The sequence below is a fragment of the Schistocerca serialis genome, chromosome 3 (genome assembly GCF_023864345.2).
Source record: "Schistocerca serialis cubense isolate TAMUIC-IGC-003099 chromosome 3, iqSchSeri2.2, whole genome shotgun sequence".
Classification (NCBI taxonomy): Eukaryota; Metazoa; Arthropoda; class Insecta; order Orthoptera; family Acrididae; genus Schistocerca; species Schistocerca serialis.
The window spans coordinates 797,314,644-797,386,732 of record NC_064640.1 but is presented as its reverse complement, the minus strand read 5'-3'; positions in this window follow the sequence as shown (position 1 = coordinate 797,386,732).

Genomic DNA, 72,089 nt, shown 5'->3' with positions numbered 1-72,089 from the left:
CATCAACAAAGGAGGTGGCTTACAAACACTAGTTCGACCTATACTTGAGTATTGCTCATCAGTGTGGGATCCGTACCAGATCGGTTTGACGGAGGAGATAGAGAAGATCCAAAGAAGAGCGGCGCGTTTCGTCACAGGGTTATTTGGTAACCGTGATAGCGTTACGGAGATGTTTAATAAACTCAAGTGGCAGACTCTGCAAGAGAGGCGCTCTGCATCGCGGTGTAGATTGCTCTCCAGGTTTCGAGAGGGTGCGTTTCTGGATGAGGTATCGAATATATTGCTTCCCCCTACTTATACCTCCCGAGGAGATCACGAATGTAAAATTAGAGAGATTCGAGCGCGCACGGAGGCTTTCAGACAGTCGTTCTCCCCGCGAACCATACGCGACTGGAACAGGAAAGGGAGGTAATGACAGTGGCACGTAAAGTGCCCTCCGCCACACACCGTTGGGTGGCTTGCGGAGTATAAATATAGATGTAGATGTAGATCACTTAGTCCAGATGACACCCATCTTATTTCGAAATATGTGAGCGATATGTAAAAATGTAGACCATTCTTAAACTTCTCGAAACTGTGATCTTCGCACTCAGGCTTTCGGGTTGTCTGGAGCATCAGAAGAACTCAAGGTCAGAGTGGCTATTGTGTCCTATATACTCAGTGCCGGGTTAGCCACGTAGCAGAAAGTAGCAGATGCTACGGACCCCGGGCATTAGGTGGACCGCGCCTGGCTTTAAGAAAAGCTATCAAGTTAGGTATGAAAGATGTTCTACCCACCGTCAAGTGGCAAAACGGCGGTGTCCAAACCCACAATGAGCAGTAACAATTTCAGCTTATTTATAAATGTGAGCGCTGACCACGCCGCACATTGTATGTCATAGGTTGATGATATCGCAAAACTTGCAGGGTAATAATGTCCTAGTGTTGTCCGATCCAGTCGTAATAATCCAGTCAATTGAAATAGGGTTGTATTGATTACCAATAAGAAAGTAATTAATGGATACCACATTTCTTCCTGTGAGTCTACTAACAGTCGTTCGTTCCTTCTACAGAGTATTTACTATTCTTACAGTACTTTTGACACGACAGATCTAGAGTGAAGGTTGCTTTGTTGTACAATTCTTGTTATCGTGTTGTAGTTTCGCTGTTCCTGAGTTTCGTTTGTGTTACTTCTTTGCTGGTCGCTGTTTATCGATAGTAGAAGATATTAAGACAGTGAATTATAATCGTATCTAGTGATTGCGAAAAGTCCCGACAGGAAAACAAGAAGCACAGATGAAAAAGGTAAGCTTATTTCTTTTTATAAATCGTTACACGGCTACGTCAAAGCAATGCGATCCGAATTTTCAGATATTTAAGCAAAACTCAAAGTGCTGACTGGTTGTGAAAAATATGAGCAAAAGAATTCTACATGGTGCGAGCTTAATAAGACTGTTTCAGCGGCTCTGTTACATTCGATGAAGTTGGAGAAAATCAGACATCTGGACAACATTTTAAAATTCAGGTGTTTATTTTCATAATTGATGTACTGTCTGTATTAACTAAAAATATGGAAGGGTACCATCAAGTGACTAGAGTATTTAAAATACTTCGGAAATTTAAGTCTTCAACTCCTGAATAGATCTGGTAAGAACTCCAGTTATTGTTAGTGCTTACACAGACGATTTAGAAGAAAGCCTAGGGGATGAAATGGTGCAGTTGAAGCTGTTCCAAACAGATGTGGCTGCTGCAATTGGAAGCAAAAAGCACTACTCAGTGGAACTGTAGTTCGTTGAACGTTTTCACAGATGCGTGAGTGGCTCGAAGACTTCTTAAGTTATACAAGCCATTACGTTGTCCTCGATGGAGAGTGTTCGTCAGAGACAAGGGTATCGTAAGGAGTTTCCAAGGGAAGTGTGATAGGACAGCTATTATTCTCTGTACACATACATGATTTAACGACCGGGTGGGCAACAAGCTGTGGGTTGTTTGCTGGTGATGCTGTGGTGCGCTATAAAGTGTCGAAGTTGAGTGACTGTAAAAGGAGAAGGATGACTTAGACAAAATTTCTAGTTGGCGTTATAAATAACAGCAAGCTCTAAATGTAGAAAAATGTAAGGTAAAGCAACCTATAATGTTCGGATACTGTATTACTAGTGTCCTGCTTAACGCAGCCACGTCGTTTAAATATCTAGGCGTAACGTTGCAAAGCGATGTGGAATTGAACGAGAATGTGATGATTGTGGCAGGGAAGGTGAATGGCTGACTTCGGTTTATTGGGTGAATTTTAGGGAAGTGTAGTTCATCTGTAAAGGAGACCGCATACAGGGCACTAGTGCGACCTATTCTTGAGTACTGCGCGATTGTTTGGGTCCGTACCAGGTCGGATTAAACGACGACATCGAAGAAACTCATAGGCGGGCTACTGGATTTGTTACTGGAAGATTCCAACAACACGCAAGTGTTACGGACATGCTTCAGGAACTCAAATGGGGATCCCCGAGGGGAAGGCGACGCTCTTTTCGAGGAGCACTTTCGAGAAAATTTAGAGAACCGGCATTTGAAACTGGCTGCAAAACTATTCTACTGCCTCCAATATACGTACATTGCGCGTAAGGATTACGAAGGTAAGAGATGAGAAATTAGGGCTCATACGGAGGCATATAAACAGTCGTTTTTCACTCGCTCTATTTGCGAGTGGAATAGGAAAGGAAATGACTAGTAATGGTACGGGGTATCCTCCGCCAAGCGCCGTAAAATGGATTGCGGAGTATCTGTGCAGATGGAGAAGTAGAAAATTCATTAAATCGTGTTTCTCGAATGTATAAATAGTCTAACGCATTTATTTGGCCTTGATGATTGCTAATGTGGAGAAAGTTCTATTTCAACTCTAAAGGGCATTGAAACTGAGCTACGGAACACCACGGACAAGGACTTCGAAACGACCTCACTTTAATATGCGTAGAGTGTGATTTGCTTAGAGACATTGATTTGACTAGTGTTATCTCTAATAGAGGAAGGCTTTTTGTGAACTACCGTTTCATTTTATATCCTAAACTTTAAGGAGGAAAGCAAACCAAGAGGCCCCGCGCTGGCTTAATTCGGCACTGTATGTACTCCGTGATTCCAACTGAGGAAACGTCAGTACGAGTTGATAGAAAGATCACGGCTGGTTCTTCCCCCATATCACCCGCTATTGAGCTTTGACTGCATCACTAACGACCACGATGCCGATTAGACCTTCCTTCCTCTTTCCTTCCTTTCGTAAAATAACGCACGGTCTTGACGCGTAGATTACAACAGAAACATTAATTATATCGTATTAATGTGTATCGGATGCGGACTCAAGCACGGGTAACGCCGTCTTACTAGTAGGAATCCTTAGAACATCGTGAAAGTAGGATTTGTAGCTGATTGTGTCGTGGTTAGCAGTGTAAAAATGCTTAGCACGCATTAGGTAGGCCGGCGGTGTGACGTGCATTGTTTGGGCAGGGAGGTGGGTCCTAATTGAGTCTGGCGTTATGTGGCGCGCAGCGCGGGCACCTGACCAACATTTTTGTGTTGTTCGCTCCTTCTCTCGCCCCCTTCGCTTATGTAGTCCGTAACGATTAGCCTCGAATTGCATACAAAAGCTATTACACCAACAAGCCAATCAATCCCCCAATGCCCAGAACCGTGTGACTGAAATACTTAATGACGCAATATGCATTATTTTTTCCCCGTCTACACAAAACACATCGCGTGATTTTAAAAGCTAATTGTAAGCCATACTTTGTTAGCATTTCAATGGAGGAGATTTTATTTGTCCCATAAATCGATTAAGTATATAGAATAATGCGGCGTCTGCAGCTGATGAAGTTCCGCCGTCAATGATGAGGTTAGTGCGCATGAGCACTGGATTATTTGCTTGTGACAATTACGGCTAATGCGGACGATAATGGAATTGAGGCGGAGTGGGTGCGCCGTGGCAGCCTCTAATTGCCTAGCGACGGTAATTAAGAGAGACCCAGCTCCACTTGCCAGTGAGGGGCATGCCGCATCAGCAAATTTCTCACGTCGCCTCGCACCGTTTTGCCCTGCAAGAAAACCGCGACGCCGGAGGCTGCGTGCACCAACGCTAAGAAAGAGAAACAGAGCTGAGTTCATTAACACGGGTGACAATACGATAAAGGATCTACCACGAGTCTGTTAAAAGAATGAGAGCTCTCCTGATAGAAAAGCAACTTCTCTGGATTCATTCTTAGGAAGCAAACAGATTTGTCCAGTTCCAACTTTCCTTGAAGCACACTATAAGTGGGCAAGTGGTGAGAGCCGCATTGTTTGGACAAGAGTGTCACAGAACATTTCTACGTTACAACAGTCTTCAGATCAAGCTGCTGACTCTACAATGTTACATATCTGTCGTGTATTTATTCATATCTGTAAGGTTAAATAATGAAAGTCAGTGTCAGGGGGTTCACTCCCCAACTCTTCACTATGCTTTGCGGTATTGAATTTTGAAGCTCCAAGTAAAAATATCTGACAATACACCTATTTCGGGGAACTATCTCGGTTAAGTATTCCTTGTGGCAAAAATGTAGGAAGCACAGTGCCGGCCGGGGTGGCCGAGCGGTTCTAGACGCTACAGTCTGGAACCGCGCGACCGCTACGGTCGCAGATTCGAATCCTGCCTCGGGCATGGATGTGTGTGATCTCCTTAGGTTAATTATGTTTAAGTAGTTCTAAGTTCTAGGGGACTGATGCCCTCAGAAGTTAAGTCCCATTGTGCTCAGAGCCATCATCTGAAACGCTGTGAAGCTTATATTTTTCTCGCGACTCATAAATATCATCACTATCTTCCTGACGTAACTGAATGGCAAATCTGCAATATGTCGTGGTTAAAACTCAATAATATCAATAGGTGCCCTCTTTAACGTTTTCTTTCTGTTACTATAATGTCTACTTTATCCGATATTTTCTCATGGAAGGTGGGTCGATGATGTTTAAAATTCAGTACCGAGTTACAGGGAGTTACAGGGAGGTTGGACACAGATTTCCAGAAATGCTGCGCAAGACGAACTGGAACTATCAAGTTCTTTTTAACGCATCTGTTCAATTGCACATTTGTTTTCAAGAAAGCCAATCCGTACATAATTTAGCATTAGTAAAGGTCGCTAAATGCTTTATACATGGTGAATACCTGCCCCTACCCATGTCGTTTTATGTCCGCAGCACGTCGTCTTTTGGTAGCGTTCTCGCTTCCCGCGCACGGGGTCCCAGGTTCCATCCCCGGCGGAGTCAGTGATTTTCCCTACCTCGAGATGACTCGGTGTTGTTGTGTCGTCTTCTTCATCATCGACATTCCTCCTAATTACGGTCGGAGGAATACAATGGCAAATCACATCCGCTAGGACCTCGTCTAGTCGGCGGTGTGGGTCTCCCGCATCGTCCCCTCCGCTCCTCGGAGTATGGAACCTCATCATGTCGTTTTATACAACTCGTAATGCTATACCTGACCAAAAACCACGCGATAGAGGTTCATATTCCTTCGCTCGCTCCGTGCAAACTGTTAGTTCTACAGAAAAAATGTACAGGACCTTTTTGTAGAAAATTTAATATAGCTAAATTTTGTTCAGGGATACGTTTTCGCTAGAGTGCGCAGTTTTGGAGTTATTCAAGAAAAAGTACAAAAGTAACGCACCCCCACTTCCGTACGCAACCGTCATCGGTCAGGATTTCTACTATTGTTCATGATACTTCCTCCTAGTAATGTACAAAAATTTGCGAGTGCACGAATTATCTCCGAAGTCCGACTTTCTTTGGCCTTGATTGACCGGCCTTATCACGCCCCTGGTTTAGTCGAGCACTTACGAATTGTAAAACTGACGTTTGTGTACATTTTACCTAACAATTTTGTGAAGTTTAACAGTATAAGATAAACAATTAGATCGTTGTATTCGTCAGGCCTTCTGACTACGAAACTACTGTACTTGCAAGGTTAAATTTGGATCGAATTGTCAACATGAACAGTTTTAGCGTAACGTTTACAGAAATCGTTTTTCTTTCATTATTCTCACGAGAACGTGTAAATTAGCAGTGTTAGCGAAATAACTGATAATGCTGACGGCGTAATAGCTCTATCAAGAGACCAAAAAATGTCGAATATCGGGAATAGTTCGTGTAGTCGAGAATTGTTGTACAGTTGTAGGAGGGAGTGCCACGAAGAACATCCTGTAAATCCTGATTGGTGAGGGATGTGTGTGGGAGTGAAGATACGTTTGATCACTTTCGTACGTTCTTATTGAGTAATACGAAAACCGTGGCCTCCTGCGAAACGTACTGCGTTGCAAAATTTAGTTACATTAAATTTCCTACAAAAAGCCCCATTAATTAGTTTGCTTGAAGCGAGCGACAGAATTTGTGAACCTTGTGCGAGGTTTTTGAAAGCCAGACATAACATTGTGGGTTGCATAAAACGACTTCGGTAGGCGTAGCTCAATCACTCAGTATGTCTTGACTCTTAACTTAACAGTGAAATATTCTTATCTCTTGATAGGACATATCTTCGCACGACGCATCTGTGTTATAGCATATTTGACACTCGCCTGTCTTTGGAAGTACATTTATAGCATTTGTTTTGTGAGCGATAGAATATATGGTGCATTCTGGGAAGCAGTGTTAATGTCAAGACATAACTAATACAAATGACGAATACCATGCGTGTCTGTGTGTGCTTCAAGAAACTCGTGAATGTTATTAATTGCTGGGGTAATCAAGAAAGCACTCCAATTTGATATCTCACGTTAACTGTTCTTTCAGGTGAGATTTGAAGCACAGTGTCGAATTTTCAACATTATTTTCACATTTTTGGACTGTCTAACTCTGTTCATCTTCGGGCAATACGTATGGTTACTACGAAACAAATTCGCTGAATGCGAATAACTTGGCTTCAGCTGTGTTAGGTATAGATGTACTACTTATTGGTGACATATGGAAATTTGTATCTGAGGCGCCTTGTCACGGTCCGCGCGGCTGCCCCCGTCGGAGGTTCGAGTCCTCTTTCGGCCATGAGGGTGTGTGTTGCCCTTACTGTAAGTTAGTTTAAGTTAGGTTAAGTAGTGCGTAGCTTAGGGACCGATGACCTCAGCAGTTTGGTCCCATAAGACCTTACCACAAAATTACAAAATTTGTGTCGGACGGGCACTCGAACCTGGATTTCCCGCTTATCGTGAACTGTCGCCTTAACAATTAAGTAGGCTACACGTGCACGCTACGCAGACCGATCCAAACTTCCATTTATCGTTCTTTCTACGGTACGGGGATGTAGAAAATGTGACATATGAAGTTTGGTTCGGTGTGGGAGGCGTGCATGGATAGCCTAATGGTCGCCGTCAAGGTAGCTCAGCGTGTTAGGTCAGAGAGCTGGCTGGTCTCTGTAATAAAAAAATAAAAAAAAGATATAAAAATCACTGAGTGGATCAACGATATTCAACGGATACCGTGTATGTCCGCTGTAACCAAATACAACAAACAGTAACGGACAAAATGAAAAAAAAGAAGGTTAAGGCTACCGCTGGCGAGAAGCAGGAAATCCGGGTTCGAATCCCGGCCCGGCACAAGCTTTCATCTTTCAGCAGGAAGTAATACATCTATACCTAACACAGCTGTAGCCAAGTTATTTGCATTCAGCGAATTTATTTCGAAGTAATTCCTGAACGCTGTTTATCGTCAACAATGTCTCTTCATCCAGACATGCAAGTAAATAATGAATATGGATAACGATGCACAATGAGATTTACTTCGTTGTTGAAACGTTATTTTTGAATGAACGACTCGTCTAAGAATCAGCATAGATTTGGTAAGATCAGAGAATTAATAATCATCCGACTTGCTCGCGAAACCAGAGAGCTATGAACAGAAGAATGCAAATTTATTCTGTATTTCTTGATATCTACTGTATAAAGCCTGAGATTTCTCGCTATCCCCTAACTAAAAACACACGTACTTCATGCACTTTCAGAATGTCAGACCAGATATCATACTGAATTAAAAACTTACTGGCAGACACAAACCATTCCAATGTGGAGGCATTTTCAGAAGCAAACTAGCATTAGGTGTGCCTCAGCTAAGTTTGATAGTGCCTTTGTAGTTCAAGATACACCGGGTGTTCCCCCTAAGATTCTCCCTAAACTTCTTATGCGCTGTTTCTGAATTTCTCTGTTTGAATAGTTAATCAGACCAAGTAAACATTGCCAACGGATGTCTTATTGCGATGTCTACTGACAAAGAAAAGAGTCGTTTCGACCATCATTGTGTTTTGTTGTCTAACGTAATTATACGTAAGTATCTTAGAAAAGAAGTTACACATGTCGTCCCACGCTAAGACCATTACGATATAAGAGTGGGGTATTGTCAGAATGCAGTACACGTCCCATGAATCGTGCATGTAGAGTTTTGCTGTGGTACAGACAATAGGTGCATCACAGTGTGCGGATGAATTTGCGCTACAGCTGGAAACGTACCCCAAAGTTGAGATATGTATATTGTGAGCAGAACATCTAAATTTCACACAGATTCATCATGAAATTCTGGCGATATATGGTCGAAATGGAGTGTCACGTCCAGCTGTAGTGAAATGGTGTAAATGTCACAGACGTGGTTGATGCCGATAGTGATTTTCATCTTGTCGGCAAGCTGAAACTACATCTTGGAGGGGGAGAAGAAGATTTACCAACTATGACGTTGTTCACGAATAGTTTCGTGGCCAAGCACCGGATTAGTCTTGTTGACGAATTGAGCGATTGGTAGAAAGTTCCGGCCGTTGTTTAAAGAGATTGGTGACTATGTTGAAAGATAAAGACAAGCACCAGCGACACCCTAAAGTGTAGTGCAGCATTCATTAAAAGCTATTTGGTCTGCCATAATAACGTGTAACTTAGTTCTTGAAGTCCCCTCGATTATGCCTAAAAGAAGAGCAACCTCGGATTAGTCTGGTGGAGTATTCAGATGAACGACAATTACTGACGGTAATCTGTTCCCAGCAGTGACTGAGTAGTGCTAGACTGCAATGTCTTCACAGTCATAGTAAAGCTGCTGTGCGACTGAACTGAATATCTCAGGATAATTTTACGTTGTTCTGTCCATTAGTCACATACAGTTATGGTGCAGATATTTTGATTACAGGGCGTACTAAGATACCTCTTTCTATTAAAACTGGTCATCGTATGAGCAGTGTTTGTGTAGGACGACTCCACACACACACACACACACACACACACACACACGCGCACACACACACACACACACACACACACACACACACACACACACACACACACACGCACACACAGGCGCAATGATAATAAATTTGTATGGCTTTCTTATCGGTAGGTTCTATCTACACGCAATGATGCCGAAAATGCTTCATGAAGTGAATTGGGAATCCCTGGTGGAAAGGAAACATTCTTTTCGCAAAATACTACTGAGAAAGTTTAGAGAATGATTAGCAGACTGCAGAACGATCCTCCTGTTACCATCTGCGAGACATCTTACATGAAAGTTCCTTGCACGGTGTCGGCTGATAAATACGACATTGCAACGCCTGTGTTATTCCGAGTTACGATGCGGAATAACGTAGGCATGGCAATATCGTATTTATCCCCGACACAGGGCAAGGGAATTTAAAGTAAAATGTCTGTCCTGTACTAGAATATACATAATGGATGTAGGAGTACAGGTTGTAGACAAGTGGTTGACGACGTGTAGTATAATCATGCTCGGGCAGTCTAATGGTAAGGCGACCGCTAGTGTTAGGCGGGAAATCTGGGTTCTAGTCGCGGTCCAGCATCAATTTTCGTCCTTGTCATTCCATTACCCAACTGATGATGGTTCATATTCACAAGTGCGAATACATTTCATGTAGTACAATGAATTACCGTCTAGAGTCGTTCATAAATAGTAAGTATGCAATTTGTGAATGAAATTACACGCTGATTCAAATAGGTACGTGATGTAAAGGTAACTAAATGTAGAGCATCAAACTCATATGGACACAGTTGCATATGTTCTTTCATTATGAACGTAGCGTAGACCGTTGGTGAAATATATAGTGTAATTATACACATAATTCATGTGCATCCTGTCATGAAGTAGGCTAGAAGCAGTTTACAGCCTCAGCAACGTTGGACGGGTCACAAAGCGTCATGTCAAGGCTTTTCGAGATGCAAAAATGTTTTTCGAGGGCCAGTGCAAGGTCGATCAAGAGTAACTACCCAATAGTGTCAATATGTGGTCATAAATGCACGGCGAAACTAAACGACATCTCAAGAGTTTCAGTTTCCCTCAACCCATGTATGAAACGCACAGCACCGATTCGGGTACGTTTATGGTCGGACGAGTTCAGATATAGAATAAGGTTGTAGCAGCGATACGAATACCGTGTCGTGGGTGAAGGAATTAAGTGTACTAAATCTGAGTTATGACGATGAGCCACTTTGCAGATTAACTAGTTCGCCAAATACTCGTCTTGATAAAGTCTATAGGACATTCATGGAGGAAGGGAAATTAGACTCCCGCGCCTCGTCAATGACACTACTAGATACAAAGTGCAAGCACGGGTTGAATAAGTATATAGTAGCATTTCGACCATATCATTTACAAAGGAACGACCCCGCATCTGCTTCAAGTGACCCAAGGAGACCACGGAAAAGCTAAATATAGACACACAGACGGAGGTTTGAACACCCCTACTGTAGAATGTGTGCTAATCACTGCGGCATACCACTCAGTGGTCCTACTGTGCGGAGGTGTCATGCTGAGTAGACGAACATCGTTTTATACGAGGGGATTTCAATAAGTAATGAAATACTTTTTCTAGCAGGTTGGTTTAATTCAGAATTCCAATACACCATATTATTTCCCATTCTTTTGGCTATAAAATATGTTTTTCACCATAATCTTCGTTCAACGCAACAGCTTTACGTGATCTTACTGTATGCCAGCATGGTGCCAGTCTGCTGGTCGACGTCGGAGCCAATGTGTTGCTGCATCAATAATCTCCCCATCAGGCAAGTGCTGCTTCCTGCAGAGTACATCCTTCATTGGGCCATGCAGATGGATGATGGAAAGTGCGAGATCGAGTCTGTAGGATGGATACGGAAATGCAGTCCAATAAAGTTTTATGAACTCCTCTCGGGTACGTAGACTTGTGTGAGGCCGTGCGATATATTAGAGAAGGAGACGCTCGTTTGCATCTCTGTGGCGATGAACAGGCTGAAGTCGTTTCTTCAGTTTTATGAGGTTATCACAGTACACGCACGAGTTGACCATTGCAACATGAGGGAGGACATCAAACAGAATAACACTTTCAGAGGTCCAAAATACCGTCACAGAAAAATGAAATTATCGTATGGCATTGGCCGGGAGGCCCCATTCGGGGAAGTTCGGACGCAGCGTTGCAAGTCTTATTGCATGTGACGCCACATTGGGCGACTTATGCGTCGATGAGGATGAGGTGATAATGAGGACAACACAACACCCAGTCCACAGGCGGAGAAAATCTCCAAACCGGCCGCGAATCGAACCCGTGCCCGCTGCATCGGAAGCAAGCACGTTACAACGCAACTAAGCAGGCTGTCGCCGTCCCAGAATATCGTCTAGTCATTTCATCGTCTTGGGGTGCGGCTTCGAATTTTTTCTTCGCAGGAGAGGTGGTGTGGCGTCAATCCGTGGATTGCTGTTTCGTTTCCGGTTCGAAATGATGAACCCATGTTTCTTCGTCTGTGACGATGTTCGACAAAGAATTGTCACTGTCAGCCTAGTAACGCGCAAGTAACTCTGCAGAGATGGTCCTCCATTGCTTTTTATGGTCTTCTGTTAGATGGTGAGGAACCCAGTGGGCATACCGCATTCGGGAGGGCGACAGTTCAAACCCGTCTCCGGCCATCCTGATTTAGGTTTTCCGTGATTTCCCTAAATCGTTCCAGGCAAATGCCGGGATGGTTCCTTTGAAAGGGCACAGCCGATTTCCTACCCCATCCTTTCCTAATCCGAGCTTGCGCTCCGTCACTAATGACCTCGTTGTCGACGGGACGTTAAACATTAATCTCCTCCTCCTCCCAGTGGGCATACACCTTTGACTGCCTCAACTGGTCAACGAGTGTGTCATCAGTACCAACAGAGACGTCCAGTCGAGTAGCGACATGTTTGATTGTGATTCGTCGAAAGCCTCGAATGAGTGTTCGCACGTTCCAAAATTGTAGGAGTCACAGACATGTACGGCCGGCCGGCACTTAAGACAGGTTCGCGCGACATTGCTCCGATGATGACAGACACCTCGCCCAGCGATTACCGTGCTTTTGTTCACTGCCACATTCTGAAAGCGCCTATGAAAATCCTCAAGGCTCTGGCTTTCCGCCAAAACAATCTCAGTGACAGCTCTTTGCTTGGAACGCACTTCCGTTACAGACGCCATTTTGAATGCTACGTATATCACCGTAATCTATCGGAACTTCATGAAACAATTGGGGCTGAAGCGGGAATATTCCACGATGTTCGACAATAAATTTCGCATTTTTGCAGTCGAAATCGATGGAGGAAAGAAAAGTATTGTGTTACATATTTAACGGCTTTCGTATCTTCTTAGGTGGTCAGGGAATGTAAACTTTAGGAGTTACACAACTGAGATGCTGCAAACAAATGTGCAACTGAATAACTTCACGACAACTTAAAGTCGACGTAATCCACATAGGCCTTATTTTTTAACTGTCTTGTAATTATTATGCCCAACTGCGGTGGTACACAAGTCGATGTCGATAGCTGTCCAGAAATTCCTGAGATTTCAGCGAGTAGCAGAGCACTGCGTGTATAAAACACTTATGCGACTTCTCAGAAGCGTCCGTTCTCATCTATCTGCTCCGATATAAGAATTTCTTCTGCCTGCGAAGTCTGTGGACCTCAATCTCAGTACAGCGTATCTGGAATGTATTGATGGGACAAAATACATTTTGCCAACGTCTACTAAAGATTCTCTCGGGGTTGGGGCAACTTCCAGCAAAATTTTTGAAGTACCTCATGCCGAGAATTCCACTTGGCTGCAACAAATATTAGAGCTCTGCGAATAAATGGCTCAAATGGCTCTTAGCGCTATGGGACGTAACATCTTAGGTTCAAATGTGTGTGAAATCTTATGGGACTTAACTGCTAAGGTCATCAGTCCCTAAGCTTACACACCTCTTAACATAAATTACCCTAAGGACAAAGACACACACCCATGCCCGAGGGAGGACTCGAACCTCCGCCGGGACCAGCCGCACAGTCCATGACTGCAGCGCCCAAGACCGCTCGTCTAATCCCGCGCGGCTAACATCTGAGGTCATCAGTCCCTTAGACTTAAAACTAATTAAACCTAACTAACCTAAGGACATCACACATATTCATGCCCGAGGTAGGATTCGAACCTGCGACCGTAGCAGCAGCGCGGCTCCGGACTGAAGCGCCTAAAACCGCTCTGGGAATGACTGCAATATTTGCTAACGTCTTATTCTGGAAGAAAATTTCCTGTTCTGGCGCTTTTCATTGAAATATATATAGTTGGGTTTAGAGCACGGTCCTGTACTGTTCCCTTTGTCATCCTGATCAGAAAATACACTGTCCAGTGTGAAGGAAGAGAGCCATAAGGTTCTGGAAGGTAACGACATGTATGTGGAGCGATGCCTACTCCAGTGCGATGGACAGCTGCGATTTTGTTTAAATTCGGTGAGTCTGATGGCCAGGGGACAACGGGAAACTCATCCTGGGACTCTTCGAACCACGCCCATACACTGCCAGCTGTGTGACACGTTGTATTGTCCTGCTGGTCGATGCCATCGTGCAGAGGAAAAACAAACTAAAAGAAGGGGTGGACACGGCCACTAAGGACAGGTGCATACTTTTGTTAATCTATTGTGCCTTCCAGAATGAAGAGATCTCCAAGGCAATCTCACGATAACATTCCCAAGACCATAACGTCCTCCTAATCGCAAGGTGTTCGCTTTCAGACGTTTCACGTCGTACACACCAAGGGCCGTCTGTCCGACGGAGCATAAACCGTGATTCACCTGAAAAGGCTACCTGTCGCCACTCTGGACATCCAGTTGTGGTACTGGCGTGCAAATTCCAGCTTTCGTCGTCGATGAACAACAATCAGCGTGAGTCCATGAACCAAGCACCTGTTGTAGAGAGCCATACGCTACAACGTCGTCGAGGAGACGCTGTTTGTATCCCCTTGGTTCAGCTTTGAGGTCAGCTGCTCACCAGCTCCACGTCTATTGGCCCATACTCATCTCCGCAGCCGTCGTTCAGCCCTGTCATCGTCCGCAGCTCGCGGTCTAGTGGCTAGCGTTGCTGCCTCTGGATCACGGGGTCCCGGATTCGATTCTCGGCCAGGTTGGGGATTTTCTCTTCCTGTGGGGTGGGTGTTTGTGTTGTTCTCATCATTTCATCATCATCATCGATCGTGACAGTGGCTAAATTTGACTACGTAAAAATTGGGACTTTGTACGCAGTTGAGCGCCCCACGAACCAATCATCATCGTCAACCCCTGTCATTAACGGCCAGTGATGCACGATAGTTGCTTCGGCACCGATTTTGGACAGTGCCATTTTGCCATGGACAGTATACTTTAAACTCGAATATTTTACAAACTTAGCTGTTTCGGAAATGCTTCCACCCTTGTCCCTAAATCCAATGATTAACACATTACGACAACGACTGCGTTGCTGTTCGCGTTTCCCTCCGTCCCCTTCCCCCACCTCTCACTCCAGGACACGATTCAGATGTTCTCCACTGCCAACGCTTCCACCTGCCATCTGTGAGTGGTTACTGCACATTGACGTCAAACATAGGCGGCGGTCACATTATTGTGACTGGACCGTGTATGTTCTCAATTTTTATTTTTAACTTTTGAAAGCTAATTCTCATTAAAGCTACACACGTATAAAAAAATAACTTAAGAATGAGTAGAACACTGAAACGAACTGTTAGGTGTTGTAACTGAATGTTGCTGTCAATTAAAAAAATTGGTTCAAATGGCTCTGAGCACTATGGGACTTAACATCTGTGGCCATCAGTCCCCTAGAACTTAGAACTACTTAAACCTAACTAACCTAAGGACATCACACACATCCATGCCCGAGGCAGGATTCGAACCTGCGACCGAAGCGGTCTCGCGGTTCCAGACTGTAGCGCCTAGAACCGCTCGGCCCCACTGGCCGGCCTGTTGTCAATTCAGCCCTATCTTCGATGATAGGAGAAAAGTTATTTCATGCTATGATTTTTTTTTTAATGTGGTTGCACCACAATAACACATAATTATACACTTTCTAGACAGGACGGCACTGGAACAGAAATTTGACAACAGAGTAAGAAATAATCGGTAACATTTATTAATGGTGATGGTACATGGTTTTACTTGATTTTGGCAAAAGTCGATACGTGATTCATGTTGGCCTATACCTAATATACTGTAATCTAAATAACTTTGCTGCCTCTAGGCAGACTAGTTTTCAGTCACTACGACTGAAAGTATTACGCAGAAACACGTAGTTAGCTGTTACTGTTAGTCCGTAAAGAGCGACTGTTAAGTCTTCGGAACGGAACTGCTGAAAGTCGCAGAACTGTGTAGTTGCTTGAACTACAGGAACTGAGCTAGTGTCACCTTTTGTGCCTGTTAGCGGAGGCAACTCCATCAGTGCCAGGACTGGGCGGAAACATAGTAGTCCACGGTTGACAGCACTCTCGCTTGCTGACAACACTATCGGTGGATGAATTTGACTCGCCAGAGGACGTTGGGCGGAAGCAGAAGATAGTCCCGATTAGCGATCGCCATCTGGAGGCAGCCGCTCGGAACTGAGAGCGTTGTGACGCATGGTATTGCTATGTACCTCTAGAGCCACGTATACAGGACGAACTAATCAATGGAATTTTAGGTTTAGGCACTTACTTACTTATCCGTGGCTTGGGCGTTAGTGACTATATGCCTGCTCCACACTCCTCCTCCATCGTTCACGGTTGCGAGTCTCCTGCCACCACCCGCCCGCTCCTAGTCCCATGTCCCCCGTGTCCTCGTCAATATTGTCCTTCCATCTTGTCCGCGGTCGTCCCTGGTACCCCTTACAGCTACAGCTCTCAGAAACACATCATGGAGTATCCTCCCTTCATTCATCCTTGCTATATGTCCAGCCCAGGTCAGCCTTCTTCTTCTTCTTATTATTATTATGTCAGGCTGTGCGTAAAGCTCTTTTAATTCTTGGTTTTTTCGAATTCTCCATTCCCCTGTTTGTGAATCTATCACAAGAATATATATTTTTCGGAGGATTTTTCGTTTGAAAACAAGTAGTTTCTCTTCATCTGTTCTCCTAAAGGTGAGGCTTTCACACTCGTACATAACCACTGCCATAATCGTACTTTGGTACAGCCTAATCTTAAAACTTCTTGACAGGGATCTTTTCTTCAGCACATTCTGAAGGCTAAAGTATGCTCTGTTGCCTCGGACAATTCTTGCATTTATTTCGATTTCAGAGTGGTTCTGATCACTGCAGAGACTACCAAGTTATTTGAAAGTATTTGACTTTTTGAATCGAAGACTGTCCACCGTGAGCGGGTCCCCATGTCTCGCTGACTTGCTCAGGACCATGTTTACTGTCTTATCTTTACTGACTTACAGGCCTTCCCTACTGGCAATCTTGCAGTACGAGCCTGCCATTCTTCGGAGTTCTTCTCTACTACCGCTGATTACGATCATATCATCCGCGTATGCCAGTCGAGTCACTGACATGTTGTCTAGGGGTATTCCAGTGGCGTCAATTTTCATGAACTCCCGAACTATTTTTTGTAGCACAAGGTTGAATAATATAGGGGAGAGGGCGTCTCCCTGTCTGAGGCCGGTTCGAACTTCGAACTGTTCTGATAAACCGGTGCTTGTCTGCACTTTACAGAGTGTTTGTTTTCGACACATTTCCATCAAGCGGATTATTTTAGATGGAAACTGAAATTCCTTTAGTACCCTGATTATAGTACCCCTGTGTACGCTGTCATAGGCTTTCTTTAAGCCAATGAAGAGCGTGTGCATGTATGTATTATATTCCCATCATTTCTCCGTTGTTTGACGTAGGCTAAATAGGTGGTCCACTGTTGACCTGTTGCGTCTAAACCCACATTGATAGTCTCCTACAGCTTCTTCAGCAAGTCGTAGTATCCTCTTTAGGAGGCATAGAGATAGTAATTTATAGCTGATGTCTAGCAGAGATATCCTCTTATAATTGTCACATACCAGGGGGTCATTCTTTTTCAGTAATGGACAGATGATGGCCATTTTCCAAATGAATTGTTTCGAACAGCAGACATAAATCTCGAAGCGTTCACCCGTGCTGTCGACAACTCAGTTGTCAGTCATCTTCACAACAGTACACATACGTCTTCTGAAGATACCTTCGCTACTTCTTATTAGAGTAGCAGCATTAAAACACGATAAACTAGTTTCACCTTCTACATTTAATTTTACTACAGATTTCTGTTCCGGTGTATTTCTAGACACAAAGTTCCAATTTAATCAAATTCAGTTACTATGATGACCAGTACGTGTGACTGATGCAGATTTTGTTGATGTCTCAGCTCACGGCTAGAATGTGTATAGCCTTCCTCTCTCCGAAAGTTCTTTCTGAATTTTACGCTCCTCTAAATTAATACCTTGCAAGTCGCTAGAGAGTAGATGAGGTAGTAAGTTTTTCACTGTATCGTAGATCAAGATTTCCTCCTGTTCTTTTCACGGAAGGAGCATGGGGAACTATGATTGATTCTAAGCCTCTGATGATGGTCTACTTATACTTCCACAGTTTTTACAGGAGCAGTTCTTCTAATATTAGATTACCATAACTTCCTCGTTATTAACTTACACTGCTTTCCTATCATCGTACTGGTCCTAAATTACATTGGTCTCACTATGATTAATCTTCAGGTCTACTGTCATAATTCTTCTGTTCAGATCCTCCATTCCTAGCTGAAAATCTTTTGGATGCGAAGCAAACAAAACAGTCTCATCTGCAAGTCGAGGTGGTTTGGAAAGATCCATTTACATGCATTTTTTCTTTATGCCACATTAATAATTTGAATACTTCTTCCAATGATGAAGAAAGTAATTTTGATAAATTTAAGCCACCGTGCCTAACTTCCTTTGCAGTTCTGAACTTTTTACTTTCGTGACGTAATTTAATGAAGCGGTATCCTTTTTGTATATATTTTTCAACGAACCGATATAGGAGGATTTTATTCCTGGGTTTTCAAGTGCCGTCGGTATATATTTTATTCTGACAGCTGTAACTGATATTCTTTACTTGTTTCTATAACTTCCGTGGCATCCTACAAATGTCCAGTCTTTTATACCCACTCCTAGAGGCAATTTGTTCTTTTCCTGATTGATGTAAAACGATTTTTCTAGTCTGTCTACCAGGATTTTCGTAAAAAATTTGTGCAGTATTGACAAAAGACTAATTGGCTTCTGGTCCTTCACATCTTTGCTGATTTCTCTCTCTGTGTTACAATAATTCAACTATCAAGTATCGTCCTCTTACGCAAAAGTTCAGTCAATGACAAAGTTTTGCTTTCTCCATCTCGCCCTCCGCTTTTATTTTTTTTCTACCGTTGTCTCAACATTCCGAATTTTTTTCTCTTTGCAGGTGCTGAGTTGCTTCCCCTGCTTGTTTTCGTAATGCTTCCGGAATGCACTAAATCTCACAGTCGTTCCATTGGGTGTGAAATATTGATTTTTGAACAAATCTTCAGACAAAGACACGTTTACTATGGTCTCCCGGTATGTCGTAAAACTGCTAGCTTACATCCTGACTAATCTGATTTGATGTCTTCCTGGCACAAGTGACTGTTTCTTCATACTTCGATTATTCTTGATAGTCTCCGTTATAATCTTCTCATTATACTTTCTGACATTTTCTCTTATATTTGTCTGAATATTTTCGTTTAGTTCAGAGTTTCCTATCTGAATTACTTTAAATTATTTTCTGTTTATCTTTGGATGTTTTTTGTCCTCCAAAATTTTGTTTCATTTGTTCTTTTTCGTTCCTGTAACAGCTCTAGCTGTTTCCAGTATAACATTTATTAAATCAGTGTTTCTCATATTTAATTCTACAATTCGTTGATTTTAATTAGTGTTTTTCGCATCTTGTACCATTTTTTTAATTGATGATACTGAACCCCCCATGTACCATGGACCTTGCCGTTGGTGGGGTGGCTTGTGTGCCTCAGCGATACAGATAGCCGTACCGTAGGTGCAACCATAGCGGAGGGGTATATGTTGAGACGGCAGCCAAACGTACTGCGAACGGCTGAAAGCAAGGGGAAACCACAGCCGTAATTTTTTTCGAGGGCATGCAGCTTTACCGTATCATTAAATGATGTTGGCGTCCTCTTGGGTAAAATATTCCGGAGGTAAAATAGTCCCCCATTCCTATCTCCGAGCGGGGACTACTCAGGACGACGTCGTTATCAGGAGAAAGAAAACTTCCTTTCTACGGATCGGAGCGTGGAATGTCAGATCCCTGTAGGAATGTCAGGTAGGTTAGAAAATTTAAAAAGGGAGATGTTAAAGTCAGATATAGTGAGAATTAGTGAAGTTCGGTGACAGGTCAGACTTCTGGTCAGATGAATTCAGGGTTATAAATACAAAATGAAATAACGGTAATGCAGGAGTAGGTTTAATAATGAATAAGTAAATAGGAAGGCATTATTGTAGCCAAGATAGACACGAAGCCCAGTCTGTCATAGTAGTACAAGTTTATACGCCAACTAGCTCCACAGATGATGAAGAGATTGAAGAAATGCGATAAAAGAAATTATTCAGATAGTTAAGGGAGATGAAAATTTAACAGTCATAGGAAACTGGAATTCGATTGTAGGAAAAGGAAGATAAGGAAAAGTAGAAGGTGAATATGGACTGGGGGTAAGGAATGAAAGAGGAAACCGCCTGGTAGAATTTTGCACAGAACATAACTTAATCAAAACTAACACTTGGTTTAAGAACCATGAAAGAAGGTTGTATGCGTGGAAGAGGCCTGGAGACACTGGAAGTTTTCAGATAGGCTAAATAATGGTAAGACAGAAATTAGGAACCAGGTTTTAAATTTTAAGACATTTCCAGGGGCAAATGTGGATTGTGACAATAATTTATTGCTTATGAACTGTAGATTAAAACTGAAGCAACTGCAAAAACGTAGGAATTTAAGGAGATGGGACCTGCATAAACTGAAAGTGTCAGAGGCTTTAGAGAGTTTCAGAAGGAGCATTAGGGAACGTTTAACAAGAACAGGGGAAAGAAATATAGTAGAAGAAGAATGGGTAGTTTAAGAGGTGAAAAGGTGAAGGTAGCAGAGGAACAAGTAGGTAAAAAGACAGGGCTAGTCGAAATCCTTGGGTGACATAAGAGATATTGAATTTAACTAATAAAAGGAGAAAATATTAAAATGCAATAAATAAAGCAGGCGAAAAGGAATACAAACGTCTCAAAAATGAGATTGATAGGAAATGCAAAAAGGCTAAGTACGGATCGCAAGAGGACAAATGTAAGAATGTAGAAACATGTATCACTAGGAGTAAGATAGATACTGAATACTGGAAAATTAAAGAGACCTTTGGGAAATGAACCACTTCTATGAATATCAAGAGCTCAGGTGGAAAGCCAGTCCTAAGCAAAGAAGAGAAAACAGAACGTGGAAGGAGTATATAAAGGGTCTATAACAGGGCGATGTACTTGAAGGCAATATTATGGAAATGGAAGAGGACGTTGATGAAGATGAAATGGGAGATATGATACTGCGTGAAGAATTTGACAGTGCACCGAAAGATCTAAGTCGAAACAAGGGCTCAGGAGTAGACAACATTCCATTAGAACTACTGATAGCTTTGGCTGAGCCATCCAAGACAAAACTCTACCGTCTGGTGAACAAGATGTAAGAGACAGGTGAAATACCTTCATGCTTCAAGAAAAATATAATAATTCCAATCCCAAAGGAAGAAGGTGTTGACAGGTGTGAAAATTACCGAACTATCAGTTTAATAAGTTATGGTTACAAAATACTAACTCGAATTCTTTACAAACGAATGGGAAAACTGGTACAAGACGAACTCGGGGAAGATCAGTTTGGATTCCGTAGACATGTTGGAACACGCGGGCAATACTAACCCTACGAACTATCTTAGAAGATACGTTAAGGAAAGGTAAACCTACGTGTCTACCATTTGTAGACTTAGAAAAAGCTTTTGACAATGTTGACTGGAATACACTCTCTCAAATTCTGAAGGGGCAGGGGTAAAATGCACAGAACGAAAGGCTATTCACAATTTGTACGGAAACCAGATGGCAGTTACGAGAGCTGAGAGGCACGAAACGGGTCCAGTGGTTGCAAAGGGCGTGAGACAGGGCTGTAGCCTATCCACAATGTAATTCAATCTGTATTTTGAGCAAGCAGTAAAGAAAGCAAAAGAAGAATTTAGAGTAGGAATTAAAATCCATGGAGAAGAGATGAAAATTTTGAGGTGTACCGACGACTTTGTAATTCCGTCACAGACAGCAAGGGACCTGGAAGTGCAGCTGAATGGAATGGACAGTGTCTTTAAAGGAAGATATAAGATGAAAATCACCAAAAGCGAAACAAGGATAATGGAACGTAATCGAATTACTTTGGGACCAGTCTTCCTTCCACGTCGCCTAACAGACCGGAACTATCGGCGTTTCTTGGGGGTGACTTTGCCTCCCCTGCTGGAAGAAGTGCCATTGATGATTCGAAGTGTTATGTACCTGCTGCATGATGGTGCTCTATTCGACTTCACCGTTAGCGTCCGGATCCATCTCAGTCGTGTCTTCGCTGGTCGATGGATCGGACGACGGGGTACAATTGCACGGCCTGCTAGTTCACCGGATGTCAACCCGTGCGATTTCTGGATGTGGAGCCATCTCAAAAGTATGGTGGTGTGCAGAGCCCATTCCAGATGTGGAGACAGTGGAGCAGCGTATCCATACTGACTTTGACACTATTCGGATGCAGCCTCGCTGATGTGGACGTATGAAACAGAACATGCTACGGCGCGCGCACGGATGCGGCGAGGCACGTAGAAACCACTCCCAACACATGCTATAGCTGTCATGTATGGTACAGCCCGTATTAGGCCACAGCGTCTGTAACAATGTATGATTGAATAAATGGTCTCTAGTATGGAAACAACGTATTTCCGGACATAAGTTTATTAGACCTTTTTTATTCCGTATACTCTCATTGATCAGTCCCTAGGGTTTGTACACGGTGGAGGAAACCACCCTGAATATTATAAATTTCGATTTTCAATATAATTAATGATGTTCAAACCTGTTCCTGAGTACCCACCTTGTTCTGTTGCTCCATAGGAGAGGGTCTAAAAGTTCGGCTCGTGAGCACTGGCCTGCTACGAGGGTCGTGGCGATCAGCCTCGCTACACATTTCCCCCAAAGCCAAGCACGGCACGCAATCTGAGCGCAAGGAGGGGAAACAGGGGGAGACTGCGAACGCACCGTATACACTGAAGTGCCAAAGAAACTGGTATAGGCATGTGTATTCAAATATAGAGATATGTAAACAGGCAGAATACCGCGTTGCGGTCGGCAACGCCTATGTAAGACAACAAGTGTCTGGTGGAGTTGTTAGATCGGTTACTGCTGCTACAATGGCACGTTATCAAGATCTAGGTCACTTTGAACGTGGTGCTATAGTCGACGCACGAGCGATGAGACACAACATCTCCGAGGTAGAGATGAAGTGGGGATTTTTCCGTGGGACCATTTCACGAGTGCACCTGAATATCAGGTATCCCCTAAAACATCAAATCTCCGACATCGCTGCGTCCGGGAAAAGATCCTGCAAGAACGGGACCAAAGACGACTGAAGACAATCGTTCAACGTGACAGAAGTGCGTCCCTTCCGCAAATTGATGCAGATTTCAATGATGGGCCATCAACAAGTGTCAGCGTGCGAACCATTCAACGAAAAATCATCGATATGGGGTTTCTGAGCCGAAATTCCATTCATGTAGCTTGACGACTGCACGACACAAAGCTTTACGCCTCACCTGGGCCGCCAACACCGACACTGGACTGTTGATGACTGGATATATGTTGTATGGTCGGACGAGTCTCGTTTCAAGTTATATCGAGCGGATGAACGTGTTCGGGTATGGAGACAACCCCATGAATGCATAGACCCCGCATATCAGCAGGGGACTCCTCAAGCTGGTGGGGCTAATCGTGTGGGGTGTGTGCAGTTGGAGTGATATGGAACTCCTGATACGTCTATATACTACTCTGACAGATAACACGTACGTAAGTATCCCTTCTGATCACCTGAATCCATTCATGCCCATTGTGCGTTCCGACGGACTTGGGCAATTCCAGCAATACTATGCGGCATCTCACACGTCTAGAATTGCTACAGAGTGGCTCCAGGAACACTCTTCTGAGTTTAAACACTTCCACTGGCCACCAAACTCCCTAGACATGAAAATTATTGAGCATATCTGGGATACCTTACAACGTGCTGTTCAAAAGAGCTCTCCACCCTCCCCTACTCTCACGGATTTATGGACAGCCCTGCGGGATTCATGGTGTCAATTCCCTCCATCAGTACTTCAGACATTAGTCGAGTCCATGCTACGTCGTGTCGCGGCACTCCTGCGTGCTCGCGAAGGCTGTACGCGATATTAGGTAGGTGTACCAGTTTCTTTGGCTCTTCAGTGTAAATGGCAATACGGTCGCAGTGCATTCTACAAGTTTTATATTTCGCATTTCTCAACAATAGAGATCACCCAAAAAACAAAATTGCTACTATTTTTTAATTACTTTTGGAGCGCTAAAGACACAAATTCCTATCTGGTGCAGACTGTTGTCGTACGGACGGACGCATACAGTTTCTCAGATTTTCGCACTCTGGTTTCCACGTAATCGTGACATATTTATTTTCATATCGAAAGCGGTCTTTCACACACATATGATGATCGAAATGTTGTAACACTTTCAAACATGGAGACGTGGAAACCCTACCTGAGGAGAACAATGCAGATGTTCTGGGCAGTTTTAACGTTGAAGAATTTGTCTTTAAAATGGTAACTACATTGCAGAACAGTCAGTTACATCCGCACATGCAAAGGACACTTTCAACTGAAACGGAAAACGGTTTCGAAAACAGCTCGACAACAGGTGCAAGACTGGCAGTGTCCTCAAAATGTTCGGAAAACTAGCCTCGAAATTCTTTCAAGGCCAGAATGAGTTCTCAAAACCATTTCCTTTAACGCCAGTGAGCTGAGTGAACTAGACTGAGTTTGTCAGAATTCTTCCCTTCTACAACTCGATTTTCTTTTTAAATATACCTCCATCAGCTCAGAAAGAAGCTGTTTCTCACTTTGCAGTGTATTACTGTGGGCAACGTACACTCACGTCCACCCAAAATTCGAGGTCTTCAATCCATTCCAGATGCTCTAATTTCGTTGCTGCACTCCTTTTTCATTCATGAATTCAAAAATAGTGGGTTTTAAATCGAGAAATCGTACCAGGCGTGAACCTTGACTTATCCAACGTTCTTTGCAGTAATATAGCAAGTCTCCATATTCTTCGTTCAGTTCCATGGAAAACCGTTGCAAGTGTCAATGGAATAATGCATGTGGCTCCAGAAATTTTACTATTCGTACCACCAATTTATTTCTTCGTGTGCTCCATGCTTGTAAATTTAGAACAAAGTGCTTTTTGATGTACAGGACAATGAATTCCGACTGCCAATCGTTGTAATCTTTTGCTCCTTCCTTTTCAACGAAACCTTTAAACTCTTTCTGCACATTATTATGCGAATACATAGAAAGATAGATCCCTTATCCTTTAGCTATAAAATAGCAGGTCAGCAACTGGAAGCAGTTAATTCCATAAATTATCTGGGAGTACGCATTAGGAGTGATTTAAAATGGAATGATCATATAAAGTTGATCGTCGGTAAAGCAGATGCCAGACTGAGTTTCATTGGAAGAATCCTAAGGAAATGCAATCCGAAAACAAAGGAAGTAGGTTACAGTACGCTTGTTCGCCCACTGCTTTTATACTGCTCAGCGGTGTAGGATCCGTACCAGATAGGGTTGATAGAAGAGATAGAGAAGATCCAACGGAGAGCAGCGCGCTTCGTTACAGGATCATTTAGTAATCGCGAAAGCGTTACGGAGATGATAGATAAACTCCAGTGGAAGACTCTGCAGGAGAGACGCTCAGTAGCTCGGTACGGGCTTTTGTTAAAGTTTCGAGAACATACCTTCACCGTAGAGTCCAGCAGTATATTGCTCCCTCCTACGTATATCTCGCGAAGAGACCATGAGGATAAAATCAGAGAGATTAGAGCCCACACAGAAGCATACAGACAATCCTTCTTTCCACGAACAATACGAGACTGGAATAGAAGGGAGAACCGATAGAGGTACTGAGGGTACCCTCCGCCACACACCGTCAGGTGGCTTGCGGAGTATGGATGTAGAAGTAGATGTAGATTATTGTAATGTCGTTTCATAGCAGATTTGCAGATTTAGTGGATTATCCGATGACATAATAGATACAGAGATTTCTTATACCTCTCTTCTGTCATTCTCATTCAGTTTCAAAGACTTGTGATGATAGATCGCTAGACCGCCTCTCTTTGTGCAGTCACAGGACTTGTGAACATGCTTCACACCACGAACAAATAGCGAAGTATAAACAGCACTGACATCACCATTCCACCGAAATGAAGAGAGATATGCTGACCGAAGAGTCCCACACCGCAGTGCTAAATGAAATGTCGCATTGTGCTGTGTGCTTCAAAGGAGCACCGAGCAAAGAGAAGACAGGCCGAGCCATCACCTGCACGCAGCCTGGACACCTGGCACATGATCGTTTTGGCACGCCGTGGGCGGCCCTGTTCTATAGCATTATACATTTACTGACTACAGCTCTATCTTATCCTCTTCCTATCTTCGTTCCTCTGATACCCTAACAATATCTCACTTCATACGTTCTAGTTCTACTATCAGTTCCAGTACCCTATCTTCAGTACTATACGTCCTACAGTTTATGGCCCCTATATGGAAAGTGGAGAAACAGTGAAGTATTTATGAATCATTATAATTTATTTTAACCAAACTTCGTGTAGTAAGGTGCATTCGCTGCAGTAGCAAGGCGTGCCTCCAGATTGAAGGCAGACAACCCAAGACATTACATGGAGCTACTGATTCTCTCACAGCCGTATCCATGGTACACCAGCCTGTCCAATGAATTTGGTGAGGCATACGTCCAGTTGTATATCTCGGCACACCAGGTCTTCCAGTAGCTTCTAATTGTCGAGGATGGACATCCAAAAATCCCGTTTATCTGCATTAAGACCTAGTTGGGACTCTTCCAAACAGTCTGGAAATTATTCCTAACCCAACTGCATATACCTACATTTCTCATAGTCAACAGCTTTATCTGTGAAGATTCACTCTGCGTCTAATACCATCTAATAAATAATTAATATATAACGGTAATGGCTCTATTCTGCTTTATTGTAGGAAACTAGAAATCACTCTGGTTACTGTCAAAGACATTTAATACTAGACAGACTGTAGGGTCCTGCCTTCAGGGTAGTTTTTATCTCAGTTATAAACTAAGCAAAGTATCCTGTGCGAAAATATTTCCTTTGGTTAGCGTCAAACTTTTCAAAAGTGTAGCAACACCTAGTACACATGTCTGTTCATATCTATGGTTCTTTGAACGTGAACGATCGTGAGCTGAACTTTCAGAATCCAGATCAATTTCCCACGGAGGAAAACATTCTTTGTGGCAGGCCATTATATAGTGACGAAAATGAGAAGTATTACACTATGAATCATCGGTTGGATATTTATCAGACTGTTTACAGATGTTCATCAAATAACTGGTATTAAATGATTAAACTTTGATTCCATTCTGAACTGACGTTAATCGTCAACATTATTATCAGATTTGACCATCAGAGACACGAATGCTCTCTTCTGTTCGTTGTGGCGCGGAATCAAGTAGTCCCCGAATATCACCCTGAGGAGTTTCTTGCTAAGGCGAGAACATGCCGCGTCATGTCTTGAAGATTGCTGGCTGGGTCTGATAAAAGTGTACGCTTCCCATTACATCACAGACGTGCAGCATGGGCGACAAATAAAGGGAATGGACACCCCAGTCAAGGATCCGGATGTTACTCAAGGCCTTTGCGTTGTAAACTACAGTGCGGGGCATGATGGAATAAGCCGTTTGGTGCCGTTGTCGTAATGACTATGAAAACACGATTCACCATTCTTGTCCCACACTAGCGAGCTTTCAGCAAATACCAAATCAGTGGTGTCCTCATATACGAGGGGTGGGGGGTGGGGGGGGGTAGGGGGGAGGGGGAATGGGGGGGGTTAATTAAATAATGTAAAAATTTTTTTTCTCGGTCAGTTTCGGTTGAAAATATGCGGAATTTGTTGAGGGACATCCTAAAATATTCTTACTTCGGCTTCTATAATTTCGTAAGTTCCAATCGATGGCGGCGCTATACGTAACTTTTAAAACGGCGTCGGTAAAGGAGGTGCGTTTGAAACAGAGCTATCATGGAGTTTCTTTTGGCGGAAAACCAGAGCATCACAGATATTCATAGGCGCTTGCAGAATATCTACGAAGACCTGACAGTTAACAAAAGCACGATGAGTCTTTGGCTAGGTATCTGCCATCATCGCAACAAGGTCGCGCAAACGTGTCCGATCTCACACGTGACGGCCGTCCGCACATAGCTGTGACTCCTGCAATGTTGGAAAGTGCGGACACTCATTCGAGGTGATCGACGAATCACAAACACTTCGCTGCTCAACAGGACCTCTCTGTTTGTCTGCGCACACTAGAGGAGCTCACAAAACTTCACTGGATTGTTCTTCTTCATCCATCCTAAAGTACGGATCTCGAATCTTCTGGCTTCCATTTGTTTGGTCCAATGAAGGATGCACTCCGAGGGAAGCAATACGTGAATGATGTGGAGGTTGCTGACGCAGCAAGGCCTTGACTCCGACTTGGACCAGTAATTTGGTACCTTACGGATATACAAGCCCGCCCAGAAAGGTGGCTAAAGGCCATCGCATTGAAGAGAGATCCGCAGCCAAGAGAGTGCCGAATAATGTGGTGTATTGCAATACTGTATGAAACCAACCTGCTTTCAGAAAAAAGTTGCATTACTTATTGAACGCCTCTCGTACAATAACGCCTCACATCACGATTCAACAGTTGGAGAGGTATTGGTGTCAATAATCGCTGCTATGTGCGATCTTTCAGCAGGTCGTCTACGGAAACATCGTGATGGCCACAAACGAAAGCTAGACTCATCGCTAAATGCCACAGAACGTCACTCAATGTCCATTTAATTATAACTCCAAACAATGGAATCGTCTGTGGCCTGTAGTTTGGTGTCAGCGATAAACGACGCACAACACGAGATCTAAACCCAGGTTCGTGATGATACTATGCCTATAATCTCTGCTCTGATTTCAGCTGCTGTATCGCTTCTACACGTCAGAGCCAGTGGAATAAGCCTACGGTCTTCATGTGGCATATTCCTTCTGGAAGGTACCGTGCCCAGTCTTCTTTCCACTCTGACGTTCTGAGTCCACCTCATCTCTGCAGACATGGCACTACAGCTAAATGTCGGTCTACTTGTCGGTAACCTCTTCGCATTCTCCCAAGCCTATGATTCGACTTTTCTCAGAGTCCGAACGATGGCGATTAGATGCATGTGCTTGTTTTCTGAGCGTTCCGCGTTACTATTTTCACCTGAGAATATCCATTTACGTTAGATAAACGTAACAGGCATCTTAAGCTCACGCTATTCTTCATCTGTAGGAGCAGAATTTTTTCTGTACTGAAAATAAGCCAGCACAAGCATGAAATATTATTAAACACATTTCATAGGCATGGAAATACTGCAGTGTATGCATGGTCAATGTATGCATGGTGTAACACTTTCCTTTGACGTCAGGGTATTTGAACTTCAACTGGAGCTGAGAGATACGGCACCATAGTTCTGTAGACCAGTTCTGCTACCTGTATGTTGGACTCGCGATTTTCTATAATCAGTAGAAATCGTTCTCTGGCCAGGGAGGATGGTTCAGATGGCTCTGAGCACTATGGGACTTAACTTCTGTGGTCCTCAGTCCCCTATAACTTAGAACTAATTAAACCTAACTAACCTAAGGACATGACACACATCCGTGCCCGAGGCAGGATTCGAACCTGCGACCGTAGCGCTCGCGCGGTTCCAGACTGTAGCGCTTAGAACCGCTCGGCCACCCTGGCCGGCGGCCAGAGAGGACTCGGTTGTAAATTATGATTAAATCGAAGATTCTCTATGGAATCCTACAGGAACCCCACCAGGTCATTAGGCCATGTTGAGATTTAGTCATGTCCACACCATTTCTGATATCTATGTCACTCATCAGTGCAGTTATAAGGCAAATGAATGACTGCAACATTCGCTGATTTTCATCTGTTAAGGAACGTTTGAAAACAAAATTAAATATTCCACTTTAGTTTTCTCCAATTACTTACTTTTGTCTCTACGCCTTTGGCTAATGGCGACACCGACTGTAGTGCCACAGGCAACATTTACACATAAAAAAAATTTCTTAGACTTGTTTGAGAGTTCCTACGATACGGCACTCAGGATCCAAGTCAAGGAATACCCCCCCTGAAGAGTACGACGTGTATTTCACTGTCACCTAAGTACCGCTAAATACAATTCTTGGGTAGTGTTATTCCTGAGGTTCGAACCGATGATGTCAGGGACCACGTCTTGTAACACAAGAAACACACGCCCCAGACCATTACAGAGCCACCACTGGCTTAAACAGTCCCCTGCTGACATGCAGGGTCCATGGATTCATGTGGTTGTCTCCATACCTGTACACAACCGTCCGCTCGATATAATATGAAACGAGACTCGTCCGGTCACAACAACCAGTCACTTTACTTGTCACTGACTGCTGTATTTACACTGAAGCGCCAAAGAAACTCGTACAGGCATGCGCGTATTCAAATACAGAGCAATGTAAACAGGCAGAATACCGCGTTGCTGTCGGCAAAGCCTATATAAGACAACAGGCGTCTAGCGCAGTTGTTAGATCGGTTATTCCTGCTACAAAGGCAGGTTATCAAGATTTAAGTGAGTTTGAACGTGGTGTTACAGTCAGCGCACGAGTGATGCGACACTGGAGATGAAACGGGGATTTTGTCGTAGGGCCATTTCACCAGTGTACCGTGAATATCAAGAATCTGGTAAAAGATAAAGTCTCCGTCATCGCTGCTGCCGGGAAAAGATCCTGCAAGAACGGGACCAACGACAACTGAAGAGACTCGTTCAGCGTGACCGAAGTGCAACCCTTCCGCAAATCGCTGCAGATTTCAATGCTGAGCCATCAACAAGTGTCAGCGTGCGAACCATTGAACGAAACATCATCGATATGGGCTTTTGCAGCCGAAGTCCCATTCCTGTGCGCTTGATGACTGCACGACCCAAAGCTTTACGCCTCGCCTGGGCCCATCAACAGCAACATTGGACTGTTGATGACTGGAAACATGTTGCCTGGTCGGACGAGTCATGTATGGGTATGGTGACAACCTCATGAATGCATGTGAGCATGGGACTCTCCAAGCTGGTGGAGGCTCTGTAATGGTGTCGGGCGTGTGCAGTTGGAGTGATATGGGACTTCTGATACGTCTAGATACGACTCTGACAGGTGACACGTACGTAAGCAATTTAAACACTTGCGCTGGCCACCAAACTCGCCAGACATGAAAATTATTGAGCATATTTGGGATGCCTTGCAACGTGCTGTTCAGAAGAGATCTCCATACCCGCGTACTCTTACGGATTTATGGACAGCCCTCTGGGATTCATGCTGTCAGTTCCCTCCAGCAGTACTTCAGACATTAGTCGAGTACTGAGCGAGGTGGCGCAGTGGTTAGTGGACTCGCATTCGGGAGGACGACGGTTCAATCCCGCGTCCGGCCATCCTGATTTAGGTTTTCCGTGATTTCCCTAAATCATTCCAGGCAAATGCCGGGATGGTTCCTTTGAAAGGGCACAGCCGACTTCCTTCCTCGTCCTTCGCTAATCCGATGATACCTAAGACCTCGCTGTCTGGTCTCCTCCCTCAAAACAACCCAACATTAGTCGAGTCCATGCCACGTCGTATCGCGGCACTCCTGCGTGGTCGCGGAGGACGTACTCGATATTAGGCAGATGTACCAGTTTCTTTGGATCTTCAGTGTAAGTTACAATCCTTGTAATTATACTATAGCTACGTTTCTAATAATTTCTGTTTTCGAAAAGACAGGGATGGAAGGCAATGAAAAAGTTGACGGCAGGAGCCACGCGGTGCAAGAACTTCAAGCGGCAGTGTTATGTTATTATAGAGGTACTCTGTGAATGTGATGAGCAGCAAGACAGACAACGCCCCTAGATTATGACGAACACCTTGATGAACGTGTAAAGCTTTGCATTATAATTTTAAGCTCTATAGTTACTCTCTCCTATAAAGTTTACCTTATTTACATTGGAAAGTCATCTGTGAATTTTTCATTAAGAACTATTCTCATTCTGTTTAGCCTCCGCACAGATGTGTTATTTGTTTTTCATTACTTTAATATCGGTTTCTAAACGCATACCTTCACCTTCAGGCACAGCCGAGTGTGCACTAAATAGTAGGATGATAGTATTTATTCTCCACGATAAAATCTATTGTCTGCATATTTTGTATACTTGTCGTTAAGTTCAAATACAATTTTGCAGTGCTTCGTTCTTGATACCGAAATAAAAATTGTTCTAAATCGTCACGCCAAAAGCTAGCACGTGATCCAGAAGGCTAAATCAGTCTACAAAAGACATATACCTATACGAAAAGAGGCTGCCCTGCAAGTCAACAGCAGGAGCTGCGTGTTGTCCGTCGAACGGTATAGTCAAATGACTTCCGGACCTTTTTCCTCATCAGTACATGACAATTTTTCTGAACCTAAATCCACCTGGCCTTACCGCCATAATTCTAGCAACGAGAAAATAATTACATTTTGCTGTCGAAGACAATGAATACAAATACCAGACAAATTGACTCATATCAATAGTTACGTACAGTGTCCTTTCAAGTGGCTCTGAGCACTATGCGACTTAACTTCTGAGGTCATCAGTCGCCTAGAACTTAGAACTAATTAAACCTAACTAACCTAAGGACATCACACACATCCATGCCCGAGGCAGGATTCGAACCTGCGACCGTAGCGGTCGCTCGGCTCCAGACTGTAGCGCCTAGAAACGCACGGCCACTCCGGCCGGCAGTGTCCTTTATTCCTGATCTTTTGTTATGAGAGACCGACTCCACTTTTTTCTCCTAACCCCTTCGAAATTAAGGTTCATACAACCTTGTTTTTGTAGTTACTTCGTTTCCTTCACGCTCAGAAGAAGTCATGGTGCCGTAATGCTCATTCAGTTCTCACGTAAGCTGTACGGACCTCTATCAGTTGCATTTTTTTAATACTGTGATTTTAATTTGTTTTGTTATTTGTATAACTCGACCGAATAGTAGCGGCTTCGGTCAATAATACCATCATAACGACCGGGAGAGCGGTGTGCTGACCCCACGCCTCTCCTATCCGCATCCTCCACTGAGGATGACACGGCGGTCGGATGGTCCCGGTAGGCCACTCTTGGCCTGAAGACGGAGTGCTTTGTTATTTGTATTACTCAGTCTTCGTAGACACCTAACTGAATAAGTACCGATCTAAAACATGTGTTTACATTGAGGAAAATGCAAAACAGGGCGTATCAGTTGAAATAAAAGAAGAAGGTTCCGACAAATCCAGCTTATTAGAGGTGTTATAACGGAAGCCGGTAACTGTGTTAGTGCTAACCCAAGTGTAGCCGTTTCCATTTATTTAATGAATGTACGCACGAAATCAGAACGAATGTGATACGATTTGATGATCTTGTATTATCTGGTTTTATGTAGCAGCAATTGTTGGAAATATTTCCAATTAACGGAAAAATTGGCAGTTGCTGTGAACCGGACATAATGAGACTCGTTAATGTTCACGGGTTAGGTTTTTCCAGGGCGCGATAATACATTGGCTCATCCCATGAATAAAATTCGTGATCCACAAATTGCCTCTCTGACAAAACACTACTGCAACTGCTGCAAAAATGAACAATGTATACGTTAACGTGAAGAATAGTCTTTGAACGTATGTGTCCTGTAAATAATGAAGCACAAGACAACACACACACACATGCACACACACACACACACACACACACACACACACACACACACACAAATTTTCATACAGATAATTCTTTTGAAAGAAAACTAAATACGACTTTCATACAGATAAGTTTTTCGAAAGAAAACTAAATATGATATACTGTGATTAAAAATAAGTAAGTAAAATAAGTAATAACACTGGGAAATTATATGCCTGGTATTAGTTATCTTTCACCTATTCTGCGAGCACCTATATTTGGCCTGAAAACGAAAATAATATATTACTAATTAACGCTTATTAACGTTTAACGATAATGGACAAGTTATCGATATTTTCTAGTATTGTTTTCTAATATTGTATTACATGGTTAAGTTTTTTACCATGACATGATTGTGAGCAGATTCAAGAATGAGTACAATTGAAAAGAACTCTTGGTACTAACATATTAATTATTTCATATACTAAATGATGATTTTAGATTATTCCATTCTGGTACTAGCCGTTTAAAAATCTGGTAAAGGATATAAAAGCATAGACACACTCCTTTCCAAATGTAGCGAGAGATAAGTTTAAATTTATCGCCATTCATTTTGCCTGGGTCTTCTGTGATTTTCCGCAATTCATAATGGAACAAATCAGATGGCTGAGTAGGATTTATCGGAAGAATCAAGTGTAATTACATACGATGGTGTTCCCTTACAAAAATCCTCACTCGAAAAATTCTTTAGTGTTGTTAAATGATCTAGTAGACTTACCAAGTAGGATAAATGAAAGAGATAAAGAATATTTCAGGAAGGGATTCGCTATTTATTGCGGGTTTGCTTAGTGAGTGTGAGATCGTAACATAACAAGTCAGTAAATTCCAAGACGCTATCAAAACGTCATGTGCATTACGGAGAGCTTCACTCTCGAAACAGAGAGTCCATGTTCCATTAGAAGCCAAGTAACATATTACTTCCTCCACATTACGTCTAGCGCAGTGAGCAAGAATTAGTGACAACTGTTTCCGTGAGCAGTCATCGAATGGAATCGGAAGAGGGGGGAAATTATGAACGAATCGTGATTGCACCGAACAGTCTAAGCCTCTTAAGTTCTATAGCAACTATGCTAAGATAAACGAATAAGTTCCAACAACGATTACGTGATACATAAGTTACGGATATGAACTGAGTAGCAGTTAAAGTCCCCAACCTATTTTCTTTGTCTACCTTACATTATTAATATTTTGTGTAGCGTCTACTGAGTTATACAGCGTGCACTATATGGAGCGATTATCCACGTAGAACAGACACAAGTGTAAAAAAAAATCACGATATGGAACCGAACCTCATACGTGCGTACATATCACTATAAAACCCATCATGTAAACTAATGTGAAGAAAAGGGAAACAGAAGTAAGTAACATAGGTCATAAGGGAAACAAGGTAACGTATCTTCACACCGATTGCTACGTTATGTGGTTTATGCTACAAGGTATTAGGTTAAAGTCTTTGAAAATTTTCTTTTGAGAGTCGTATTATAATGCGGCATATTATCCAAATTCCTATTAATATCCTTTATAGTAACGCTGATCATGAAAGATAATACTCAGTGATATTCTCTTCAGTTTCTTTCAATAAAGAAACTTTGTGTTATGCCTCTGTCACGTCCTAAAGAGATACCTGAAGACATAAAATTAGATATCAATGGAGAAGTAATTTTTCGCTAGAAATTTTCGAAAAAGCTGTTTCTGTAACAGCATCATTAGTCAAGCAAATTAAAACGTTCGTATCTTTAAACTATATCGAGTGGTACAATTCAGCATGTACAACACTGGTGTCGTACAAGAGAGAAGAAATGGACTAAATCTCTGTCCGGTGAATTTCAGGTAGATTTTATTGTTGTTTCCCTAAATCATATTAGGCGAATGGGGAAACAGTTCCACCGACTAAAGAAAAAGTTGATACCTGTCACCATTTTTATCCTTTTTCGCCATACGTGAAAACGAGGTATGGCGATGACATCAGTCCGAAGTGTGAGATCTCCGTAAATATAACGTAATGTGAAGGTATCGAAATGTAAAACAAACAACGGCACGAAAGCCTTGAGAAATATCAATTACTGAGAGGCAGGAACTTTTTCTTTTCGATTTTGACTCTCGCAGAGTTCCATGCACGAGAAGCTGTAGGTTACCCTTAAGTATTGGATAAACTAATGTAACAGATCGGAGGAAAGCAAAGGTGAGCCACATCCATTACGGGAAAGCCTAGAAAAACGACGTGTCTTTCAAACATTTTCCTAACGAACATTTTACTTATTATATCAACGAATTTTCTTCCAAGTTCGTATGGAGAATATTAGCAATTTTTTACATCTCGTTTATTAAAGGGACAGAAATTTCTAGTTAACATTATTTCATATTCGTTTTAATGACAATGATGAACGCAGCAAAAAAAGTAAGTTTCTTGTCTTGATCTTGTTTTCATGTGTCGCCATAGACTCTTCTACGTGTAACCATTCATGGAGAAACATTCTCTCTCCCAGTTCTCAGTCGTTACGAAACGTCTTACGTATGTTTCTACAGTAATGCAACAGACATTCACGGATGAGTCGTGCCAGAGAGATTTCCCCGCCATTAACTTAAACCGCGTTTAGAGTTGCACGCACGGTTACTTCTCTGCAAGTCGAAGCTGAGAATTTCATTGACTTCGTTAAGGAGAAGCGTTTCTACGAAGTGGCGAAATGGCGGTAGCTATTCCGCTTTCATTTGTTAGCGTCCTTGAGCTTAAGAGAGGACGAAATTCTTCCCTAATGAACCGGCTTAGGATGCCTGCTTGCATGATAAGAAATGCCTGACAAAATCCCCCTTTCCTAATGATTAATTTAACCTCAGAACGGAGTATCTTGTTTCCTTGAAAAGAGATTTAACGCTTTGGGAACAGTTGACTCGACACTCTCCCTAATGCATTGTGTGTGGCAACGCGTTCGGTGTTTATTGTAATGAAACGCCACAAGTAATTTCAGACTTGGTTGCACGCGGCCGCTGCCTGTGTAACCCTATACGGGCTCAGCCACACACCTGCGTTTATCCTCGAAGAGCTTCCGCGGCGTCTCCTGCCTCACTCACATTCGTACAGCTCAGCTCGCTACGCATTACCCCGCACTGCTCACTCTTCACAATAAGACGACGACGACAATGGTGTTGACGGTTGCGTAACGAATTACGAATGAGGTATACATAATAAATTATAACATGACAGCTAAAGTAATTGGGTTTCAGAAGTGGCAATTATGACGCAGTTAGCCGAAATTATTGGCCTTCCCGGCTTTTCATCCTTTTTTGCCGGACCCCAACTAGTATTAATCGAATTCTGTATTTGGATTTGTTTTTGTTCCAGCCTCGTTGTGCCAGTTTGCGGAGTCTTTTGTTGCTTTCGTCGCGACGTCTATTAACCTGAAAAGTAATTTTAACTCATTTGAACACTTATTTCTTACCGAAAAACAAATGACAGCACTCCTGTTTAAGACGGATGGTTGCTAAGTGTTACTTCCTTGCAAGACTTGTTGCTCAGCCATATAACGAAACCACCTCTTCTAGAATCTCAAATATCTTCATTTTTTCTTACAATAGGATATCCTTTCAGCTTATGACTAAGTTCTGTTTATTTTCAGTTATTGTCGTCTTGTACGGTCGTTGTGTTCCTCAACTGCGATTTAAATTTCTATCCCTCCTTCGTGTAGATTAAAAAATTTAATACCTGTCTTTTGCAACTAAAATTTGTTACTTGCATTACCCAAACATCTGTGGAGCTTCTCAATTAATCAGCAGCTGTTTTTGTCTATGGTCGTTCTCTTTACGCAAACATTTAGAGCGTGTGCCAATTATGTGAAAAGACGACCTGTCTATGTCCCAGAATATATGTTTTCTACAGGACAAACCGTGAATGTATAATAAAACAGATTTAAGTTGCAACTGATGACTGTTTAATAAAACAGAATGCATGGTGAACTATTTCCATGTCGATCTCTTACAAATAAACGCACAATATTTGCTGAAAACTGGGATAATGCAGTAAATGTACAAAAGGGAATGCGTAAGAAACTCCCGTGTGACCCCTACCAGCCCGAGATATTGGTCAGGTGTGAAAGATGCATACCAAATAGGACTAGCAGGTGATATGGAACGTACACCGAGACTTGCAGCTTGAATGTTTATAGATTTGTTTGAGTCACGTGACAGCATCAAACAAATTAAATCATTCAGGTAGGAAATGTACAAAATACCAGCTTTTGACCATCGCACAGAGTCCCGTATGGACGACATAGTAAGAAGCATTTCTGTCGTAGAGAAACAAATCAAAGAGTTGAAAACAAGTAAGTCACCAAGCCCGGATGGAATCCTAATTGCCGCGCGGGATTAGCCCAGCGGTTTAAGGCGCTGCAGTCATGGACTGTACGGCTGGTCCCGGTGGAGGTTCGAGTCCTCCCTCGGGCATGGGTGTATGTGTGTGTTTGTCCTTAGGATGATTTAGGTTAAGTAGTGTGTAAGCTTAGGGGCTGATAACCTTAGCAGTTAAGTCCCATAAGACTTCACACACGTTTGAATTTTTTTTATTTTTTTGATCCTAATTCAGTTTTACAGGGAGTACTCTATTGGAAGAGCGCGAATATGGTAATTTGTAGGGAAAGGGGTATGGTTTATTTTTCATATTTTGAAAGATTATCGGTGACTTATATGTAGCCGTGAAAAAGTTTCACTTGAGACCCTGTCAAAAATCTGCGTAATACCGATATTTTCTTGAAACAAAAACGTTTGACTCAGCTGTATTTTTTCCATTCCGTAAGAGCTAGGGGACAGTGGCGCGAAGGCGCTCCCTCCCCCCTCCACCTCCCCCACCCTACCATAAGCGTATGCTCCCTTGCTCTGAGGCATTGACCCCTTACTTATCTTGAATTTATCGCGAATATTTCGCTCTACGCCAAGTCCTAAGTGACTGAAAAAAAAAACACACAGGAGACTCCAATATATAACAAGGGCAAAAGAACTGGCCCGAAAAATTACAGACTAATATCTTTGACAGCGGTTTGCTGCAGAATACTTGAACATATTCTCAGTTGGAATATCATAAATTTCTTACAGACCGAAAAGCTCATGCCCACGATCCAGTACGGTTTTAGAAGACATCGCTATAGCGAACCTCAGCTTGCCCTTTTCTCACGTGATATGCTGCGAACCATGGATGAAGGGTAACAGGCAGATTCCATATGTCTAGATTTCCGAAACGCATTTCACACGGTGCCCAACTGCAGACTGTTAACAAAGGTAGGAGCATATGGAATAGATTCCCAGATATGTGAGTGATTCGAAGACTTCTTAAGTTATGGAACCGGGTATGTTGTCTTCGATGGCGAGTGTTCATCAGACACAAGGGTGTCTCTAGAAGTGCCTCAGGGAAATGTGATAGGATCGCTATTATTTTGCGTAGGCATAAAATATTTGGCGGATGGGGTGGACAGTAATCTGCGATTGCTTTGTGATGATGCTGTGGTTTATGGGAAAGTGTCGAAATTACGTGACTGTAGGGGGATACATGATGACTTAGACAAAATTTATAGTTGGTGTGACGAATGGCAGCTAACTCCAAATGTAGCAAAATGTAAGTTAATGCGGATAAGGAGCAATAACAAACCCGTAATGTTCGGATACGGCATTAATAGTCTCCTGTTTGACACAGTCACGTCCGTTAAAGAACTGGGTTTAACGTTGCAGAGCGATATGAAATGGAATGAGCAAGTGAGGACAGTCGTAGGAAAGGCAAAGGGTCGCCTTTGGTTTATTGGGAGAATTGTAGTAAAGTGTGGTTCATCTGTCAAGAAGAGCGCATACGGGACGCTAGTGCCAACTCTTCTTGAGTACTGTTACAGTATTTGGGAACCGCTCCAGGTCGGATTAAAGGAAGACATTGAAGTAATTCAGAGGCGGGCTGCTAGATTTGTTACATATAAATTCGAACAGCACTAAAATATTACGAAGATGATTCTAGAACTCAAATGAGAATCCCTGGAGGGAAAGCGGCGTTATTTTCGAGAAACAATATTGAGAAAATTTAGAGAATCGGCATTTGAAGCTGACTATACAACGATTCTACTGCCGCCAACATACGTTTCGTGCAAGGACCAAGAATACACGATAAGAGGAATACAGAGGCATACAGACAGTCGTTTTTATATAGCTGTGTTTGCGAGTGAAACAGGAAAGGAAGTGACGAGTAGTGGTACAGGGTACCCTCCGCCACGCGCTGCACGGTGGCTTGTGGAGTATGTATGCAGATGTACAAATGATGCAAAACCTCACCTGGTAGATGTCTGAAGATAGGCTTCAGTTGCACAGAGAAAACGCATTAACAACATTTAAAGAAGCTGTATTACGTGAGGAATCTAGGAATATACGACAGCCACTACATATCACTCCAGTAGGGAGCCAATTCAATCGTGACAAATGATCGATGGGATAACAGAGAGCACAAAATAATTTTGGAAATTTGGAAACACGCAGCCAGATTTATAACATAGAGTAAGAGCAATAATGAAAAAAAAAGTAAATTAATGGAATAAATTTCAAGACAAGGAGATTGACTCTATCCATTACTATTTAACTGCGACGTTGAGAAAGTAACAACAAAGTGGCTCAAGCGAGAATCCATCCTTAAGTATATCCATCCAGTCACATCAGGCAGAGGCAGGGGAAAATTTGAGATTTATTGCCTTGTTTTTGAGTATGATTTTGGAGTCTTAGCTTCAGATATTACAATAAGAAATTGCAGGAAAAATTGGTGCGTAGATTGCATTCGAAAAAACTGAAAGTATTATTTGCAACAAACAAAAGTCAAAATACACAGACCAAAATATGGCAAAATCAAGTGAGTCCAACAGTTTCAACATCTCGATGAAATAATGCAAGAGAAGTGAACTGAAAAGAAAGCCAATGAAGTTAAACGAACAAAAAATGGAAACGGCTTACCGTCTCACCCAACATATCAGCAATATGAAGTACATATCCAAATACAGTAAACTGAAACATTACAGTTCCTCCATTAAGCCAGAATGTCTATGTGTGTCAGAAGCACTAAGTCTGAATATAAAAGTACATATCGAAAACGTTGAGAAAATGGTTCTGAGCACTATGCGACTTAACTTCTGAGGTCATCAGTCGCCTAGAACTTAGAACTAATTAAACCTAACTAACGTAAGGACATCACACACATCCATGCCCGAGGCAGGATTCGAACCTGCGACCGTAGCGGTCGCTCGGCTCCAGACTGTAGCGCCTAGAACCTCACGGCTACGCCAGCAGGCGAAAACGTTGAGAAAAGAGGAAGAAAAATCGTAAGAAAAGTCCTCAGAACAAAATGTGTAGAGGGTCAGTTCGGCCCACCGAGCAACTAAGAAATCAAACAGTACATAGATATTTACAGTAATATTAGAAAATACGTATTAAAACTTAACATGATAAATTTAGAAGACATGCAAAAACAGAGACCATAAAATGAATCCGGAATGTAAAAGATTATCAGAAACTGGCAGGGATCATGCAAGAAGATATCCAGAACAGGGAAATTTTTCGATCTAAAGTTCAATGAAGGCAAACTAACCTAGCGGAAAAACTGAAGAAGCTAGGGCGAACGTAGTCAGAACCGCGGGATCAAGTTCGTTGCAAAAGAAACAAGTGCGCAGTGGAGATCCAAGCAACGTTCCCAAGTACTTCATGCATTCCTAAATGGGCTCAGTTGTCATGTGACTGTATACGATTCTAGCAACGGACAACATTCTGATCACAAAGGTGGCTGCGTTCTGCAGGAGGACATGAATACGTGATCTCCATAAGTGATTACCGTCTTTCTTCAGTCACAAAAACTGATATTCTACACTTCACTTGTCATACCTTCGTTGTAATGGAGTACAAGGACATCCCTGACAGAATTACGTGTGGCAACTAAACTTGTCTTGCATTTTATTCGGATAGGAAGTGTTAGCTGCGATCAAGAGGCCGATTTCCTGCAGTACAGTTTTTTTTATTTTACTATTCAGATTCTGTCTTGTGACCGTAACAACTATGCATGTAATATCGGAAAGAAATGATCTCTGGGTCTGTATGCCACACTCAGCAAAAAACCATTGATGTATGTTACAAAAAGAAATGATTGAAGCCTGGGGACGTGATATCGCTAAGAACAATGTGTATTTTCTGTTGTTAATCAGCATAAAGGTACTTTCCACTCCTGAATATAGGACTAAAAGTGATATCAGCGGTATGACCTACTCCTAATTCCATAACTCAGCTTTTGTGAATTTTTTTGTACTTAAACATTCTCTACAGGCTTTCATTAATAATTTATTTATACTTTTTTGAATAAGAATACTAGAACAGTAACGTATTACGATGGTCCACATTATTCGTTCCGTAATGGCCCAGGAAAAGTAAAAGAAAAAAAGTTAGTACGCCCATAGCTTCCGACGGAAAATGCACGGCAGTAAATTGCGCTCCCATGCCACGAAGATATGCTATTAGCGCAAATGCGGGCTTTGTGGGGAAATCGTAACTGCTGCGAAATGTCTCAGATTAGCGTTGTGGGAATTCACACAGAACGGTGGCAGTATTCATTACCACCGCTTTGTAAAAACGTGATTACAAGCTGGAACACATTGTTAGCTTAATTAAAGGACTCATCTATTACAATTATACAGAGCTTTAAGTGCAAGTGATACTAACCGGCGCAAAGCGAAGGTCGGCCGAAGAGACAGATTGCTCATTACGAGAGCGAGGCTAATGATTTGGCGTCACAGCTGTAGATGTAACGTCACGCAAAGTCAGCAGAGAGAAACATGTAACACGAGCTGGGGGGACAGTCGTAGATCGCCGTGTGTGACATCGTGGCTTACCAACAGACGCACGCTCCATTTAGTGTCAATAGTTTCGGTATCCGCGAATTCAATCCGGTATCCGTGAATTCAACAATAGAGACAGATTTTACACAAAAATTGGACTCATTAGTGATAATAATTTCCTATATAGCGATCAGTGAGGCTCTGGAGCTCGAAGTTAGGTCGAACTAGTCGGTTGAATGTGCAAGTCCCTGGAGAAGCATGTATCCAGATCCTGTAGGATTACATCAATTTAGGTTCCCCATTGTTTCCGTGCACGTGAAACGTAGGTTCGATTCATTCCGAGGCTGGAACTAAACCACTGGATACAGCTGTAGCGACAGAGTTTAGCACAGAGGAGTAACATCTGAAAATATCGAACTCGATGTCACACTCAACTCAGAAATTTAATCAATAGTTAGCTTAGTAAGGTGTATGAATTTTTCCCTCTCCCTGTCTAGTATTTTTTATCTGCAAACTTTCACGAGTACAAGTGTATGTGTGTGTGTGTGTGTGTGTGTGTGTGTGTGTGTGTGTGTGTGTGTGTGTCCGTGTGTGTGTGTGTGTGTGTGTGTGTGTGTGTGTGTGTAAGCGTACGTGTGCGTATATTTATGTGTGTGTGTTAATAAATGAAAGACAGAAACAAATAAACCAAAACAAATACAGGAATGAAGATAATCAGAGCAGTAAGTGTAAGTAAAATAGCACTTACTGTGACGCAATAAACTCAACGAATTATTTTCGTATTTTTGGAGTGAATATGATACTACCTCCTTATCTCTTTTCTATTCAGTAAGCTCATTTTCTTACTGAAGATTGTCTTCATCATCTCGTAATACATTGGCTAGCCATACTCGAAGTGTCGCAATACATGTTAAGACACAAATAGTGAAGCACACCTATGTGTTAACTGGTATCTAATATGGTGAAATTGAAGTAGTACTACAGAGAAAAACATACGTACCCTTAATTAACAGCTCACATTTTTTAAAAAATCTTATGAATAGGTAAATGGTATGCGTCGTTTATTTAATCTTTGCAAAGACAGTGACGCTTTACTTATCAGCATTTGTACAATATTATAAATTGTCTGACAGGTAGCAAAGAAGGTTTTAAATCTAACCTAAATTACTTTCTCCTCGACAACTTAAAAAACCTAACAGTTTTTTATGTGTGGTGACATACATAGGACTAAAAAATAGAGAGACCGTTAATTTTATAACTAATCACGTGTATATAACCCGTAAACTCACTCGTTCTACACCATTTCGTAAAAAGACTCGTTCAAATGATCTATGGTTAATGTAACTAACTCATAAATGAAGTAATGGGAAAAAGAGTGGACGCAGAGGAAAACGTGCTTTTGTAGATTCTGTTTGATGTAAAAAAAAATGTGATCGTTAACAAAACTGTGTTCTTTCGTCAAAGATTGTTGTGAAGATTTTCTGATTTATCTCTTTTTTGTATTTCTTCAGTGGACAATTTTCCTCTGTAAACGTAATGACAGGCAAGAAAGAACTCCGAATAAAGAATCCACAAACACCTTTCCTAGATATAATTAGTGATGTTAACTTGACTAAAACTATAACAAATTACAGAGAAAAAAATGTTAGACTTAATTGAAGCAAAGAACCATCTCCTTGTAGAAATCGATATAGGACGATGATACACTTGTGACAGAGATTATATAACGGGGCAATGAGGATTGTTCCTCACCTTTCCTGTGTTTCGTATGTTTTATATTTACTTATTAACAGCCATGGAGAAACAAGGCACTGATTGAACATACGATAGTATACTAAACAATTTATTCGTTAATGCTGCGGCTTACATTAGACTTTATCTGGATACTGAGGACATCAGAAATAAAAGAGAAGAATACCAAGAATTCCACAGACACAAAATTCTCATTAGCAGTCGTGTCTCTGTGGAGAAATGGTGGGAGAGCACCTAATGACATCTTACGAGAGCAGCTCATAAAGTTTATTAATGCCTGGGAAAAATAAAGCAACGTAATTAACTTTTTGTTAATTTGCAGGTACATTTCTGCAGTCCTGGTACACACAGAAATCCCGCGTCACAGAACCGTAGCACACCAAACTAAGAGGAACTAAAACAACACGGAGTATTGGAGTACTATGCGATAATTCCTGTTCTGCATTTGAAGGGAAAAAACGCTGCAACAATTCGTGTTGGTGTGGTGGAAGGGTAGTTGGCACAGACTCTTTCATTGTGGTAAAGTATGCCTGAGTGATTAAGGACGAAGTGGCAGATCACCTCTGTGTGAAGAAACAGGAATCACAAGAGAAGTGGAAGATCTGCTGCTCAGTGAACAGTGTACCGCAATCGAGACGATAGTGTAAAACGTCAAAATTATTCAATATTTAGTTTTCAACGTCTTAGAACATTGCCTGGATTCCGTTATTGATCACATCCATTCAAAAAGCCAGCGAACCGAGGTGGCAGTGAAAATATTACTGCTGTGTCAGGCGAGTTCAGATGGCTCCTATAGCCGTCCGATTACCATGGACGAATTTAGGGTGTATCATTATGAGATGAAATGCAAGCTGTGGATACATGTGGATTCACCACTGTGCCGTATTGTAACAGGTCTTGTTCAGGAGGAGGTCGAGCAGAAACAACAACACGCACAAAAATCATTACGGGGGGGGGGGGGGGGGGGGAGAGGGGGGCATTCAATAAGTAATGAAATACTTTTTTTTGACAGCACGTTAGTTTTATTCAGGATTCCAAAACACCATATTACTCCCCACTCTTTTGGATACAAAAGCCTATATTTCAACGTGATCTCTGTTCAGTACGACGGCCTTGCACCACGTTCCTGGGAAGGCCTGTATGCCCGCTTGGTACCACTCTATTGGTCGAGGCCGGAGCCAATTTCTTGCTGCATCAATAACCTCCCCATCATCCACGTAGTGCTTCTTATGAAGCGCATCCTTCATTGTGCCGAACAGACGGAAGTCGGAAGGTGCGAGATCCGGGCTGTAGGGTGGATGTGGAAGAACAGTCCAATTGAGTTTTGTGACCACTGCCAACAGAGATGCCCATTTGTGCAGCGAGGTATTTGATTGTGATCCGTCGATCACCTCGAATGAGAGTATCCGCACATTCCAACATTGCAAGACGTCACCCGGGAGATGGGACAGATTTACGCGACCTTGATGCGATGATGGCAGACCCCTGGGCAACGACTCACCGCGCTTTTGTTCACTGCCAGGTATCCGTAGACATCCTGCAAGCGTCTACGAATATTTGGAGTGCTCTAGTTTCCCCCAAAGGAAACTCAATGGCAACTCTCTGCTTGGAACGTCCGTCCGTCACAGACGCTGTTTTGAGGGCTACCGACAGCGCATCCACCAGTCCGAACTTCATGAAACTATAGGGGTTGAAGCAGGAATGTTACACAATATCTCACAATAAATTCCGCATGTTTTCAACCGGAAAAGGGTGAGAAAAGTATGTTGCATTACTTACCTAACGCCCCTCATAGTAACTTATTAAAACTTGAACATAGTAAATGCTTTACTTTGTCTCGGAGCTTCAGTCCGGAACCGCGCTGTTTCTGCGGTCGCAGGTTCGAATCTTGCCTCGGTATGGATGTGTGTTGTGTCCTTAGGTTAGTTAGGTTAAAGTAGTTCTAAGTCTAGGGGACTGATGACCTCAGATGTTAAGTCCCATAGTGTTTAGAGCCATTTGAACCATTTTGCTTTACTTTGGGAACAAATGTTGTTGTTGTGGTCTTCAGTCCTGAGACTGGTTTGATGCAGCTCTCCATGCTACTCTATCCTGTGCAAGCTTTCTCATCTCCCAGTACTTACTGCAACCTACATCCTTCTGAATCTGCTTAGTGTATTCATCTCTTGGTCTCCCTCTACGATTTTTACCCTCCACGCTGCCCTCCAATACTAAATTGGTGATCCCTTGATGCCTCAGAACATGTCCTACCAACCGATCCCTTCTTCTGGTCAAGTTGTGCCACAAACTTCTCTTCTCCCCAATCCTATTCAATACTTCCTCATTAGTTATGTGATCTACCCATCTAACAAATAGTGTCCACAAAGATGATATGAAACTGATGCTGTCGCTAACACTTTTAATATGATAATTTCACACCAGAGTGCGGAGTCTTTAATTGATAAGAAGTTCAGAATAACTGTTCTGTTCTCACGTAGCTGGATCTGATCTGCGACGATACTGTCGTCGTAAGCGATGATTGCCATTGATCGCTGATTGCATAGAGACTGATGTGAGTGCCACAGCGGTCGGACATAAATAACTTACCAGCTGCGATGGCATAAGGAACACTAGTGCGCACGCCGACGTCTCCGATTAGTTCCTGCGTCTTGCACCGACTGTCGTTACTTGTGGTGCCGTCTTCAGGTACGACACCACAACCATCGTTGGAAAAGGCGAAGACCCAACCATCATCGGGCATGTTGATGCTGCTACTTTTTTTCTGTGCTACTAACAGATTAGGCTCGTAACGGGAAAACTGTCACAGGAGTGTTCCACCGAAAACTCTTGACAGTATTATGGGAGACTCTCAAGACGAAGGGTCGCGTGAAGGTGCCCATGGGGTGTTCTTGCCCCGCCACAGCGCCCCAACTCATTCTGCGAAGGGCACAGTCACATTAGCTGATTCTTTGGGGTATTAAATTTTGCCTCACTTCCTGATTCTCGAGAAATGACATCCAGTGTTTTGTTCCTCGCTTCTCTGTTGAAGAAACCATCGCGTCGGTGACATTTCATGAATTATGAAAAGGTGATTTTCGAGATGAAACGTTTCTTTAGCAGCCAGAATGCAGCCTGTTCCAATCAGGATCTCCACCAAGTCATCTATAGTTAGGAAAAGTGTGTCGCATCTAAGGGTGTACATTTAGAGATGAACATCATCACATGGTTTCATGTTCGCGGGTTAATTTTTTCGACTTGATTATTAAAACTTTAGATAACCCCTCGTAGTGTGATTCAAAGAAACACTAGAACCTAATGTATAATCCAGACGGTAAAGTTTTGTGAGGAACAAACATAAGTTATAAGGTCAACAACCTGCACTGAAGACAGAGTGCAAGCCAATTTCTGAAACCCTAACTTCTCTGAATAGTCAGGCAATGACTAACTCACTGTTAAATGATAACGAGTTTTGACTTGTGGGATAAGATGGCACACCATCAGAATGCGAACTCGTGCTGCCGGCCGCTGTGGCCTAGCGGTTCTTGGCGCTTCAGTCCGGAACCGCACTGCTGCTATGGTCGCAGGCTCGAATCCTGCCTCGGGCGTGGATGTGTGTGATGTCCTTAGGTTAGTTAGGTTTAAGTAGTTCTAAGTCTAGGGGACTGATGACCACTGATGATAAGTCCCGTAGTGCTTGGAGCCATTTGAATTAACTCGTGCTATTGACTCATTAAATTGAGGTCCAGAAGCGCACATACATGGTCTGCGATTTCGGTCACCATAGAGGCACGAACCCGTTCACATGTCTTCCCAGATTCTCCGGACCTGACAGTCTAGTGTACCAAGATAAGTATTATAGACGGCCCTACTCTCTTCTCTTAATTCCTAGGAAGTCGTTATTCCGACCTTGACGAAAGAGCGTATGGAATAATGAATCTCGAAAACTCAGACAATGGCTGTAGATCGTTGGACAACCTAAGCTACTTCGGCCCCAAAACCTTGCTACACGTAGTTTGGAAACAAAATATGAACCTTAGAAATTCAAATGCGTACGTACAATGAAATCCACAAGTTTAGGATGAGAAGATAGGAAGAGGGATTTAGTGAGATCATATGGGACATCGTGGAGATCTCTGACGTGCGGCAAAAAATAGAGCAGAAAAAAATGGTCAAGAAACATGTTCTACAAAGAAACAGAGCGGGAATGAAATTGAAATATAGATTTGATTGTGTGCAGAAAATTTAAAAAAAAGTTAGATATGTTGAACTTGCCTCATACAGACTAGGAAGGCTTGTTTTATAAATAAACAGAGCTATTCTATAGAAATCATTCAGGTCATGCAAAAATGTGCTCACGTTCTTTGGAAAAAGAAGACTCTATGAAGAGTTACAGAAACTGATCGGTGACAATAACACTCACTACAAATTGCTTGCTATTGAAAGGTTTTAATGCGAAAGTAGGACACAAACTAAATAGCAGCTCTTCACTGGGAAACTTCAGAGGTCATACGTCAGTAGCATTTTCTAAGGACAACGTGTTTGTTTTCAGCAGACTCCATCACAACAAAGGAAAATGAAAGTGGACTTCGCAAAACCCAAACGAAACAAAAAATTAAATTCACCTTTCATTAAACGATAACGAAATTTTACGGGATGTGATATTCGTAAGCCATTTTATAATTTCAAGCAGTCATAGACTAATCATATCCATAGCAAAAACGGACACAAAGTTGGAAAGAAACGAAGTCAATAGGTAGGAGACGACGAGGTTGTATATAAGATTAGGGACATATGCTAGATTACGTTAAGCAATTGTTTTTACATCTTAGAAAATACGACAGTACGGACATAGATGAAAGGTACAGTTCCTGTAGAGATGTGTGTATGGAAACAGCTAACGTTGTAGTCGGTGAGAAGATACCAAACAAAAGGGAATATCAAATAGAACGATGCAGCTGATAAATAAAATGCGAGGATTTCAAGTAAAATCATTATATAAATATGATTCATTGTGTTGTTCTAAACTAAACTAACGGGGAAAGTCTTAGAGAGGACATGAGAAGATGCAACGGAAATCTGAAACCATAAAAAACGGAAATAAATGAAAGTATTAAAGAGGAAAACAAAAAAAGTACTTACCAGGTGTAGAGGTATGAAACCGGAATTTGGTTGCAATAATTTCACCTCTGTTGTTTGAAACTGATAAACAATATTTTATTCAAAATAATCTCCATTGCTATTTATACATTTCTCCCACCTGTCCGGCAGGCTTTGAATGCTATGCCAAAAAACAGTTCTTCTTTTGAAGCGGACCAGTCAGCGAGCCATTTTCTTACATTTCCAAACGAACTGAAGCGTTGTTCAACGAGAGCGTGTCCCAGTGATTAAAATAGATGATAATCGGAAGGATCCAGGTCTGGAGAATAAGTCGCATGGCCTAGTATTTCCCAACTGAACGCCTCGATCGTTTCCCTGACCCGTTTTGCTGTGTGTGATGGGCGTTATTATGGAGCAATATGACTTTGTGTTGCCTTTTTCCATATTTCGGTCGTTTTTCACGTAATGCTCGATTTAAATCAATCATCTGCTGTTGGTAGCGATCAATGTTCGCGGTTTCACCAAGTTCTAGCAGCTCGTAATAGATGACATCCTTCTGATCACATCAAACACAGAGAATTTTCTTCTTTCCAAAGCGATTTAGACTTGCAATGGATGTCGATGCTTTCTCTGGATTCATACATGATGTAGAACGCTTAGGTTTCTCAAAATATGTCGATTTTTCATCACCTGTCACTATTCGATGGAGAAACGACTTTCTTTAGTATCTAGCAAGCAGCGTTATACGAATGGTGTTTCGAACTGCTTGCTGTCTTTTACTCAGTTCATGCGGAACCCATTTCCCCACTTTCCGCACCTTTCTCATACCTGTCAAACAAAGAGAAACGGATTTCCGATCCACATTCTATTGCTCCTAGAGTTCCTGTTCAGTTTGAGTGTCATCTTCATCTAATAAGGTCTGCAATTCGTGTCTTCGAACTTCTTCGGTGGTTTTCCGCGCTCGTCGTTTCTCATCACTTCTGAATTTTTTTGGACCACTCGAAACACTGTGTTTTCCCAAGAGCATGTTCGCCGAAAGCTTCGACGAGCATTCGATGCGATTCTGCAGCAGTTTGCTTCAAACGATAACAGAAAACCAATGCTGTCCGCAAATCGTAGTTCGTAGGCACAAAACTCGACATGTTTACGGGTTTGAAACAAATACCAATGCATGGAACTTCTATTACTGTGTGCCGGCCGGGGTGGCCGAGCGGTTGTAGGCGCTACAGTCTGGAACCGCGCGACCGCTACAGTCGCAGGTTCGAATCCTGCCTCGGGCATGGATGGGTGTGATGTCTATAGGTTGGTTAGGTTTAGGTAGTTCTAAATTATAGGGGACGGATGACCTCAGAAATTAAGTCCCATAGTGCTCAGAGCCATTTGAACAATTTTTTTTTATTACTGTGTGTTGACATCCGTCGTCAGCCGTTACAGGAAGCAGATGGCGCTGCAGACGCGGCCTCACGGGCCCTACAACAGGCTCTCTACCCTACACTGACGGCTAGCACCATTTATAGGGAAATTCCGGTTTCATACTTCTAGACCTGGTACATAGACATCACATTTCATCACATATGTTGGCAGTTGGCAAGTGACTAACAGCAGGAAGAAACTGTAAAAGCATAAAGGAAAGATCTCCTAAAAGTTTCTACAGTTCATCAGTTGAATCAGAAACCTTCGTACAAATAGAGGCAGTTCACAAGTAAGTCCAGTACTGAGAAAAGATTGGAATGTGGTTGAACTACTATGAATAGCATAGTGAATTCATTGTCATAGTCAACATAGACAGCGAGCCAACACCAGCGTCAGTAGTACAGGTTGGTATATTTACCAGCTCCGCAGTCGGTGATGGCATAGAAAAATGAAAATAGAGGTGAAAAAATTATTCAGTACGTTACAGAAGACAAAAATGTACACTTGGCTGAGGCAAGAATTTGATAGCACGAAAAAAAAAGACCAGGGGAACATATGCTGGAGGAAAGCTATAAAAGAGGAAGCGGTCAGGTAGAATTTCAAACAAGGAATAATTTAATCACTGCAAACACTTGGTTTAAGAATCAAGGAAGAAAGTTCTTTTCTTGAACTAGACCTACACACACCGGAAGATTTCAGACACAATTTTTCTGTGTGGCTCAATGGTCGAGTGCCATTTCGATTGGACGCCAAGTCGGTACCTTGCATGTCCATAATCTACGCCAGTTATACATCCGGCGATAGGGGACGTACAGTTTAAATTAGAATCCGAACCACGTGACGTTTCTGGTGACTCTTCACATTGTTGAGACGTTAAGGCTCCATTAATGGTTGACTGAACATTTCCATAATCTGACCGGGAATCGATCCCACAATTTATAGAATAGCAGGATATGGGTTTACCGCTAGACTACTATACCCATTAGAGACATTACATAAAGATAAGACACATAACTTTGGATTGTCCTATGACTGTTGATTCCACTGCACCGCCATCTGACAGTGAAAGATTTATTCCGCAATAGCTTTTTGCGTCTACAGGAGTTGTACACCGTGAACAACTTGTCCGAACGCAACTGAACTGATATCCATTTTCTCCGTGCGTGTGGAATATGCTGATGAATATTTCATCCTGAAACGAGTTTATTTTCAGTACAGGAAAGTTAATCCTACAGATGGAGAATGATGTGAGCACCCGATAGCTTTTGGGTGTGTCTAACGTTACTGGAACGTTTCGGGTGGAGATCGGAACACAAGATGTCCAGAGAACGTGTACCTGAGCTTATTGCCACTGTTCGCACTCTGCCAAACGTAGAATCATTGGGGTGAGGGATATGGGGGAATTAAACAGACAGATAGAACAGATTGTCTGCTGTAGAGTATTGTCTGCAGAGCGAGTGGTGATGCGATGGACTTAGGACAACAGTGTGGAAAGAAGAGCAGGCATGTGTTCTTCCAGAAGGAAAGAAAATGGTTCAAATGGCTCTAAGGACTATGGGACTTAACATCTGACGTCATCAGTCCCCTACACTTACAACTACTTAAACATATCTAACCTAAGGACATCACACACATCCATGGCGAGGCAGGATTCGAACCTGCAACCGTAGCAGCAGCGCGGTTCCCGACTGAAGCGTCTAGAGCCGCTGGCCACAGCGGTTCTTCCAGAAGGAATATCCCACGAAAAGATCGTACGACTGTTCGACTGACGCTGACAAATAGACAGATAACTGGGGCTGAAATCCTGCGGAGATTACAACCATAATATCACCACGAACCTGGTTGCCGGGTGTTGTTTATTTTTTATTTATTTATTCAACCTTATCTGATTAGGGCCATAGGCCCACTTTTAAATCAGACGAGGGTTTCACAAATACAGTACCCTTTTTTACACAATCATACAAACTGTCTACCAGATGTCCGTACAAGTGCGTTCTGCATGGAAGGTGGCATTCCGGTCAACGGACAACCATGCCAACAATGACGTCTGGGCGCTATGAAACGAGGTAGTGTTTTCCGGGTAGTCCCACATCCACAATCGCTGTGTACACAATCAAAGAAAGTGCAGTATGACACAGAGAAGATGCCTGCAAGACACTATGCGGTGGAGGTCATAAAAAGAAAGGAAGCAGGACAGTGGCAAACTGATTTGGCCCGATGGCTTAATGTGAATCGCTCTGTCGTTTCTCGGAATTTCTGCAGTTTATAGAGGCTGAAACAGTATGCCGAAGATCAGGACAGAGCCGACCACGTTGAGTTCAGAAGAGAGAACTGTTATTTGGCTGTAAGGGACGGCAGTACCACCTTAGTACTGCACGGCAACTGGCATCTGACCTCGCAGCATCCACTGGACGTGTGTAACGAGGCAAACGGTCTGCAGAAGGCTTCGGCAGAGTGGCCTTTATTGTCGGAGACCTGCTGTATGTCTACCTCTGACGCGCCTGCAGATAAGGGAACATCTAGAGTGGAGTCATCAACATGCTATATGGACGGTCGAACAGTGAGGCAATGTTGTTTTCACAGACGATTTCCAGTTTAGTCTTGAGAGTGATTCTCAATGGATTCGTATCTCCAGGGAACGTGAAACACGATTTCGGAATCCAAACATTGTGGAAGGAGACTGATGTCGAGGAGGATCGCTAGTGGTGTGGGCAGGTATTATGTTTACACTCGAACCCCTCTGAATGAAATTGTTCGGGTGAATCGCAAGGTTTAACTGCTGTCAGGTATCGTGACTAGATCTTATGATCTCATTTGCGTTTGTTGCGATGTGCTGTGTGCCCAGACTTAGTACTCCTGGACGATAATACTTGACCTCATAATTCACGGCTAGCTGATGTTTTATTGTAAACAGAAGATATTGTACTCATGGCATGATATGCTCGCTCTCCCCATTTGAATCCCATAGAGCAAGTGTGGGATGCACAAAGGAGACTGCTTGCATCAAGTCAGCATCCACCAACCGCTCTCCAAGACTGCGAGCAGCTCTGCAGGAACAATGAGCGTTAGTGGCTCAACATGAGACAGATAACGACGTTCACAGCATGCTCCGTCGTTGTCAGGCCTGTAATGCCACCAGAGGTGGTCACATCCCATACTGAGGACATTAACCAGTTGTCGGAACGTTTGTACAAATCCTTTACGTTGGAAAAAAAGAAGAACATTTTTGTCTATCTTTATGCATGTTGCACTTGTTTACCTTCTGTAGTCTTTACATTGTTTCTACTCTCTTATCACCTGTTTATAATGTTTTGTGGCAAAACAAACGCAGCCTTGCCGGCCTGTGCGGCCGTGCGGTTCTAGGCGCTTCAGTCTGGAACCGCGTGACCGCTACGGTCGCAGGTTCGAATCCTGCCTCGGGCATGGATGTGTGTGGTGCCCTTAGGTTAGTTAGGTTTAAGTAGTTCTAAGTTCTAGGGGACTGATGACCACAGATGTTAAGTCCCATAGTTCTCAGAGCCATTTGAGCCAAACGCAGCCTTACAAAATTTCTGTTTATTGCTTTAATTTTGGACACCAGTATACTTACCTCAGAAATAACAACTTTAATATGAAAAACAATATTAAAATTGAGTGTCAATAATTAAAATATGAGTAAATAATACCGACTATGAATTAATAAAGTTAATTCTGACAGTACCTCAACTACTGCTGTTACTGCCACTTATCATAATAATAGTAGCAATAATAATAACAATGACATTAATAACTGTAATGATAGTGGAAGATATAAAAAGAATTTGCAAGTGTGTAAAATAGATGTTTGCTGATATAGCGAGTTCTGGAAAAAGAAAATCTGAGGAGACTGCACCAGCTAAGAATACTGGGGAATGAGGAAGATTAAGTTGGAAAGAGGGATGTACAATGCTAATGAGAACGCAGAGGCACAATGGGAATCCTTGTTGTTGCTTTTATAGATGTGTCATTAACTGTCTTCTGAAGTTGGAGATGTTATTCAGTACTCTAGTATAATACGGGAGGTTATTCCAGAGTCGGGTTCCTGCTACTGGGAAGGACTTCGAGAAAATGGCTGAACGATGGAGCGGGACAGAAAGGATTCTGCTCTGTTGGGAACGGGTATTTCCGCCATATAGTTCAGACACGAACTTTAAGGTCGAGGAGAGATATGAGGGACAGCGTACATTGACAAGACGGTAGGTAAGAAACACAGTACGAAAGTCTATACACGTGTCTGCACACAGCCTGGCTAGCTGCGCATAAAATGGCGAAATATAATCAAAGAGTCGAACATCACAGTTATAACGGACACTGTCATCCATAACCAGGCGCTGTGGGCTTTCCCAAGAAAGACCTTCCAGGATAATATCGCTGTAGTCAGTAACTGGAAGTATGTGTTTGTACATGTTCAAGTCAAGAGGGAAGAGCTTTTTATATTTTTGTAGGGCATGGAGAGATGCTAATGCCTTCTTGCACACTGCAGTTACGTGCTCAGTACAATTTAGGTTTCCATCTATCTCTACTGCTAGACTCTTTGTTGGAAGAGAGTAGTTGATATTTGCCCCATTTGGGTCACAGAAGGTAGGGATTCCCCATATTTCCTGGTAATGAGCCTAGAATGTCCAACCAGTACCGCTAAGGATTTGGATGGGTTGAGCTTTAACCCTATATCCTCCTCCCATTTTGATAGTGCACACAGGTCTGTACTGAGGTTCTCGATAGCTGTCAGCTGGTTTATTGACTTTGCACTTAGATACAGCTGGAGGTCATCATTATATTTTTGGTATTTGCAATACGACAGAGCTGATGACACATCATTCAGATACAATGAAAAGAGTATAGGGCCTAATAACGAACCCTTAGGGACCCCTGATACTACCTGCCAACGTCGCGACTTTATGGTGTCGGAAATGACGCATTGCTGGCGAGACGTCAGCTATGAGCGAAACCGTTGAACTGCACTTCGCGAGAAATTTTAACTGCTAAGTTTGACTAGTAAAATTTCGAATTTGACAATATCAAAATTTTGGTGAAACCTAAGAAGCACATGATGATCGCCTCTTGTGCATCCATGGCAAGCTTCACGTCATATGTTTCCTTTGTTAAGGCAGACGTTGTGAGGCGATGTTTACGGAAACCTGATTGGTATTCGTCTAGTAGGTTGTTTGTAGCAGTGGCAACGTCCATTTTAGAGGCTTAACTAGTCAATGTTTCCAGGGCGCAGGGAAGACACTTGAGTTTAAGGAGTGGTTGAAGATATACCATAGTGGGCAGTAGTTGGCCAGTAACAAGCTTCATCTTTTGGACTATGACGTCATCGAGTACAGCAGGTGACGATGTGACACACATGATGGCAATTTGACGGTACTGCAAGTAACATGCTTTAGATAGAATTTTTCGTGGCTACAGTCGTTTGCCGGCCGTCGTGGCCGAGCGGTTCTAGGCGCTTCAGTCCGGAACCGCGCTGCTGCTGCGGTCGCAGGTTCGAATCCTGCCTCGGGCATGAATGTGTGTGATGTCCTTAGGTTAGTTAGGTTTAAATAGTTCTAAGTCTAGGGGACTGATGACCTCAGATGTTAAGTCCCATAGTGCTCACAAGGGAACCTCCCCATCGCACCCCCCTCAGATTTAGTTATAAGTTGGCACAGTGGATAGGCCTTGAAAAACTGAACACAGATCAATCGAGAAAACAGGAAGAAGTTGTGTAGAACTATGAAAAAAATAAGTAAAATATACAAACTGAGTAGTCCATGTGCAAGATATGTAACATCAAGTATAATCTGATGTGAGGAGCGCCGTGGTCCCGTGGTTAGCGTGAGCAGCTGCGGAGCAAGAGGTCCTTGGTTCAAGTCTTCCTTCGAGTGAAAAGTTTACTTTTTTTATTTTGGCAAAGTTATGATCTGTCCGTTCGTTCATTGATGTCTCTGTTCACTGTAAAAAGTTTAGTGTCTGTGTTTTGCGACCGCACCGCAAAACCGTGTGATTAGTAGATGAAAGGACGTGCCTCTCCAATGGGAACCGAAAACATATTGCCCACGAAATACATATCACGTATTTAATGCACTCTCGTCCAAAGTAGCGAACAGTCAACTGCCAGCCAGGGAGCCTCGTTAGCAAGAATACTCTCTCTTCCGCGCGCTGTAGTCGACTGACGTCGAGTGTTTCGATGTTTGTTCAAGTGTAGCGTCCCCATACTACGGCGCAGTTACCTCGCATCGGACGGACGGACGGACAGATAATAATTATCTGAAAATAAAAAATTAAAATTTTTGAGTCGATGGAAGGTTTGAACCAAGGACCTCTCATTCCGCAGCTGCTCACGCTAACCACAGGACCACGGCGCTCCTGAACTCAGATTATCCTTGTTGTTGCTTATCTTACACATGGACTACTCACTTTGTATATTTTGCTTATTATTTTCATAGTTCTACACAACTTCTTCCTGTTTTCTCGATTGATCTGTGTTCAGCTTTTCAAGGCCTATCCACTGTGCCAACTTATAACTAAATCTGAGGGGGGTGCGATGGGGACGTTCCCTTGTCAGAGCCATTTGAACCATTTGTACAGTCGTTTAGTCCCATGAAGTAATCAGTGACACTCCGTTTGCGATTCTGTTATGGTTGAAGGTAATGTGAAGTACCGATTCAGTTTTTCGGGTGGGACGATGATATCAGCTGCAGCTTTTATTTTACCTATACCAGGACCACGCAGGTTTGCCCGTAGGACAGCTGGTCTGTTTCTGTTGTTGGTTAATGTCTACCTGTGTTTTACATTTCTCACAGCTTGTCTGACTCTGTTCCGCTTCTGGTTGTAAACAATATGATTTTCAGGCGTTCTGGTTAGTTAGTATCTTCTTACTTTTCTGGTCTTCATGGGAGCATATTTCTCATATAGTTGCCAGAGAAGTGAATAGAAGAGGTTTATGGCTGATACAATACCACAGGCAACTGAGATTTTGGTGGTTAAGAGTTAGAATCAACTGGGACATTGAGTGACGTCCTGTGGTGTTTACCGATGAGTTTCACTTACGTCTGTGGCCATTAGATTGACAAAAATGTGTCCGTAGACGTCATCGTGAAGGATCGCAGACATCAGTAATTCTTCAGGCCCGTATCCTCCAAACACTGAATCATAATGTAGTGAACAGGTGGGTATGACAACACGACTGATTTGGTATTTATTGAATGCTCACCAGTGTGTGGTAAGACTGGTGAATCCTGTTGTTATAATCATCATCTGTGTACCAAACGATTCTTTCCAGCAAGATTATGCAACATCTCACTCTATAATACACATCACAAACGCTTTAAGGAATGTGCAGATCCTTGAAGGGCCTGCCAGATTCCCGGATTTCCTACCCATAGAGAGTGTCTGAAGTGTGATGGGAAGACGTGTATTTTCATTCAGGCCTCCAGTCAGTAATATTCATGAAGCGACAAAGTATGTGTTTCAGGCGTGGCAAGAAACTCCTCATTATGTCATTCGGAGGACGTTTGCTTCCATTCCACCTCAGTATAAGACTATGTCCGTGTCCGTGAGGGTCACACCCCATACTGATGTTGACGATGGACGTAAGTTCTTAATGAAATGAAAGTTTAATCATGTAATAACCGTTATGTGATCGACATCTCCAAAACGTTTGGTAAATATCAAACTGGTGCTTCATGGCGTAATACTTTTCATTTCCGTCAATGAATGTAGATGTGGTTTATCTCAGTAACTACCTTCCTTCGAAGGACAATTTCTGCAAATGGTTACAGTTTGGAAAGAATAGTGAAGTCAACATCCCTGACACTGGAACAGAAGATGGTCATAATAACCCATCAACAGGGTCAAGAAGGTGCGAAAAGCAGATTTTAAATCTAAAGCGAAAGTCTTTCTTTTGGACAGCTAATTCAATTCTAACGAAGAAATCTGACTAAAAACAACAATCATTGCCAGTATTTCTACTTCCGTGGTTGTGATGAAGTACTATGTTTCAATAGTAACGTGAGTAATATAAAAGAATAATGTTTTCATTTTTGTAGCTAAATTTGAGCTATTGTTGAGTTTAGTAATGTGTTAATGGCCCCCTGGCAAAAAAAAAAAAAAAAAAAAAAACCATACACATTGCCTGTAAACAGAGCTATTCCAGGTAATTTCGATAGGAATCGTGGATATTATCTAAGAAATTAATTATGTAGCTACCGTGAAGACGGAATTGTTACAGAAATCCTGAACTCAACTGGTTTAAAAAACTTAAAAGAAAGTACAAAACATTAGGAAAACTGAGGAAATTCATGATGAATGGGAAAGGGAGACGAAACGGACGTTAATAATTATAGAGGGATTTCAATTCTCCATGCCCCATACAAAAATCTGTCACCCTCTCCAGGATCGAGCCCAACAACAACAACAACAACAACAATAACCTGAATGTAACTCTGCCGAATATCAAGCTGGTCTCAGGCCAGATAGATCTTCCCCAGAGCAACTTCCAGTTCTGAAAGAAATTCGCTGTCACCCAAAAATTTATGATAAGAAAGTGCACTAGTGTGCAAAACTTCGGAATGAACGTAACTTTCGCATGGCGTGTCACTACCATGTAACATACCTCGATGACTTGGGCCGTTGTCACTCTCGATATATGAGGGTACGTAATGCACGCAGGAACATTGCGAACATGATCATTTTGTTGGTCCACGTATTACGGATGGAGGGGGGTGGGGGGAGAGGGAGGGGAGGCATACCATTGCATGGGCTCTTTGAAGACGATATTGTTATTACTGTACTCATTCACCATATGCATCTTTTCAGGGGTGCCTTCAGCCCTGACTTCATTTTCAGGGTTTTATAGCTCATTCGGTAAAAATGGATCACTCATAGGAGCACTTAGTTGTTCGTCTGTTTGTATGTCTGTCTGTTAAGACTCCTTTTTCTAAGGAACGGGTAGAGGTGTCAAGTTGAAATTTACCTGAAATACGTTAACAGTTCCTTGGCGGTATATGAAATTTAAGCTTCTTTGTCAGTGTTATCAGAAGAAACAGCCATTTGTGTCACATATTTTGATATTCGCTAACACATTCATCATATCTTACAGATGAACTGTCCACACTGGTATCCAAAATTAAATCACCAAACGGAAGTTTTGCAAGGTTGTGTTTATTTCGACACAAAACAATATAAACAGTTGATAGTAAAGTAGAAATAATGTAAAGAATACAGAACGTAAGCAACTGGAACATGCATAACGATAGACATAAATGTTGGTCCTTTTTTCCAACTTAACGGATCTGCACACACATTCCGACAACTGGTTAATATGCTCAGTATGGGCTGTGACCACCACTGACAGCAGTACAAACCTGACGATGACGGAACATGTTGTGAATGATGTCATAAATCTCATGTTGAGGCAACAACTCCCATTCTCCCTACAAAGCTACTGGCAAGTCTTGGAGAGTGATTGTTAGATCCAGACGTGTCGCAATCTGTCTCCCTAGTGGATCCCAGATATGTTCTATGGGATTCAAACTGGGAGAGCGAGAAGATCACACTATGCGTATAATATCTTCGTTTTTCAAGAAAACATCAACCACCCGTGCTCTATGAGGTCGAGCATTATCGTCCATCAACAGGAAATTTGAGTCTAGAGCACCTCGCTACAACCGCACATGAGGTTCCAGGATGTCGTCGCGGTACCTGACAGCAGATTAACCTTGGACGATTCACCAGTACAATTTCATAAACAGGTGTTCGAATGGTCAACGTAATCACTGATCACACTATTAGAAATCCTCCTCGATATCAGTCTCTTTCCACTGTGCGCGAGTCCCGAAATCGTGATCCACGTTACCTCCAGATGCGAATGCTTGTAGAATCACTCTCCAGATCAAATCGGGCTCATCTGTGAAAAGAACAACATCAGCCGACTGTTGAACCGTCCAGGTGGCATGTTGACGACTCCTCTCTAGCCGTTCCCTTCTGTGAATACGCATCAGAGGTACACTGACAGTGGGTCTCCGACAATAAAGGCCACTCTGCTAAAGTCTTCTGTACACAGTTTGCATCGATACAACACGTCCAGTGGATGCTGCGAGGTCAGATACCAGTTGCCGTGTAGTATGAAGATGGTACTATCTTGCCCTAAGAGCCAAGTAACGGTCCTCTCTTCCTGAAGCCACACGTGGTCGACCGGGCCACGGTCTTCGGGATAGCCTGTCGACACATCCAAGAAACAACAGAACGATTCACATTAAGCCGTCGAGCCACGCCAGTTTAGGACTGTCCTGTTTCCATTCTTCCTATGACCCTCCACCGCAGAGGGTCTAGTAGGCGTCTTCTCTGTGCTTGCGTACACAGCGATAGTTGGTGTGGGGCTACCAGGCAAACACTCAAATTGCTCTAAGTACTATGGGACTTAACATCTGAGGTCATCAGTCCCCTAGACTTTGAGCTACTTAAACCTAACTAACCTAAGGACATCACACACATCCATGCACGCAGTAGGATTCAAACGTGCGACCGTAGCAGTAGCGTGGTTCCCGACTGATGCACCTAAAACTGCTCGGCCATAGCAGCCGGCCCGGTAAACACTACCCCGTTTGATAGGTGCGCTGATTTCATTGTTGCCGTGGTTGTCCGTTGAGCGGAATGCCATCTTCCGTGCAAAACACGATCGTACGGATCACTGTTGACAGTTTGTTTGATTATATCGTGAATTAGTCAAAGGACGGGGAAATAGCGATTTGGTGCTTTAATTTTGGACACCAAAGTATATACATAAGTAAGTTTATACGGAATCCTCAGCACTGAGTCCTTCTAACACATGTCCGGTTTTTTTGTAGACGCCAATGCGCGACCAAATTGATCTTTGCAGGTGGAGCAGCTCATTGAGCAAGAGGAAATTTTTGAGAATGGGCTGGCCTGATCATTCCCGCGACTTAACACTAGAACTGCCAGTTTTTTCGAAGCCTTTAGACGGCCGTCTGACAAAAATGTTCCGTCTCCAATCGATGAGTCTACAGCTTATGCTTAGGCTTTCTGTTTTAGGCGATGTGTTTCTCTGTAACAAATAGCCACTCTAATGATCTTTTATTTTACATTAAGTACAGTCATGCTAGATGCTTACAATTTTAAAATATTTTCATCTGGCAAAATAAAAACTGAACATTTTCTAAATTTTTGTCCATCCCAAGACAAATACGCAATTATTTGGAAACTGTTCGCAATATCATGACGAAATACAGCCAAATCGAATAAATTTCAGCACAAAAGGGTATTTTCTACAAGCAATCAAGAATACATAACATACAATCAACATTCTAAAATGTTTTGAAAGTATGACCAAGCCACATTCTTCCACCAGCTTACACTAAGTGTTTGTGGGCCCTCTGGTCAACAATGCCTACTCGACACGTAGTCTCACTGTAACATGCCACTGTGCCAGAGTTTGACTTCGTGTCAGTTGCGTTTTGTACATCTGGATGCAAGGAACTGAGAATTATTACTTTCTTTCTTGGTTATCCTTGATACAATTGAGAATCATATCGACGTTTTGAAAGCGTACACGTGCTCACGAGCTTTCTTCATTCACTCATGAACTTGTATTCTAAATTTTTTTGTTATACCAGCAAGCTTGTACACTTTGTTTTCAAATGTCATGCTAGTGAAAGTGGCGTATATGAGGTGTCACCCGTAATATTCCTTCCCTTATTTAAGTATGGACCGTAAAGTTTATTTAATACAATCATCAACAGGATGAGTCACCTCTTTGGCAAGATATGGTTAAGCATTTAAGACATATTTGGAATCTGTATCAACCGTCATCTAGTATTTCTGCCCATACGTATCATATTTTGAAACCAGTGAACCGACATCTACACTTGGACGGGAACAATTGCTCGTCAACACAAATATATTTACCAGGAATCTACTTGATTTGACAGTTTGCTGCGAATCCCTCCCATACAGATGATATGCTAGCAAACCTGTCACTTTTTGGGCACTCTGAGCACTGAGCACGTTGACCGCAAATCAAACCGTAGAAACCTTGTGATTTTTCTGAAGAGTTTACGCGACATCACAGATTTGTAAAATTACATTCCCTGCTTCTCTGATTAAAGATTCTTCACTTCTGTTCCTTTAGATTCAGTGGGACTCTTTACATACAGAATATCAAAAATCCATCTATCCCTTATAATGGTAATGGCCATTCCTCCAATTCCAGCACTCTACGCAGGTCTGTTTCAGTGCATTCAATAAACAAACCCCAAGGACTCGAGAGAAAATCACTGATATCACAACCTTTCGTGTATAGAGAAAGACTAAAATTCTTCCGAAGAACATTTTGCTGTCAACGCCATCCAGAAGCTCTAATAATTGTAGGAACTACTTCTACTCCTGTACTGACAATCAAATTATCGAGAAAGCATCTTTTGCCTGAATTACATCGCCTTTTAACATGTGTATGGCTGTCAAAGTTGCCGCACTTGCACCCGTTGCAGCAGCAGACACAGTAAAGGCTAACGACACTGTATAGCAATCGGCAGCCTTTAGTTCATTCAGTGAGACGAAAACGTCTCGCTGCGCGGGATAGTCGCTCGGTCTAGTGCGTCTTGTCACGATTCGCACGGCTTCCCCCGTCAGAGGTTCGAGTCCTCCCTCGGGTATGGGTGTGTGTGTTGTTCTTAGCGTAAGTGAGGTTAAGTTAGCTTAATTAGTGTGTAAGTCTAGGGACTGATGACCTCAGCAGTTAGGTCCCATAGCCTTTACCACAAATTTCCAATTTCGTCGGCGGTATTAAGTATTTCTTATTTTTTTCTGAAAAGTATGCAGACGATAGCGTACACTTTTATTTCAAACTAAACTATGTCAAGAAATTTTAAACGCCACGAACTTTCATCCACCTCCTAACAAAATTAGGAAACATAGAGGCGCTACCGTGCGGTTCTAGGCGCTACAGTCTCGAACCGGGCGACCGCTACGGTCGCAGGTTCGAATCCTGCCTTGGGCATGGATGTGTGTGATGTCCTTAGGTTAGTTAGGTGTAATTAGTTCTAAGTTCTAGGCGACTGATGACCGCAGAAGTTAAGTCGCATAGTGCTCAGAGCCATTTGAACCATAGTGGAGCTAAAATTTTGGTTCCATTGAGTACGGGTGGGATGTGAAGCGCTGTAGCACCCCCAAAAGCGGCAACGACCTTTCAGCTGTTGTAAACCGTGGTGGCAGGGGAACGAACGCACAGCAACTCCTTACCGACCTTGTGGCCAAAATGGGGGCAAGTTGCAGAGCATGCAGGTGATCTTACACTCTGCTAAAATAATGTCACGCATTTTGTATGTCCAGAGGACAATCGTGAATCGTGTTGACTTCGGTGTAATTGTTATCTCTGAATAAAAGTGTCATTGCTGTTCGTATTATTGTGCATTACTTTCAGTTACCTTCTGTACTATACTGTAGCAGCTTTCCCGTGCGTGGTTCAAGTCTCATCGAGCTATGTTACTTAGCAACGACATATCATGCGAAAGCACCTTCGTCCTCAAGTTTCGCACACCAGTGTATTTCGGACCTTCGTAGATTTTAAAAATACTTATGACTCGGTGGATTTTAAGTCTTTCTTCATAATTCTGAAAGAACAAGTTCTGGATCTCAAAACCACTGCAGTTATTAGTGAAACACTAAATGTCATAAAATCTAAGGTATAATCCAGGGGGCAAATTTCGGGACATTTGAAATTAAAACAAAAATGAGACAAAATGATCGAGTTTATTACTTATCAATTACGCCATACGAAAATAATTCAACAGAGTCGAAAACTAAAGTCACAACTTTCAGTCGCCGAATCTACCAAGTATCGGGACAGACAGCTTAGCCTTTGCAGATGACCTGGCAATTCTATGTCAGAATATTCAAACAGCACAAAAAACAAGAAAGAGTAGGGCTCAAAATACTATTTGAAAAAAAAATACATGTTTAGCTACAACCGGACACCCAAGAATATAAAATCGAAATACGAGAAATATTTTGATGAAACCATTCAAGAAACTGTCCTGGAAAAGACTGGTTTCGGAATGCGTTGTCGTAAAACTGAAACAATTTTCAGGGACACAAAAAATAACTCTGTAAAAAAATTCATAATCAAACACACCAAAATGAGACATTGCAACACAATCAGGAAACCACAGTTTAGACAGTATTTATGGGACGCTTTTTAAACAGAAGGAAAGACATAGCAGATATCCAAAATAGTGAACGCAGAGTGAGAAGGAAATTTTTAGCTCCAAATCATACTATAATGGTTCAAATGGCTCTGAGCACTATGGGACTTAACTTCTGAGGTCATCAGTCCCCTAGAACTTAGAACTACTTAAACCTAACTAACTTAAGGACATCACACACATCCATGCCCGAGGCAGGATTCGAACCTGCGACCGTAGCGGTCGTGCGAGGCCAACTGTAGCGCCTAGAACCGCTCAAATCATGCTATAGAAAGTATATACAGACAAAGAGCAAATAAAAAAAAATGAAAAGCAGACCAACATTTATTGGAATATGTTAAAACGCAGGCTAAAATTATACGGGCATATTAAAAGAATGGATAGAGGGTGCTTTCCATCTAAGCCGTCATCACTTCTAAAGGACAATAATAGAAGATACCTTTCACATCCCCCCCATGAACCATGGACCTTGCCGTGGTGGGGAGGCTTGCGTGCCTCAGCGATACAGATAGCCGTACTGTAGGTACAACCACAACGGAGGGGTATCTGTTGAGAGGCCAGACAAACGTGTGGTTCCTGAAGAGGGGCAGCAGCCTTTTCAGTAGTTGCAAGGGCAACAGTCTCGATGATTGACTGATCTGGCCTTGTAACATTAACCAAAACGGCCTTGCTGTGCTGGTACTGCGAACGCCTGAAAGCAAGGGGAAACTACAGCCGTAATTTTTCCCGAGGGCATGCAGCTTTACTGTATGATTACATGATGATGGCGTCCTCTTGGGTAAAATATTCCGGAGGTAAAATAGTCCCCCATTCGGATCTCCGGGCGGGGACTACTCAAGAGGATGTCGTTATCAGGAGAAAGAAAACTGGCGTTCTACGGATCGGAGCGTGGAATGTCAGATCCCTTAATCGGGCAGGTAGGTTAGAAAATTTAAAAAGGGAAATGGATAGGTTGAAGTTAGATATAGTGGGAATTAGTGAAGTTCGGTGGCAGGAGGAACAAGACTTTTGGTCAGGTGACTACAGGGTTATAAACACAAAATCAAATAGGGGTAATGCAGGAGTAGGTTTAATAATGAATAGGAAAATAGGAATGCGGGTAAGCTACTACAAACAGCATAGTGAACGCATTATTGTGGCCAAGATAGATACGAAGCCCACACCTACTACAGTTGTACAAGTTTATATGCCAACTAGCTCTGCAGATGACGAAGAAATTGAAGAAATGTATGATGAAATAAAAGAAATTATTCAGATTGTGAAGGGAGACGAAAATTTAATAGTCATGGGTGACTGGAATTCGAGTGTAGGAAAAGGGAGAGAAGGAAACATAGTAGGGGAATATGGATTGGGGGACAGAAACGAAAGAGGAAGCCGCCTGGTAGAATTTTGCACAGAGCACAACATAATCATAACTAACACTTGGTTTAAGAATCATAAAAGAAGGTTGTATACATGGAAGAACCCTGGAGATGCTAAAAGGTATCAGATAGATTATATAATGGTAAGACAGAGATTTAGGAACCAGGTTTTAAATTGTAAGACATTTCCAGGGGCAGATGTGGACTCTGACCACAATCTATTGGTTATGACCTGTAGATTAAAACTGAAGAAACTGCAAAAAGCTGGGAATTTAAGGAGATGGGACCTGGATAAACTAAAAGAACCAGAGGTTGTACAGAGATTCAGGGAGAGCATAAGGGAGCAATTGACAGGAATGGGGGAAATAAATACAGTAGAAGAAGAATGGGTAACTTTGAGGGATGAAGTAGTGAAGGCAGCAGTGGATCAAGTAGGTAAAAAGACGAGGGCTAGTAGAAATCCTTGGGTACAGAAGAAATATTGAATTTAATTGATGAAAGGAGAAAATATAAAAATGCAGTAAGTGAAACAGGCAAAAAGGAATACAAATGTCTCAAAAATGAGATCGACAGGAAGTGCAAAATGGCTAAGCAGGGATGGCTAGAGGACAAATGTAAGGATGTAGAGGCGTATCTCACTAGGGGTAAGATAGATACCGCCTACAGGAAAATTAAAGAGACCTTTGGAGATAAGAGAACGACTTGTATGAATATCAAGAGCTCAGATGGAAATCCAGTTCTAAGCAAAGAAGGGAAAGCAGAAAGGTGGAAGGAGTATATAGAGGGTCTATACAAGGGCGATGTACTTGAGGACAATATTATGGAAATGGAAGAGGATGTAGATGAAGATGAAATGGGAGATATGATACTGCGTGAAGAGTTTGACAGAGCACTGAAAGACCTGAGTCGAAACAAGGCCCCCGGAGTAGACAATATTCCATTGGAACTACTGACGGCCGTGGGAGAGCCAGTCCTGACAAAACTCTACCATCTGGTGAGCAAGATGTATGAAACAGGCGAAATACCCACAGACTTCAAGAAGAATATAATAATTCCAATCCCAAAGAAAGCAGGTGCTGACAGATGTGAAAATTACCGAACTATCAGCTTAATAAGTCACAGCTGCAAAATACTAACACGAATTCTTTACAGACGAATGGAAAAACTAGTAGAAGCCAACCTCGGGGAAGATCAGTTTGGATTCCGTAGAAACACGGGAACACGTGAGGCAATACTGACCTTACGACTTATCTTAGAAGAAAGATTAAGGAAAGGCAAACCTACGTTTCTAGCATTTGTAGACTTAGAGAAAGCTTTTGACAATGTTGACTGGAATACTCTCTTTCAAATTCTAAAGGTGGCAGGGGTAAAATACAGGGAGCGAAAGGCTATTTACAATTTGTACAGAAACCAGATGGCAGTTATAAGAGTCGAGGGACATGAAAGGGAAGCAGTGGTTGGGAAGGGAGTAAGACAGGGTTGTAGCCTCTCCCCGATGTTGTTCAATCTCTATATTGAACAAGCAGTAAAGGAAACAAAAGAAAAATTCGGAGTAGGTATTAAAATTCATGGAGAAGAAATAAAAACTTTGAGGTTCGCCGATGACATTGTAATTCTGTCAGAGACAGCAAAGGACTTGGAAGAGCAGTTGAATGGAATGGACAGTGTCTTGAAAGGAGGATATAAGATGAACATCAACAAAAGCAAAACAAGGATAATGGAATGTAGTCTAATTAAGTCAGGTGATGCTGAGGGAATTAGATTAGGAAATGAGGCACTTAAAGTAGTAAAGGAGTTTTGCTATTTGGGGAGCAAAATAACTGATGATGGTCGAAGTAGAGAGGATATAAAATGTAGGCTGGCAATGGCAAGGAAAGCGTTTCTGAAGAAGAGAAATTTGTTAACATCCAGTATTGATTTAAGTGTTAGGAAGTCATTTCTGAAAGTATTCGTATGGAGTGTAGCCATGTATGGAAGTGAAACATGGACGATAAATAGTTTGGACAAGAAGAGAATAGAAGCTTTCGAAATGTGGTGCTACAGAAGAATGCTGAAGATTAGATGGGTAGATCACATAACTAATGAGGAAGTATTGAATAGGATTGGGGAGAAGAGAAGTTTGTGGCACAACTTGACCAGAAGAAGGGATCGGTTGGTAGGACATGTTCTGAGGCATCAAGGGATCACCAATTTAGTATTGGAGGGGAGCGTGGAGGGTAAAAATCGTAGAGGGAGACCAAGAGATGAATACACTAAGCAGATTCAGAAGGATGTAGGTTGCAGTAGGTACTGGGAGATGAAAAAGCTTGCACAGGATAGAGCAGCATGGAGAGCTGCATCAAACCAGTCTCAGGACTGAAGACCACAACAACAACAACACCTTTCACATTCAGCTGCACTGACGAACATCCCTGGAAAGATCCACCAAGTTCGATTAAAGGAAGACATCGAATAAAATCAGAGGTATACTGCTAGATTTGTTACCGATAGGTTCGATCACCAAACCGGTATTACGGAAATGCTTCGTTAAATCAGAGGGGGATGCCTGGAATAAAGGCGACGCTTTCTTCACAAGGCACTATCATGGAAATTTAGAGAACCGGCATTTGACGCCAACTGAAAATCGATTCTACTGTCGCCAACGTACGTTTTGCATCAGGACCATGAAGATAAGATGCGAGAAATTAGGACCCGTGCGAAGGCTTGTAGACAGTAGTACTTCCCTCGCTCAGTTTGGGAGTGGAACAGGAAAGAAAATAGATGGTTGTTTTCGGCATGATGCTGCGCGGAAGTGAAATATGGACACTAGGAGGAGCAGAAAAAGACGAAATAATAACGTTCGAGATGTGGAGTTACAACAGAATCTAAAGATTTACTGGGTAGACAAGATATCAAAAGAAAAGGTGTCCCACAGAGTGGAGGAAGAGAAGCCGTATGTTTGTAAGCTTATCCAACGCAGAAGCGTCACATGGGTCAACGATCTGCTGAAACATGATGGTGTCATTAAAGGTATCACTGAAGGGGCAGTAGAGGGGAAGATCACAAGAGGCAAACCGAGGCTGGAATACATCAACCAGATCATGGAGGATACCAGTTACACCACCTACATCGCTCTCAAGAGGAAGACCTACCACAGAAAAGCATTACGAGCTGCTACCCACCAACATGATGGTAGAGACCTAAGAAGAAGATTAAACGAATGGAACCAACAACATTAACTACGAAACTCGCAATAGTGGTACAACTTAAATAATCAAATGGGGCGGTGGAGTGAAAGAGGATCAGAAAGAAGCAGGAATTTCACAACTTGAAATTTTTGGGCAGAAAATTCGCAACTGGACAGTTGACCTGGCCAAAATACCCAAGAAATCCTGAACAACTTGGTCTGACGAGCAAAATGAGCCCATTCTGAGAGACTGAAAGGAAACGTAAAACAAAACTCTGAAAATGCCCCGCATTATACATCGCGTGGTACAGTAGGGCCCAAACGTGAGTAATAATAATAATAACAATAACAATAATAATAATAGTAAATAGGTAACTAAATTTGAGGGAAACAACGACGAAGATGACGACAATGAGCCAGTACAGTGAGATCGCGGGCAGGAGAAGATGGAGGAAAGTGGGTGCGCCCGGCGTGCTCCTAATAACGTATCGCGACAGTGGCCGGAGTTATAGCGGCTCTGCGCCGCCTTCATGTTTCAGGCGCGCCGGCTGCTCATTGTCTTCCGGAGCTGTACAGCGCCACGCAAACGCGCCTCTAATAATCCGAACCACATGTGGTCTCCTGACTAATTACTCCAGACTACACCCCATCCCAGCCACAGAAAGGCCACATAATTAACAGCTGTAAACAGCTACACTAGCGCTCTAATTCGTTCCTGTTAACCCCGAAAGAAGAGAGTTCGGACGTGAATTAACTGTCCGATTTCGCGCAGTTTTTAATAGCAGATGATACAATCCGATTTCGGGTAGTTCGTTATAACAGAGAGATGTTTCCTGTATGGTCAATTAATATGTGTTCGGTACTTATTTCACCGGTTAGCGGAATTCTTCTCGGCCGGTTTCACGCTTAAAAAGAAAGAAAATAAGGGGGAAGTTAGTTCTCTGTGTGCTTCGAAACAGAAAACTCCGCACATGTACTTAAGGTGGTACACACTGCCTGACAAATAAAAAAGCAGTAAGAACACATGGTCAGGTGCCAATGTAGCTTCGTACACGTGCACACCATGGGCAGTTAAGTAAAATGATTAGATTTGCTATTCTCCGTGACAAGTGGCACCCACAGGAGTACACTATTGTTCTCGTGTTTAATGTTGTTACCAGGCCTGGTAGGGTTTACAATGGCCGTGAGCAGCGTCATAAGTTAATTGATCACTATGAACGAATCGGAAATTCCACGTAGTCGTGTGAGACAGCGTTATTAGCACCTTCCGAGTTTTAAAGGGGTCTTTATTGAGGAAGTCCATTTATCCGGCTGATCGAATCGTGCAATATACAGATCTGTTGGGAATTCGGATGTTACAGTGACCCGACGTTGGTCTTCATGACGACGAGTCAGCAGGTATACTCGTCATCAAGGCTCCGGTTGGCCATGTACACTAAGTGATCAAAAGTATTTGGCAACCCCAAAAACATACGTTTTTCATATTAGGTGCATTTTGCTGCCACCTACTGCCAGATACTCCCTATCAGCGACCTCAGTAGTCATTAGACACCATAAGAGAGCAGAATGGGGCGCTCCGCGGAACTCACGGACTTCGAATGTGGTCAGGTGATTGGGTGTCACTTGTATCATACGTCTGTAGGCGAGATTTCCACACTCCTAAACATCCCTATATCCACTGCTTCCGATGTGGTAGTGAAGTGGAAAGATGAAGGGACTCGTAGAGCACAAAACCGTACAGGCCGACCTCGTCTGTTGACTGACAGAGATCGCCGACAGTTGAAGAGAGTCGTAATACGTAATAGGCAGACATCTATCCAGACCATCACACAGGAATTCCAAACTGCATCAGGATCCACTGGAAGTACTATGACAGTTAGCCGGCAGATGAGAAAACTTGGATTTCATGGTCGAGCGGCTGCTCATAAGCCACATATCACGCCGGCAAATGCCGAACGACGCCACGCTTGGTGTTAGGAGCGTCAACATTGGACGATTGAACAGTGGAAAAACGTTGTATAGAGCGAAGAATCGCGGTACACAATGTGGTGATCCGATGGCAGGGTGCGGGTATAGCGAATGCCCCGTGAACGTCATCTGCCTGCATGTGTAGTGCTAAAAGTAAAATTCGGAGACGGTGGTGATATGAGGTGGTCGTGCTTTTCATGGAGGGGGCTTCTACCCCCTGTTGTTTTGCGTGGCACTGTCACAACACAGGCCTACATTGATGTTTTAATAACCTTCTTGCTTCCCGCAATTCGCGGATGGCGATTGCATCTTTCAACACGATCGAGCACCTGTTCATAATGCACGGCCTGTGGCGAAGTGGTTACAGGACAATAACATCCCTGTAATGGAGCCGGCCGGTGTGGCCGTGCGGTTCTAGGCGCTTCAGTCTGGAACCGCGTGACCGGTACGGTCGCAGGTTCGAATCCTGCCTCGGGCATCGATGTGTGTGATGTCCTTAGGTTAGTTAGGTTTAAGTAGTTCTAAGTTCTAGGGGACTGGTGACCACAGATGTTAAGTCCCATAGTGCTCAGAGCCATCTGAACCTGTAATGGACTTGAATGAGATTTTTACTCTGCAGCGGAGTGTGCGCTGATATGAAACTTCCTGGGAGATTAAAACTGTGTGCCGGACCGAGACTCGAACTCGGGACGTTTGCCTTTCGCAGGCAAAAGTGCTCTACCAACTGAGCTACCCAAGCACGACTCACGCCCCGTCCTCACAGCTTTACTTCTGCCAGTACCTCGTCTCCTACCTTCCAAACTTAACAGAAGCTCTCCTGCGAACCCTGCAGTACTAGCGATCCTGAAAGAAAGGATATTGCGGAGACATGGCTTAGCTACAGCCTGGGGGATGTTTCCAGAATGAGATTTTGTAGTGGACTTGCCTGTATAGAGTCCTGATCTGAATC